This window comes from Salmo salar, chromosome ssa27, assembly GCF_905237065.1.
Source record: "Salmo salar chromosome ssa27, Ssal_v3.1, whole genome shotgun sequence".
Lineage (NCBI taxonomy): Eukaryota > Metazoa > Chordata > Actinopteri > Salmoniformes > Salmonidae > Salmo > Salmo salar.
The window spans coordinates 41,850,253-41,922,341 of record NC_059468.1 but is presented as its reverse complement, the minus strand read 5'-3'; the positions used below and the strand labels follow the sequence as shown (position 1 = coordinate 41,922,341).

At 44.0% G+C, this 72,089-nt stretch overlaps 1 protein-coding gene across 1 annotated transcript; it reads right to left on the bottom strand.

Moving 5' to 3' along the window:
- Positions 1 to 43,685: 43,685 nt before the first annotated feature.
- On the bottom strand, positions 43,686 to 52,110 carry LOC106589111 (gap junction alpha-4 protein). Its single transcript, XM_014178807.2, has 2 exons — positions 51,371 to 52,110; positions 43,686 to 46,110 (listed from the first exon to the last, which is right to left on the bottom strand). The coding sequence occupies exon 2, from the start codon at positions 46,098 to 46,100 to the stop codon at positions 44,940 to 44,942; it is 1,161 nt and encodes a 386-aa protein (XP_014034282.1). The 5' UTR covers positions 46,101 to 46,110; positions 51,371 to 52,110; the 3' UTR covers positions 43,686 to 44,939.
- Positions 52,111 to 72,089: the final 19,979 nt, after the last annotated feature.

Here is a 72,089-nt window from a genome sequence, read left to right as displayed (position 1 = left end):
TCTACCTCTGGTTATTACAACATGAATGGAATGGAACGTAACGCCTCTCAATGAATAGATCTGAATGAAACCATTTGAAATAGTCAACTGGACACCCATATTTCCTGCGTGGTCTCTTTTAAAGATGTTTTTATTATGTTATCTCTAATCCATCTTCTTCTCTCCTCCCTGCAGGTGAGTCTGATAAACTTTTGATTTGTGTTTGTGTGTAATGATGACTGATTAATATGTTCATGTAGTTTCGGTGCTTTCTGGATGTGACTCACTGAGGGAGTTACATTACTCTTGCCCGGGTTGAACCATGAAATGGGCGTCAATCATCGGCGAAAACGGGGAGGGAGGAGCACCATATGAAATCAAACGGTAATCTGCACTGCTCGGTCATGTTGTCAACAAGGCAGCATTGTGCATCGTCCACACATACATCTTTAAAAAAAAAAAAAAGAATTTTCATTGGGGATTCAGGGATGCGTTTTTATCAATAGCAAATTGCATTTGCATGTGAAAACACCGAATCCTACTCACCACTTCACGTGCTTACTTTTGTTTTGATCCAATTTCGCCGTCGGCAAGAGCGAGACACCTGGAGCAAACTCGGGATGAAGCCCTTTTCCAAAACGAATTCAATCAGTTTTCACCCAAATGAAACTCCTTTCACCGGGATATCCTGGGCCAGATAAACGAATACCCTAATTAGTTCCACCGTCAAAGTTTTGTTCCACTCTCTCGACCAATCAGACGCATTTTACGTTGGTGTGATTTTGAGTGACAAGCAAAATGTGCCAATCCGCTTACAGAAGGCGGGTTGGAATATATTCTGTGCGGCTCCCGACGTTATTTTCTAAATGAGTTTCCACTAAATATACCGCTTCCGGGTTTCATATGTATTTATTGTATACATTTATAATTGCTCTTTACTGTTGGGCGTTATGTCCATATATTCATTTTATTTGGAGTCGTTTGCAGTGGTGAAACGAGTTGACTGCTGCTACAAAAAAAAGGTTACAGCAGTTAGACTTTAGCAAGACGCATATAAACATGTAGCTAGTTACAATGCAGCCTATTTCTTTATACACTGTTGAAAATGAACATGTAGTTAGCATCATCTTGGTGCTACTTGTCACTCGAAACAACTGCATTTGTCTACATTGTAACGGCCCTGCTACACACGGGGCGTCCCGGCGGTGCCGTCAAACATCAGCCGTTGAGGGAAATGCTTCCTTTTGAAGTCAATGAAAGCTGCCGTACTGCCCCCAATGGGAGCAGAGATCAACAATCTCAAAGGTTCAATTCTCTCTGGCTGACAAGCGTTCATTTTTCATTGACATTTTATTTAACCTTTTATTTAACTAAGCAAGTCAGTTAAGAAACAAATTCTTATTTACAATGACAGCCTATCAAAAGGCCTCCTGCGGGGACGGGGGCTGGGATTAAATTAAAATATAAATATAGGACAACACACATCACGACAAGAGAGACCTAAAACAACTCTACATAAAGAGAGACAACACTACACTACATAAAGAGAGACAACACAACACTACATAAAGAGAGACAACACTACACTACATACAGAGAGAGACACCACAACACTACATACAGAGAGAGACAACACAACACTACATAAAGAGAGACAACACAACACTACATAAAGAGAGACAACACAACACTACATAAAGAGAGACAACACAACACTACATAAAGAGAGACAACACAACACTACATGAAGAGAGACAACACTACATGAAGAGAGACAACACTACATAAAGAGAGACCCCACAACACTACATAAAGAGAGAACACACAACACTACATAAAGAGAGACAACACAACACTACATAAAGAGAGACAACACAACACTACATGAAGAGAGACAACACTACATAAAGAGAGACAACACTACATAAAGAGAGAGACACCACAACACTACATAAAGAGAGACAACACAACACTACATAAAGAGAGACTCCACAACACTACATAAAGAGAGACAACACTACATAAAGAGAGACAACACAACACTACATAAAGAGAGACAACACAACACTACATAAAGAGAGACAACACTACATAAAGAGAGACAACACAACACTACATAAAGAGAGACAACACAACACTACATAAAGAGAGACAACACAACACTACATAAAGAGAGACAACACAACACTACATAAAGAGAGACAACACAACACTACATAAAGAGAGACAACACAACACTACATAAAGACAGAGACACCACAACACTACATAAAGACAGAGACACCACAACACTACATAAAGACAGAGACACCACAACACTACATAAAGAGAGACACCACAACACTACATAGAGAGACACCACAACACTACATAGAGAGACACCACAACACTACATAAAGAGAGACAACACAACACTACATAAAGAGAGACTCCACAACACTACATAAAGAGAGAGACAACACTACATAGAGAGACAACACTACACTACATAAAGAGAGACAACACAACACTACATAGAGAGAGACAACACTACATAAAGAGAGACGCTACAACACTACATAAAGAGAGACAACACACTGATTTCAGTCATATGGATTATAAAAAAATATATATATCTTTATTAAAAAAGAAAACAATAAAAAAACATTAAAGGACTGAAATTGGTTAAACTCACTGTTTAATACATGTACTAAATGATCCTCTTTCCTTTACCGATAGAAACATGAATCAATACCAACCAACTAGGTTATAATGTTAAGATTGTGTTTGTAATGAACTTAGCTCCCTCTGTCCAGGGTTGTCCAGGAGGAGAGAAGAGACAGTCCATTAGACAGAGACACACAGACAGTAGCAGGAATCTAATTAACAACCCATATAGCACTGTAACAGGAATCTAATTAACAACCCATATAGCACTGTAGCAGGAATCTAATTAACAACCCATATAGCACTGTAGCAGGAATCTAATTAACAACCCATATAGCACTGTAACAGGAATCTAATTAACAACCCATATAGCACTGTAGGAAGAATCTAATTAACAACCCATATAGCACTGTAACAGGACTCTAACAACCCATATAGCACTGTAGGAAGAATCTAATTAACAACCCATATAGCACTGTAGCAGGAATCTAATTAACAACCCATATAGCACTGTAGCAGGAATCTAATTAACAACCCATATAGCACTGTAGGAAGAATCTAATTAACAACCCATATAGCACTGTAACAGGAATCTAATTAACAACCCATATAGCACTGTAGGAGGAATCTAATTAACAACCCATATAGCACTGTAGCAGGAATCTAATTAACAACCCATATAGCACTGTAGCAGGAATCTAATTAACAACCCATATAGCACTGTAGCAGGAATCTAATTAACAACCCATATAGCACTGTAGCAGGACTCTAATTAACAACCCATATAGCACTGTAACAGGACTCTAATTAACAACCCATATAGCACTGTAACAGGACTCTAATTAACAACCCATATAGCACTGTAACAGGAATCTAATTAACAACCCATATAGCACTGTAGCAGGAATCTAATTAACAACCCATATAGCACTGTAGCAGGAATCTAATTAACAACCCATATAGCACTGTAACAGGACTCTAATTAACAACCCATATAGCACTGTAGGAAGAATCTAATTAACAACCCATATAGCACTGTAGGAGGAATCTAATTAACAACCCATATAGCACTGTAACAGGAATCTAATTAACAACCCATATAGCACTGTAACAGGACTCTAATTAACAACCCATATAGCACTGTAACAGGAATCTAATTAACAACCCATATAGCACTGTAACAGGAATCTAATTAACAACCCATATAGCACTGTAACAGGAATCTAATTAACAACCCATATAGCACTGTAACAGGACTCTAATTAACAACCCATATAGCACTGTAACAGGAATCTAATTAACAACCCATATAGCACTGTAACAGGAATCTAATTAACAACCCATATAGCACTGTAACAGGAATCTAATTAACAACCCATATAGCACTGTAGCAGGAATCTAATTTTTTATTTATTTTATTTCACCTTTATTTAACCAGGTAGGCAAGTTGAGAACAAGTTCTCATTTAAAATTGCGACCTGGCCAAGATAAAGCAAAGCAGTTCGACAACATACAAAAACACAGAGTTACACATGGAGTAAAACAACATACAATCAATGATACAGTAGACAAAAATAAGACTATATACAATGTGAGCAAATTATGTGAGATAAGGGCAAAAAAAGGCCATGGTGGCAAAGTAAATAAAGTATAGCAAGTAAAACACTGGAATGGTAGAATTATAATTTGAAGAAAGTTAAAATATAAATAATATGGTGCAAAGGAGCAAAATAATAAATAAATAAATACAGTAGGGGAAGAGGTAGTAGTTTGGGCTAAATTATAGATGGGCTATGTACAGGTGCAGTGATCTGGGAGCTGCTCTGATAGCTGGTGCTTAAAGCTAGTGAGGGAGATAAGTGTTTCCAGTTTCAGAGATTTTTGTAGTTCGTTCCAGTCATTGGCAGCAGAGAACTGGAAGGAGAGACGACCAAAGGAGGAGTTGGCTTTAGGGGTGCCCAGAGAGATATACCTGCTGGAGCGCGTGCTACAGGTGGGTGCTGCTATGGTGACCAGTGAGCGGAGATAATGGGGGACTTTACCTAGCAGGGTCTTGTAGATGACCTGGAGCCAATGTGTTTGGCGATGATTATGAAGCGAAGGCCAGCCAACGAGAGCGTACAGGTCGCAGTGGTGGGTAGTATATGGGCTTTGGTGACAAAACGGATGGCACTGTGATAGACTGCATCCAGATTGTTGAGTAGGGTATTGGAGGCTATTTTGTAAATGACATCGCCGAAGTCGAGGATTGGTAGGATGGTCAGTTTTATGAGGGTATGTTTGGCAGCATGAGTGAAGGATGCTTTGTTGCGAAATAGGAAGCCAATTCTAGATTTAACTTTGGATTGGAGATGATTGATGTGAGTTTGGAAGGAGAGTTTACAGTCTAACCAGACACCTAGGTATTTGTAGTTATCCACAAATTCTAAGTCAGAACCGTCCAGAGAAGTGATGCTGGACAGGCGGGCAGGTGCAGGCAGCGATCGGTTGAAGAGCATGCATTTAGTTTTACTTGTATTTAGGAGCAGTTGGAGACCACGGAAGGAGAGTTGTATGGCATTGAAGCTCGTCTGGAGGGTTGTTAACACAGTGTCCAAAGAAGGGCCAGAAGTATACAGAATGGTGTCGTCTGCGTAGAGGTGGATCAGAGATTCACCAGCAGCAAGAGCGACATCATTGATGTATACAGAGAAAAGAGTTGTCCCAAGAATTGAACCCTGTGGTACCCCCATAGAGTCTGCCAGAGGTCCGGACAGCAGGCCCTCCGATTTGACACACTGAACTCTATCAGTGAAGTAGTTGGTGAACCAGGCGACGCAATCGTTTGAGAAACCAAGGCTACTGAGTCTGCCGATGAGGATGTGGTGATTAACAGAGTCAAAAGCTTTGGCCAGGTCAATGAATACGGCAGCACAGTATTGTTTCTTATCGATGGCGGTTACGATGTCGTTTAGGACCTTGAGCGTGGCTGAGGTGCACCCATGACCAGCTCTGAAACCAGATTGCATAGCGGAGGGGGTGCGGTGGGATTCGAAATGGTCGGTAATCTGTTTGTTGACTTGGCTTTCGAAGACCTTAGAAAGGCAGGGTAGGATGGATATAGGTCTGTAGCAATTTGGGTCAAGAGTGTCACCTCCTTTGAAGAGGGGGATGACAGCAGCTGCTTTCCAATCTATGGGAATCTCAGACGACACTAGAGGTTGAACAGGCTAGTAATAGGGGTTGCAATAATTTCGGCAGATAATTTTAGAAAGAAAGGGTCCAGATTGTCAAGCCCAGCTGATTTGTAGGGGTCCAGATTTTGCAGCTCTTTCAGAACATCAGCTGAATGGATTTGGGAGAAGGAGAATTGGGGGAGGCTTGGGCGAGTAGCTGTGGGGGGTGCAGTGCTGTTGAATGCAGTAGGGGTAGTTAGGTGGAAAGCATGGCCAGCCGTAGAAAAATGCTTATTGAAATTCTCAATTATAGTGGGCTTATCGGTGGTGACAGAGTTTCCTATCCTCAGTGCAGTGGGCAGTTGGGAGGAGGTGTTCTTATTCTCCATGGACTTTACAGTGTCCCAGAACTTTCTAGAGTTTGAGTTGCAGGAAGCAAATTTCTGTTTGAAAAAGCTAGCCTTGGCGTTTCTAACTGCCTGTGTGTATTGGTTTCTAACTTCTCTGAAAAGTTGCATATCGCGGGGGCAGTTCGATGCTAATGCAGAACGCCACAGGATATTTTTGTGTTGGTTAAGGGCAGTCAGGTCTGGGGAGAACCAAGGGCTATATCTGTTCCTGGTTCTACATTTCTTGAAAGGGGCATGCTTATTTAAGATGGTGAGGAAGGCATTTTTTTTAAATAACCAGGCATCCTCTACTGACGGGATGAGGTCAATATCTTTCCAGGATACCAGGGCCAGGTCGATTAGAAAGGCTTGCTCGTTGAAATGTTTCAGGGAGCGTTTGACAGTGATGAGTGGAGGTCGTTTGACCTCTGAACCATTACGGGTGCAGGCAATGAGGCAGTGATCTTGGTTGAAAACAGCAGAGGTGTATTTAGAGGGCACGTTGGTTAGGATGATATCTATGAGGGTGCCAGTGTTTGCGGCTTTGGGGTTGTACCTGGTGGGTTCATTAATAATTTGTGTGAGATTGAGGGCATCAAGCTTGGATTGTAGGATGGCTGGGGTGTTAAGCATGTCCCAGTTTAGGTCACCTAGTAGCACGAGCTCTGAAGATAGATGGGGGGCAATCAGTTCACATATGGTGTCCAGAGCACAGCTAGGGGCCGAGGGGGGTCTATAGCAGGCGGCGACGGTGAGAGACTTGTTTTTGGAGAGGTGGATTTTTAAAAGTAGAAGTTCAAATTGTTTGGGTACAGACCTGGATAGCAGGACAGAGCTCTGCAGGCTATCTCTGCAGTAGATTGCAACACCGCCCCCTTTGTTCGTTCTATCTTGTCTGAAAACGTTGTAGTTAGGGATGAAGATTTCAGAGTTTTTGGTGGACTTCCTAAGCAAAGATTCAGACACAGTTAGGACATCCGGGTTGGCAGAGTGTGCTAAAGCAGTGAATAAAACAAACTTAGGGAGGAGGCTTCTAATGTTAACATGCATGAAACCAAGGCTATTACGGTTACAGAAGTCATCAAAAGAGAGCGCCTGGGGAGTAGGAGTGGAGCCAGGCACTGCAGGGCCTGGATTCACCTCTACATCCCCAGAGAAGCAGAGAAGAATGAATATAAGGGTACGGCTAAAAGCTATAAGAATTGGTCGTCTGTGACGGCCAGAATAGGGAGAAAAAGGAGCAGGTTTCTGGGGGCGATAAAATAGCTTCAAGGTATAATGTACAGACAAAGGTATGGTGGGATGTGAATACAAAGGAGGTAAACCTAGGCATTTAGTGATGATGAGAGAGATATTGTCTCTAGAAACATCATTGAAACCAGAAGATGTCATAGCATGTGTGGGTGGAGGAACTGAGAGGTTGGATAAGTTATAATGAGCAGGGCTAGAGGCTCTACAGTGAAATAAGCCAATAAACACTAACCAGAACAGCAATGGACATTGCATATTGACATTGAGGAGAGGCATGCTTAGCCGAGTGATCAAAGGGTCCAGTGAGATTCAGACAGCTAGCCGGGCCATAGGTAGCAAGCTGGTGGAAGATGGAGGGAGGTCTGTTTTTAGCCACCTCGTGCGTTTCCGTCTGTGGGTTAGTGGGGTTCCGTGTGGAAGGGGGGACCAGTCCAAGTTGGCAAAATAGTTAGTTTTAAAGTGGCCCAAGAAAAGTGTCCGATAGACCTATTCAGATCGCAGCCGATAAGACAGCTAACGATTAACGATTAGTGGGCCGCAGATGGGCGATCAGGTTACGTCGCGACGGAGGGGCCAGTTGGATAACTCCCTCGGGCAGATAAAGTCGGTGGTCCAGTCGTGAGGGCCCGATGGGGCTCCGCATCGGCAGTAAAGCGGGTCAGGATAGGTGATTGTAGCCCAGGGGACACTTCAGCTGGCTAGCTCAGGAAAAGCCCACGAGTGGCTGACAGAACTCTTCAGCTGGCTAGCTCCGGGATAATGTGTGTTAATTCCGGGACCGACGTTGCCAATAGTCACTCAGGTAGCAGCTAGTTAGCTGCAAGATCCAGGTGTAAATGTCCTGAGCCTGCGATAGAAATCGGGAAAAGGAGAGAGAATAGGTCCGGTATGCCCTGGTCTGAGTCGCGCTGTACAAAAACTGGCGATAGCTTTTCGAGCTAACGGATAGCTGAGGACAGCTAACTGTGGCTAGCTGAACTCCAACGTTAGCCAGTGAAAATGGCTAACCTCTGGCTAGCTTCTGTTGTGGATTTCGGATTTGAGGTAAATAATACTTTCTTTTTTAAATTGGTGAGGCGGGTTGCAGGAGAGTGCTTTGACGTTGAGTTTTAGAAAAAAAAAAAAAAAAGATAATGCAAAGAAAAATATGTAAATATATATATATATATACACGGGACACGACGAGGAGGGTAAAGGACGTCTGAACTGCTACGCCATCTTGGAAAGATATATATATATATATATATATATATATATATATATATATATATATATATATATATATACACTGCTCAAAAAAATAAAGGGAACACTAAAATAACACATCCTAGATCTGAATGAATGAAATAATCTTATTAAATACTTCTATCTTTACATAGTTGAATGTGCTGACAACAAAATCACACAAAAATAATCAATGGAAATCCAATTTTTTATCAACCCATGGAGGTCTGGATTTGGAGTCACACTCAAAATGAAAGTGGAAAACCACACTACAGGCTTATCCAACTTTGATGTAATGTCCTTAAAACAAGTCAAAATGAGGCTCAGTAGTGTGTGTGGCCTCCACGTGCCTGTATGACCTCCCTACAACGCCTGGGCATGCTCCTGATGAGGTGGCGGATGGTCTCCTGAGGGATCTACTCCCAGACCTGGACTAAAGCATCCGCCAACTCCTGGACAGTCTGTGGTGCAACGTAGCGTTGGTGGATGGAGCGAGACATGATGTCCCAGATGTGCTCAATTGGATTCAGGTCTGGGGAACGGGCGGGCCAGTCCATAGCATCAATGCCTTCCTCTTGCAGGAACTGCTGACACACTCCAGCCACATGAGGTCTAGCATTGTCTTGCATTAGGAGGAACCCAGGGCCAACCGCACCAGCATATGGTCTCACAAGGGGTCTGAGGATCTCATCTCGGTACCTAATGGCAGTCAGGCTACCTCTGGCGAGCACATGGAGGGCTGTGCGGCCCCCCCAAAAAATGTCACCCCACACCATGACTGACCCACCGCCAAACCGGTCATGCTGGAGGATGTTGCAGGCAGCAGAACGTTCTCCACGGCGTCTCCAGACTGTCACGTCTGTCACATGTGCTCAGTGTGAACCTGCTTTCATCTTCGAAGAGCACAGGGCACCAGTGGTGAATTTGCCAATCTTGGTGTTCTCTGGCAAATGCCAAACGTCCTGCACGGTGTTGGGCTGTAAGCACAACCCTCACCTGTGGACGTTGGGCCCTCATACCACCCTCATGGAGTCTGTTTCTGACCGTTTGAGCAGACACATGCACATTTGTGGCCTGCTGGAGGTCATTTTGCAGGGCTCTGGCAGTGCTCCTCCTTGCACAAAGGCGGAGGTAGCGGTCCTGCTGCTGGGTTGCTGGCCTCCTCCACGTCTCCTGATGTACTGGCCTGTCTCCTGGTAGCGCCTCCATGCTCTGGACACTACGCTGACAGACACAGCAAACCTTCTTGCCACAGCTCGCATTGATATGCCATCCTGGATGAGCTGCACTACCTGAGCCACTTGTGTGGGTTGTAGACTCCGTCTCATGCTACCACTAGAGTGAAAGCACCGCCAGCATTCAAAAGTGACCAAAACATCAGCCAGGAAGCATAGGAATTGAGAAGTGGTCTGTGGTCTCCACCTGCAGAACTTCTCCTTTATTGGGGGTGTCTTGCTAATTGCCTATAATTTCCACCTGTTGTCTATTCCATTTGCACAACAGCATGTGAAATGTATTGTCAATCAGTGTTGCTTCCTAAGTGGACAGTTTGATTTCACAGAAGTGTGATTGACTTGGAGTTACATTGTGTTGTTTAAGTGTTCCCTTTATTTCTTTGAGCAGTATATATATATATATATATATATATATATATATCATTTAGCCAATGCTTTTATCCAAAACAGGGGTGTCAAAATCATTCCACGGAGAGCCAAGTGTCTGCAGGTTTTTGGTTCTTCCTTTCCTAGACAACCAGGTGAAAGGAGTTCCTTACTAATTAGCGACCTTAATTCAACAATCAAGTACAAGAGTGGAGCGAAAACCGACAGACACTCTATGGCACCGAAGGTTTAAAAAGTGTTGATAGGGGACAGAATGCGGTCGGACCATCACATAACTGACACATACATTACTCTTAAGGAATTTCCACGTGGGCGAGCATATTAAACGTTTAATCAAAAGCCTATTGGATGATAACTTGTTTGTAACTAGGACAGAAGAATTTATAACTGACTTTTTCCGACGTAACATAGGTACAGCAGATGTTTGGGACACTTTTAAATATGCCTTTGGAGGCAACGCAAATCAATACTCATCTATAAAACAAAAGCAATTTCGGTCAAAAGAGTCCATATTAACAAAGGAAATGGAAGGACTAACAGTACGTTTAGATGGCAATAAAAACTGTACCATAGAGGCACAGAATAAGTTAGAGGAAAAACAAAATGGAGGAACTTTTTCAAGAAAGATCCAGTATAATATATTGTAATAATAATGCAAACTGGATAGACTATGGGAAGAAAAAAAATTCAACATATTATTTTGTAAATCTTCAACATAGAAATGCTACCAAAATGTATTTCCTGAAACTTTTTACAAATGACGGAGTCACCCATGATTCACCAAACAATATTTTGAAAGAGGAAGTAAAGTACTTTAAGAATATGTTTTCGTTTCAGTCTCCTCCATCTCCACTAACCGAAGCTAATTGTATGTTTTTTTCCCCCTAATAATAGTGTAAAATTAACATGTGTACAGAAAGACTCATGTGAAGGCGAAATTACAGAGGAGGAAATGCTTGATGCAATTAAAGCCTTTAAGGATGGGAAAACTCCAGGGCTGGATGGCACACCAGTGGGAAGTATACAAAACCTTTTCTGATATACTTAGAGGACCTTTATTTGGATGACTACTGGTTGTATGCGAACGAGTGATGCGCGTTTGGACCAATACTGTCTGTATCCAAGGCTCAGCCAATCGTTCACATAACAGAATGCAGCACGCGTTTGAAGAGAGAAGAAACAACCAATTTGCTAGTTACAGCTCTGGAAAGAGGGAGAGTGGAAAGGCAGTTTGCCAGTTAACTTAACAGCAGCGCATCCCCTGAACGATAACGGAGAGGTAGGTGAGAAGCCTGACCACGGAGAGGTAGGTGAGAAGCCTGACCACGGAGAGGAAGGTGAGAAGCCTGACCACGGAGAGGTAGGTGAGAAGCCTGACCACGGAGAGGTAGGTGAGAAGCCTGACCACGGAGAGGTAGGTGAGAAGCCTGACCACGGAGAGGTAGGTGAGAAGCCTGACCACGGAGAGGTAGGTGAGAAGCCTGACCACGGAGAGGTAGGTGAGAAGCCTGACCACGGAGAGGAAGGTGAGAAGCCTGACCACGGAGAGGTAGGTGAGAAGCCTGACCACGGAGAGGTAGGTGAGAAGCCTGACCACGGAGAGGTAGTTGAGAAGCCTGACCACGGAGAGGTAGGTGAGAAGCCTGACCACGGAGAGGTAGGTGAGAAGCCTGACCACGGAGAGGTAGGTGAGAAGCCTGACCACGGAGAGGTAGGTGAGAAGCCTGACCACGGAGAGGTAGTTGAGAAGCCTGACCACGGAGAGGTAGGTGAGAAGCCTGACCACGGAGAGGTAGGTGAGAAGCCTGACCACGGAGAGGTAGTTGAGAAGCCTGACCACGGAGAGGTAGGTGAGAAGCCTGACCACGGAGAGGTAGGTGAGAAGCCTGACCACGGAGAGGTAGGTGAGAAGCCTGACCACGGAGAGGTAGTTGAGAAGGTGATGGAGCGTACATCATGAGCTGTAACCCAACTGGCATTTGGAAAGTTTGAGGTGAGTGAGAACATATTGGTGGAACATATATATATATGGGGCTGGTAGTGGAGGTACCAGACTGGATACACGCACCTCAGGCTAGTGCGAGATGCAGGAACAGGACGAGTTGGACTGGGCTGACGCACTGGAGGCCTGGTGCGTGGGGCTGGTAGTGGACACGCCAGACTGGATACACGCACCTCAGGGCTAGTATGAGGAGCAGGAACTGGATACACCGGGCCATGAGTAGGCACTGGAGGTCTGGAGCGCACCTCCTGCACCACCCGTCCTGGCTGGATGGTAATAGCAGCCCTGCACGAGCGGAGTGCTGGCACAGGGCGAACTGGGCTGTGCAGGGGCCTGATGGCTGCCGTGCGTAGAGCAGGCGTAGGGTAGCCTGGGCCTAGGAGGCGCACTGGTGGCCAGATGTGCTGCGCAGGCATCCTCCTTCCAGGCTGGATGCCCACTCTAGCACGGCACTTGCGAGGGGCTGGGATCGCTCGCACCGGACTGTGCGTACGCATGGGCGAGATCGTGCTCACTTCCGCATACTCCGGCGCTCTCCACTCCATATGCTCCTCATAATAAGCACGGGGAGTTAGCTTAGGGCTCACCCTTGGCCCAGCCAAACTACCCGTGTGCCCCCCCCCCCAAAAAAAAAAAAAATTATTGGGGGTGCCTCTCGCACTTGCCCCTCGGCGCGTATAATGCCTCATAGCGTTGTTGCTCCGCCTTGGCTGCCTCTATTTCCTCCGGTGGGCGACGGAATTCACCAGCCTGGTGCCATGGTCCATATAGTTCCTCTGCTGCTCATTACCCCGCTGCTTGGTCCTTTGGTGGTGGGACGTTCTGTAACGGTCGTTGTACGTAATGGACCAAGGCGCAGCGGGTTGAGTGCTCATCTTAACTTTATTTGAACACTGAACAAAACAAGACAACACAAGAAACCGATCGAACGCACAGTATTGCAGGCTACACACACAGCTATGGAAAAACAACTTCCCACAAATCCCATGACAAAAACACCCCTCTTAAATAAGACCTTCAATTAGAAGCAATGAAGAGCAGCTGCTTCCAATTGAAGGTCAACCCCATCAACTAAACATAGAAATAGAAAGACTAGAACATAGAAACATACTAACAGAACATTAACCAAAACCCCGGAACACTCTAAACAAACACCCCTCTACATAAACACATATCCCAACAAACCCCGAACCACATAAAACAAACAGCCCCTGCCACGTCCTGACAAAACTACAATAACAAATAACCCCTTTACTAGTCAGAACGTGACATATATTGTATTTACTTCGCCACCATGGCCTTTTTTTGCCTTTACCTCCCTTATCTCACCTCATTTGCTCACATTGTATATAGACTTATTTTTCTACTGTATTATTGACTGTATGTTTGTTTTACTCCATGTGTAACTCTGTGTTGTTGTATTTGTCAAACTGCTTGCTTTATCTTGGCCAGGTCGCAATTGTAAATGAGAACTTGTTCTCAACTTGCCTACCTGGTTAAATAAAGGTGAAGAAAAAAATATATAATAATAATAATAATAATAATAATAACAATTGTAGTAAAGTCTAGGCAATAAATAACATTGGATTGTTTAAAAAAAAAAAAAATTAGCTGTGAGTTAGGTTTACATTGACCATTTTTTATTTGACACACAGAGACTGATCATGGTTAAATACAGGTAAAATAAAATTGTAGATCATATTCTTTGTTGTTTAATTAGATAAAACCTGCATTTCCCCCAGGGATATTTTTTGTTCATGTTTCAGTGCAAAAAAAAAAAAGTGTCACCTTTTTGGGCCCTCAGCAGTTTGCATCCCTGAATACTATTAAGGTATTAGAAATCCAGGGCTTAAAAACAAAAGGTGTACACTGATGATTCATGCTTTCTTTTAAATCTGTCATATCCTGACCCTAGTAAGATGTTATTTTCTATGGTAGAGTAGGTCAGGGCGTGACAGGGGGTGTTTTGTGTTTTTCTATGTTTTCTATATCTATGTTTAGTTCTAGTTTTCTATGTTGTTTTTTTGGGGGGGATGATCTCCAATTAGAGGCAGCTGGTCCTCGTTGTCTGTAATTGGAGATCATACTTAAGTAGGGTTTTTTTTCCACCTGTGTTTGTGGGTAGTTGTATTCTGTTTAGTCTATGTACCTGACAGAACTGTGCGCGTTAATTTTTCCCTCTTTGTTATTTTGTCTTTAGTGTTTTTGAGTTAAAAGAAATTTCATCATGAGCACTCAACACGCTGCGCTTTGGTCCCCTCTCTCTACGACAGCCGTTACAAAATCCACAGTGTGAATCCCTCCACAGCCTCATAGAGGATCTAGATCATTTATCTAACCTCTCTGGATTAAAACCAAATTATGATTAGTGTACTATATTATTTTTTATGTATTGGATCACTAAACAATGCAACTTTTACATTACTGTGTAGTTTACCAACGAAATGGTGAGATGGGGATGTGGAGACACTTGACATTCTATTGGTTGCAAGAATTTTGTATAATTTTGTATAATATTTAAATGGTAAAACAAAAAAGTTTTAATCCGGCGTCGTTTTGCGTATTCAGTTCATAAAACCATGTGCCATGGAATTGGTACAACGGAAATCTCTTCTCAACTTTTTTTGCAATTTACATGGCACAGCTGTCAATTTTTTGGTCCTTAAATGAAACTGGTATATTTTTTTTATTTTTTTTATTTATTTATCACAATTTTCTTTAAACAATTTTGGTCTTTAATGCAAGGCTGACAGACAAGTTCCCTACTTTTTCCCCCTTCCACTTGCCTCTTCCATTTTTGCAGGAATGCTGCAATTAGTTGCTTGTAATTTTGGGTTTAAAAAAAAAAAAAAAACATTTCCATGTTTTTTTTAGCTGCATGTGTGACATCACTCCACCAGTCCTATTTATGATATAATTTACAAAGATTATACCCTTTTTAAAAGTGCTATTATTATTATATATATATTTTTTAGGTATCCATTTTTTCAAATTAATTTGTATATTTGAGTTTAACCACAATATTTGTTGTATTATTTGTTCTGTCTTTTCTGGTGGATTAAACTGGGATATGACTAAAGAGTTAATCAGGGTGATTTTTTTCCACAAACAGACAGGTATTTTCCTTTCCATGGTAGCAAGATCTATTTTTGCTAACCTTCTATAACCAGGTAGGCCAGTTGAGAACAAGTTCTCATTTACAACTGCGACCTGGCCAAGATAAAGCAAAGCAGTGAGACACAAACAACAACACAGAGTTACATGTGGGATAAACAAAAGTACAGTCAATAACACAGTAGAAAAATCTATATACAATGTGTGCAAATGGAGTAAGGAGGTAAGGCAATAAATAGGCCATAGTAGCGAAGTAATTACAATTTAGCAAATTAACATAGATGTGCAGATGATGATGTGCAAGTAGAAATACTGGTATGCAAAACATTAAATTAAAAACAATATGGGGATGAGGTAGTTGGATGGGCTATTTACAGATGGGCTATGTACAGGTGCAGTGATCTGTGAGCTGCTCTGACAGCTGATGCTTAAAGTTAGTGAGGGAGATATAAGTCTCCAACTTCAGCGATTTTTGCAATTCGATCCAGTCATTGGCAGTAGAGAACTGGAAGAAAAGGTGGCCAAAGAAGGAATTGGCTTTGGGGATGACCAGTGAGATATACCTGCTGGAGTGCGTGCTACGGGTGGGTGCTGCTATGGTGACCAGTGAACTGAGATAAGGCGGAGCTTTACCTAGCAAAGACTTATAGATGACCTGGAGCCAGTGGGTCTGGCAACGAATATGTAGTGAGGGCCAGCCAACTAGAGCATACAGGTCACAGTGGTGGGTGGTATATGGGGCTTTGGTGACAAAACGGATGGCACTGGGATAGACTGCTTCCAGTTTGCTGAGTAGTATTAAAAACTATTTATATTGGAAAAGACTGTTGTAAAAGCATTCCAGGTGAAGCTGGTTGAGAGAATGCCAAGAGTGTGCAATGCTGTCATCAAGGCAAAGGGTGGCTTTGAAGAATCTCAAATATAAAATATATTTTGATTTGTTTAACACTTTTTTGGTTACTAACTTTTTCCATATGTTTTATTTCACAGTGTTGATGTCTTCACTATTGTTCTACAATGTAGAAAATAGTAAAAATAAAGAAAAACCCTTGAATGAGTAGGTGTTCTAAAACTTTTCACCGGTAGTGTTAACCTGTTGAGGACAGACGTTCCGCTAGCGGAACCCCGTTCCGCCTGCGGAACCCCAAGCCGACAGCCAATGGCATCGCACGGCGCGAAATACAAAACCAACTAAAATACCACAATTCAATTTTCTCAAAGAACCAACTATTTTACACAATTTGAAAGATAACTCTCGTTAATCCAACCATGTTGTCTGATTTCAAAAAGGCTTTACAGCGAAAGCAAAACATTAGATTATGTCAGCAGAGTACCCAGCCAGAAATAATCAGACACCCATTTTTCAAGCTAGCATATAATGTCACATAAACCCAAACCACAGCTAAATGCAGCACTAACCTTTGATGATCTTCATCAGATGACACACCTAGGACATTATGTTATACAATACATGCATGTTTTGTTCAATCAGGTTCATATTTATATCAAAAAACAGCTTTTTACATTAGCATGTGACTAGCATGTGACTAGCATTCCCACCGAACACTGCCGGTGAATTTACTAAATTACTCACGATAAACGTTCACAAAAAGCATAACAATTATTTTAAGAATTATAGATACAGAACTCCTCTATGCACTCGATATGTCCGATTTTAAAATAGCTTTTCGGTGAAAGCACATTTTGCATTTTGCAATATTCTCAGTAGATAGCCCGGCATCACAGGGCTAGCTATTTAGACACCCAGCAAGTTTAGCACTCACCAAAGTCAGATTTACTATAAGAAAAATGTTATTACCTTTGCTGTTCTTCGTCAGAATACACTCCCAGGACTTCTACTTCAATAACAAATGTTGGTTTGGTCCCAAATAATCCATTGTTATATCCAAATAGCGGCGTTTTGTTCGTGCGTTCAAGACACTATCCGAAAGGGTAAATAAGGGTGACGAGCATGGCGCAATTCGTGACAAAAAAATTCTAAATATTCCATTACCGTACTTCGAAGCATGTCAACCGCTGTTTAAAATAAATTTTTATGCCATTTTTATGCCATTTTTCTCATAAAAAAGCGATAATATTCCGACCGGGTAATCTACGTTTAGGTAAACAGACGAAAGAAAATAAAGCATGGGGTCGACTCGGGCACGCGCCTAAGCCCATAGTACTCTGATCGGCCACTTGCCAAACGCGATAATGTGTTTCAGCCAGAGCCTGCCTCGATATCATTCAGCTTTTTCCCGGGCTCTGAGAGCCTATGGGAGCCGTAGGAAGTGTCACGTTATAGCAAAGATCCTCAGTCTTCAATAAAAAGAGCCAAGATGAACAACAACTTGTCAGACAGGCCACTTCCTGCATGGAATCTTCTCAGGTTTTTGCCTGCCATATGAGTTCTGTTATACTCACAGACACCATTCAAACAGTTTTAGAAACTTTAGGGTGTCTTCTATCCAAAGCCAATAATTATATACATATTCTAGTTACTGGGCAGGAGTAGTAACCAGATTAAATCGGGTACGTTTTTTATCCGGCCTTGTCAATACTGCCCCCTAGCCCTAACAGGTTAAGACCATGCATTTCTCTTGATGAACTTTTAACCATACCACATTTAAACTCTTAGACTATCGATACCGACAGAATAAGAACAAATCTTTGATGCTAATTACTAGTCTGCAGCTAGGAATTCGGTATCATTGAACGTGAAGACTGACAACCGCCGAAACCGCTATTCTATAATGACATGAATGAATGTTACTCTGAACTATCCATTCTAACCACGACACAGAGAGAGAGAGAGAGCGGGCGGACAGACTCTCCAACAGAAACAAACTTTTCAACAGAGATCCCGACGACACACTGAGCATAAATATATATATTGATTGGAATTATTCCCGAATGAGTGAGCGCTCATGTGCAAAGGCTTAGCATTTCAATTGTTATAATATTCAACTCTGTAGTGCCTTCTCAGCTGACCCCCACTCCCCTTTTGTCTAACAAGCCGCCATGCCGGTTTAGCCCACTAGGGCCCATTCCTCTATCATTTCTTGTAACGATATCTACTGTTTGTTATGCATTTCTGTGAATGACTTAGTTAGTAAATAAATGATTTTAAGACAATGATGATGATGTATGGATGACTCATAGTGAAGACTGGGTTCGTGCAGATAACTAACAATTTACGACGTTTGGAATGAGACTAACGTGAGGTAAATAATAATTAATTAATTCGAAGACTAATTGGTCAGATATTAAAATATCTGAAAGTTATATTAGGAAAATTATAACTTTGTAATCTGAATATATTCCTCTGCCTTTTCTATATAAATCACATGGTTCAGCTCTTTCTAGGATTACGATGAATTTGCCCCTAGTTCCTGACATAAGACAGGGGCTGTACTGTAAGTATCAAGCATCCGAGAACAGGAGTGCTGATCTAGGATCTTCGTGCTAAGAGGTTCACCAAGTCTTCTCCTTTAATACCAGGTCCTCTCCTTTAATACCAGGTCTTCTCCTTTAATACCAGGTCCCCTCCTTTAATACCAGGTCCTCTCCTTTAATACCAAGTCCCCTCCTTTAATACCAGGTCTTCTCCTTTAATACCAGGTCCTCTCCTTTAATACCAGGTCCTCTCCTTTAATACCAGGTCCCCTCCTTTAATACCAGGTCCTCTCCTTTAATACCAAGTCCCCTCCTTTAATACCAGGTCTTCTCCTTTAACACCAGGTCTTCTCCTTTAACACCAGGTCTTCTCCTTTAATACCTGGTCCTTTCCTTTAATACCAGGTCTTCTCCTTTAACACCAGGTCTTCTCCTTTAATACCAAGTCCCCTCCTTTAATACCAGGTCTTCTCCTTTAACACCAGGTCCTCTCCTTTAATACCAGGTCCTCTCCTTTTAATACCAGGTCTTCTCCTTTAACACCAGGTCTTCTCCTTTAACACCAGGTCTTCTCCTTTAATACCAGGTCCTCTCCTTTAATACCTGGTCCTTTCCTTTAATACCAGGTCTTCTCCTTTAATACCAGGTCTTCTCCTTTAATACCAGGTCTTCTCCTTTAACACCAGGTCCTCTCCTTTAATACCAGGTCTTCTCCTTTAATACCTGGTCCTTTCCTTTAATACCTGGTCCTCTCCTTTAACACCAGGTCCTCTCCTTTAATACCAGGTCTTCTCCTTTAATACCTGGTCCTTTCCTTTAATACCAGGTCTTCTCCTTTAACACCAGGTCTTCTCCTTTAACACCAGGTCCTCTCCTTTAATACCAGGTCCTCTCCTTTAATACCTGGTCCTCTCCTTTAACACCAGGTCCTCTCCTTTAATACCAGGTCTTCTCCTTTAATACCTGGTCCTTTCCTTTAATACCAGGTCTTCTCCTTTAACACCAGGTCTTCTCCTTTAACACCAGGTCCTCTCCTTTAATACCAGGTCTTCTCCTTTAATACCAGCTCTTCTCCTTTAATACCTGGTCCTCTCCTTTAACACCAGGTCCTCTCCTTTAATACCAGGTCTTCTCCTTTAACACCAGGTCTTCTCCTTTAACATCAGGTCTTCTCCTTTAATACCAGGTCCTCTCCTTTAATACCTGGTCCTCTCCTTTAATACCAGGTCCTCTCCTTTTAGGCCTGACTGTATGACTCACAGGACATGTTCTGTCTGTGATTTAATCAGTGATTGTGTCAGAGGAAGGCCCTAACAATTGTAAAAGACTTCAGCCACCCAAGTCATTGTCTGTTCTCTCTGCATCCGCAAGTCAAGCGGTACCGGAGCGCCACCTATGGGACCAAAAGTCTCCTGAACAGCTTCTAACCCAAAGCCATAAGACTACCCAGACATTCTCCTTTTTCACCCTCTACCTACATGTATATAGTATTTCAGTCAATCACCTAAACAAACCTCAATCAATCACCCCAACTACCTCGTACCCCAGCACACTGACTCAGTACCGGTTCTCAATGTATATAGCCTCGTTATTGTTATTTTATGTGTTACTATTTTCTTTTTTTAATCTATTTGCAAATGTTCTTACTTTTTAACTGCCTTGTTGGTTAAGGGCTTGTAAGCATTTCACGGCAAAGTTGTATTCGTGACAAATAACATGGAATTGTCAAATAATGTCAACAGAAACAGGGGTTGACCATCTCATCCTGGTTTAGACATGGGTTCTGTTTACTTTCTACACTGAACAAAAAAATATGAACACAATATGCAACAATTTGCAACAATTTTACCGAGTTACAGTTCATACTAGGAAATCAGTCAATTGAAATAAATTCATTTATGCCTTAATCTATGGATTTCACATGCCTGGGCAGTGGCGCACTGGGGAGCCAGGCTCAGCCAATCAGAATTAGTTTTTCCCCACAAAAGGATCTTTATTACTTGTCAGTTTCTTCAGCTGTCCGGGTGGCTGGTCCCAGACGATTCCACAGGTCTAGAAGCCGGATGTGGAGATCCTGGGCTGGGATGGTTACACGTGGTCTGTGGGTTTCAAATTCTCTAAAATGACGTTGGAGGCGGCTTATGGTAAAGAAATGAACATTTAATTCCCTGGCAACAGCTCCGGTGAACATGTGTGGGTGGCTACTTTAAAGAATCTCAAATAGAACATATATTTTGATTTGTTTAATACTTTTTTGTTTACTACATGATTCCATATGTGTTATTTCACAGTTTTGATGTCTTCACTATTATTCTACAATGTAGAAAAAAGTAAATATAAATAAAAACCTTGGAATGAGTAGGTGTGTCCAAACTGTTGACTGGTACTATAGGTGTGTGTATATAGGTTTGTGTGTGTGTATAGTTGTGTGTGTGTGTGTATAGGTGTGTGTATAGGTGTGTGTGTGTGTATAGGTGTGTGTGTGTGTATAGGTGTGTATAGGTGTGTGTGTGTGTGTGTGTGTGTGTGTGTATATAGGTGTGTGTATATAGGTGTGTGTGTGTGTATATAGGTGTGTGTATATAGGTGTGTGTGTGTGTGTGTATAGGTGTGTGTGTGTGTGTGTGTGTGTGTGTGTGTGTGTGTGTGTGTATAGGTGTGTGTGTGTGTGTGTATAGGTGTGTGTGTGTGTGTATAGGTGTGTATGTATAGGTGTGTGTGTGTGTGTGTACCGGTGCATAAATGTTATTCTGTGTTAAATCTCTCATCAGCTGTTTTCCTCCTCTAAAGTATCAGAGGAACATCACGTTTCACAACTACTGAATGGGTGTGTGTGTGTGTGTGTGTGTGTGTGTGTTATGGGTTATGGGAAAGGAAAGGTTGATGTGTGGAATCTCCTTTATACTGGTAACCTCTAGAGCTTGGTAATGAAAGGTGGTCTGGGTGGACGGACGTGCGTTTGTGTGTTTACCTCTGTGTGTACTGTGTGTTGTGTATAGGACACACTACGGTTACCTCCCAGCAGGCAGACAGATCCATTGTTCCCGGATCGGAGGAGAGTCTCCAACTCTTCCAGTCGGGATGCGGACCAAAGCGCTGCTCTATTCAAACTGAAACAACAACCACCACCACCGTCAACCCATTCACACAGTGTATTCCTGACGTCCGTCCCGCAGAACAATGGAGCGTCTCCCTAAGTCCTCCCCTTTCCCATGGTCTGGATCAGTTTGGCTCCCATAGTGCCCTTGGAGCTTGGACTCTGTTCCCGGAGAGACTTGGTCACTGATCAGTTGTGTCTTTGTCTATGTATAACTCTGTCGCTCACAATAACAATAACATTTTACATTTACGTCATTTAGCAGACGCTCTTTATCCAGAGCGACTTACAGTAGTGAATACTGTACATACATTTCATACATTTTTTTTTCTTCTTCCCCGTACTGGTCCCCCCGTGGGAATCGAACCCACAACCCTGGCGTTGCAAAACACAAACTGAGCCACACGGGACAACTAACTCAGACTTAGACCCACTGTAACAACACATTTTTGTTTTAGATAGGTATTTACAGTCATAGTAATTGTTATAGTTTCTGATTTTTTGTTGTTGTCATTTCCCCACGTGGAAGTGATCAGAAGAAGAGCAGAGCGGAGTTTTAATGTAAAAACACCTGACTTACTAAGAAGGGGACACGGATTAGAGCAATGACCATCCAGATCATAACCCCTAATTGACCTCTAAGACTGTCTTTGTAACTCATCACACACACACACACACACACACACACACACACACACACACACACACACACACACACACTCACACACACACACACCTCTGATTCCCTCATTGGGGTGGCGGGTTGCCCTGACATTGAGCCAGAGAGGTGCTCATGGGACTCTGATGCTATAACAATGTAACAATGCCCAGCTCTGTTAGCCGGTGCTCTCTGCTCCATCCATGGACAGGATGGACAATCCCTGCCGCCCGGCTAGTCTCAGGGGAACAACAAAGGAGGGGGGGGCTGGGGGGACAGGAAGCAGATACGGCCCCACTTCCTGAACAGCGTTTCAAAATTGTAAATATAGAATTGGGTAAAATGGGTTGATTTGATGGGAACGCCGTTGGGAACTGGGAACGCCATGGGGACTCCATGGGAACAATGGGAACTCCAAAAAAACCCTAGTAAGATGCTGTCTTTGTATCTATAAACAAACCACAACACTGCTGACCTAGTAAGATGCTGTCTTTGTAGCTATAACACTAAAACGTCTATAATGTGATAGCTACAAAGACAGCATCTCACTAGGTCAGCAGCGTTGTGGTTTGTTTATAGCTACAAAGACAGCATCTCACTAGGTCAGCAGCGTTGTGGTTTGTTTATAGCTACAAAGACAGCATCTCACTAGGTCAGCAGCGTTGTGGTTTGTTTATAGCTACAAAGACAGCATCTTACTTGGTTGGTAGTGTTGTGGTTTGTTTATAGCTACAAAGACAGCATCTCACTAGGTCAGCAGCGTTGTGGTTTGTTTATAGCTACAAAGACAGCATCTCACTAGGTCAGCAGCGTTGTGGTTTGTTTATAGCTACAAAGACAGTATCTCACTAGGTCAGCAGCGTTGTGGTTTGTTTATAGCTACAAAGACAGTATCTCACTAGGTCAGCAGCGTTGTGGTTTGTTTATAGCTACAAAGACAGCATCTCACTAGGTCAGCAGCGTTGTGGTTTGTTTATAGCTACAAAGACAGTATCTCACTAGGTCAGCAGCGTTGTGGTTTGTTTATAGCTACAAAGACAGCATCTTCCTTGGTTGGTAGTGTTGTGTTTTCGTGTCCTTCAATTACATGGACTCAGTCTTTGTGAAAAAAAAAAGAGTTCTTGCATTCTCTATTGTTGGATTCAGGATTCAAATACAAACATGACCTACCAGAGAGTCCAGCAGTTTTATTTTTAGGTCCTTATTTTCATTCCCTGTGAGGTTTTGTGTATCAGTGGCTGTTATGACAGTAGCCTGGGGAAGGACAGGCCTGTTAGCCTCTCAGCACTACAGCTGGCAGGGAACACCACAACGCCTGCAATCCAAACTGCACTCTATTCCCTATGTAGTGCACTACTAGCACCCTATTCCCTATGTAGTACACTGCTGGCACCCTATTCCCTATGTAGTGCACTACTAGCACCCTATTCCCTATGTAGTGCACTACTAGCACCCTATTCCCTATGTAGTGCACTACTAGCACCCTATTCCCTATGTAGTACACTACTGGCACCCTATTCCCTATGTAGTGCACTACTAGCACCCTATTCCCTATGTAGTGCACTACTAGCACCCTAGTCCCTATGTAGTGCACTACTAGCACCCTATTCCCTATGTAGTGCATTACTTATGACTAAGGCTCTGGTGAAAAGGTAGTGAACAACGGGGAATAGGGTGCCATTTGAGACGCATTAAATACAGTCCACTTTGCTCTGGTCTGGCCTGCTTATCCCTGTAAGGGACAGCCTCTACTGAGAGTGTGTGTTTATTTGAACACACAGAACTGTCCCAGAAGGGTGTGTGTGTGTGTGTGTGTGTGTGTGTGTGAGAGAGTGTTCTGGAGGTGCTTTGAACTAAGACTGTAACGATGTGCGTTGAGATTCGGGAAGAAAGTTCAGGAAGTCTTTTAATATAATAAACACAACATAATACAAAACAAGAAACACTAACAGAACACAGACATGAAACAGAAACAACGACGCCTGTGGAAGGAACCAAAGGGAGAGACATATATAGGGAAGGAACCAAAGGGAGGGACATATATAGGGAAGGAACCAAAGGGAGTGACATATATAGGGAAGGAACCAAAGGGAGTGACATATATACTGTAGGGAAGGAACCAAAGGGAGGGACATATATAGGGAAGGAACCAAAGGGAGTGACATATATAGGGAAGGAACCAAAGGGAGTGACATATATAGGGAAGGAACCAAAGGGAGAGACATATATAGGGAAGGAACCAAAGGGAGGGACATATATAGGGAAGGAACCAAAGGGAGTGACATATATAGGGAAGGAACCAAAGGGAGTGACATATATACTGTAGGGAAGGAACCAAAGGGAGGGACATATATAGAGAAGGAACCAAAGGGAGTGACATATATAGGGAAGGAACCAAAGGGAGTGACATATATACTGTAGGAACCAAAGGGAGTGACATATATAGGGAAGGAACCAAAGGGAGTGACATATATAGAGAAGGAACCAAAGGGAGTGACATATATAGGGAAGGAACCAAAGGGAGTGACATATATACTGTAGGGAAGGAACCAAAGGGAGTGACATATATAGGGAAGGAACCAAAGGGAGTGACATATATAGGGAAGGAACCAAAGGGAGTGACATATATAGGGAAGGAACCAAAGGGAGAGACATATATACTGTAGGGAAGGAACCAAAGGGAGTGACATATATAGGGAAGGAACCAAAGGGAGAGACATATATAGGGAAGGAACCAAAGGGAGTGACATATATAGGGAAGGAACCAAAGGGAGTGACATATATAGGGAAGGAACCAAAGGGAGTGACATATATAGGGAAGGAACCAAAGGGAGAGACATATATAGGGAAGGAACCAAAGGGAGAGACATATATAGGGAAGGAACCAAAGGGAGTGACATATATAGGGAAGGAACCAAAGGGAGTGACATATATAGGGAAGGAACCAAAGGGAGTGACATATATAGGGAAGGAACCAAAGGGAGAGACATATATAGGGAAGGAACCAAAGGGAGTGACATATATAGGGAAGGAACCAAAGGGAGAGACATATATAGGGAAGGAACCAAAGGGAGAGACATATATAGGGAAGGAACCAAAGGGAGTGACATATATAGGGAAGGAACCAAAGGGAGTGACATATATAGGGAAGGAACCAAAGGGAGAGACATATATAGGGAAGGAACCAAAGGGAGAGACATATGTAGGGAAGGAACCAAAGGGAGTGACATATACAGGGAAGGAACCAAAGGGGAGTGACATATATAGAGAAGGAACCAAAGGGAGTGACATATATAGGGAAGGAACCAAAGGGAGTAACATATATAGGGAAGGAACCAAAGGGAGAGACATATGTAGGGAAGGAACCAAAGGGAGTGACATATACAGGGAAGGAACCAAAGGGAGGGACATATATAGGGAAGGAACCAAAGGGGAGTGACATATATAGGGAAGGAACCAAAGGGAGTGACATATATAGAGAAGGAACCAAAGGGAGTGACATATATAGGGAAGGAACCAAAGGGGAGGGACATATATAGGGAAGGAACCAAAGGGAGAGACATATATAGGGAAGGAACCAAAGGGAGAGACATATAGCTGTAGGGAAGGAACCAAAGGGAGAGACATATATAGGGAAGGAACCAAAGGGGAGTGACATATATAGGGAAGGAACCAAAGGGAGTGACATATATAGGGAAGGAACCAAAGGGAGTGACATATATAGGGAAGGAACCAAAGGGAGAGACATATATAGGGGAAGGAACCAAAGGGAGTGACATATATAGGGAAGGAACCAAAGGGAGAGACATATATAGGGAAGGAACCAAAGGGAGTGACATATATAGGGAAGGAACCAAAGGGAGTGACATATATAGGGAAGGAACCAAAGGGAGTGACATATATAGGGAAGGAACCAAAGGGAGAGACATATATAGGGAAGGAACCAAAGGGAGTGACATATATAGGGAAGGAACCAAAGGGAGGGACATATATACTGTAGGGAAGGAACCAAAGGGAGAGACATATATAGGGAAGGAACCAAAGGGAGTGACATATATAGGGAAGGAACCAAAGGGAGAGACATATATAGGGAAGGAACCAAAGGGAGAGACATATATAGGGAAGGAACCAAAGGGAGAGACATATATAGGGAAGGAACCAAAGGGAGTGACATATATACTGTAGGGAAGGAACCAAAGGGAGAGACATATACAGGGAAGGAACCAAAGGGAGAGACATATATAGGGAAGGAACCAAAGGGAGTGACATATATAGGGAAGGAACCAAAGGGAGTGACATATATAGGGAAGGAACCAAAGGGAGAGACATATATAGGGAAGGAACCAAAGGGAGTGACATATATAGGGAAGGAACCAAAGGGAGAGACATATATAGGGAAGGAACCAAAGGGAGTGACATATATAGGGAAGGAACCAAAGGGAGTGACATATATAGGGAAGGTAATCAGGGAAGTGACATATATAGGGAAGGAACCAAAGGGAGAGACATATATAGGGAAGGAACCAAAGGGAGGGACATATATAGGGAAGGAACCAAAGGGAGTGACATATATAGGGAAGGAACCAAAGGGAGTGACATATATAGGGAAGGAACCAAAGGGAGTGACATATATAGGGAAGGAACCAAAGGGAGAGACATATATAGGGAAGGAACCAAAGGGAGTGACATATATAGGGAAGGAACCAAAGGGAGGGACATATATAGGGAAGGAACCAAAGGGAGAGACATATATAGGGAAGGAACCAAAGGGAGTGACATATATAGGGAAGGAACCAAAGGGAGTGACATATATAGGGAAGGAACCAAAGGGAGGGACATATATAGGGAAGGAACCAAAGGGAGAGACATATGTAGGGAAGGAACCAAAGGGAGTGACATATACAGGGAAGGAACCAAAGGGAGTGACATATATAGAGAAGGAACCAAAGGGAGTGACATATATAGAGAAGGAACCAAAGGGAGTAACATATATAGGGAAGGAACCAAAGGGAGAGACATATGTAGGGAAGGAACCAAAGGGAGTGACATATACAGGGAAGGAACCAAAGGGAGGGACATATATAGGGAAGGAACCAAAGGGAGTGACATATATAGGGAAGGAACCAAAGGGAGTGACATATATAGGGAAGGAACCAAAGGGAGTGACATATATAGGGAAGGAACCAAAGGGAGAGACATATATAGGGAAGGAACCAAAGGGAGTGACATATATAGGGAAGGAACCAAAGGGAGTGACATATATAGGGAAGGAACCAAAGGGAGTGACATATATAGGGAAGGAACCAAAGGGAGGGACATATATAGGGAAGGAACCAAAGGGAGTGACATATATAGGGAAGGAACCAAAGGGAGAGACATATATAGGGAAGGAACCAAAGGGAGTGACATATATAGGGAAGGAACCAAAGGGAGTGACATATATAGGGAAGGAACCAAAGGGAGTGACATATATAGGGAAGGAACCAAAGGGAGAGACATATATAGGGAAGGAACCAAAGGGAGTGACATATATACTGTAGGGAAGGAACCAAAGGGAGTGACATATATAGGGAAGGAACCAAAGGGAGGGACATATATACTGTAGGGAAGGAACCAAAGGGAGAGACATATATAGGGAAGGAACCAAAGGGAGGGACATATATAGGGAAGGAACCAAAGGGAGTGACATATATAGGGAAGGAACCAAAGGGAGTGACATATATAGGGAAGGAACCAAAGGGAGTGACATATATAGGGAAGGAACCAAAGGGAGTGACATATATAGGGAAGGAACCAAAGGGAGTGACATATATAGGGAAGGAACCAAAGGGAGTGACATATATAGGGAAGGAACCAAAGGGAGTGACATATATAGGGAAGGAACCAAAGGGAGTGACATATAACTGTAGGGAAGGAACCAAAGGGAGTGACATATATAGGGAAGGAACCAAAGGGGAGGACATATATAGGGAAGGAACCAAAGGGAGGGACATATATAGGGAAGGAACCAAAGGGAGGGACATATATAGGGAAGGAACCAAAGGGAGAGACATATATAGGGAAGGAACCAAAGGGAGTGACATATATACTGTAGGGAAGGAACCAAAGGGAGAGACATATATAGGGAAGGAACCAAAGGGAGAGACATATATAGGGAAGGAACCAAAGGGAGTGACATATATAGGGAAGGAACCAAAGGGAGTGACATATATAGGGAAGGAACCAAAGGGAGGGACATATATAGGGAAGGAACCAAAGGGAGGGACATATATAGGGAAGGAACCAAAGGGAGAGACATATATAGGGAAGGAACCAAAGGGAGGGACATATATAGGGAAGGAACCAAAGGGAGTGACATATATAGGGAAGGAACCAAAGGGAGTGACATATATAGGGAAGGAACCAAAGGGAGTGACATATATAGGGAAGGAACCAAAGGGAGAGACATATATAGGGAAGGAACCAAAGGGAGTGACATATATAGGGAAGGAACCAAAGGGAGGGACATATATAGGGAAGGAACCAAAGGGAGTGACATATATAGGGAAGGAACCAAAGGGAGTGACATATATAGGGAAGGTAATCAGGGAAGTGATGGAGTCCAGGTGACTCTGATGACGCGCAGGTGCGGGTAACGATGGTGACAGGTGTGCGTCGGGTGACCTAGAGGCCATAGAGGGAGCACACATGACAAAGACAATGTTTTGGTTTGTGGCTGTGTGTGTGTGTGTGTGTGTGTGTGTGTGTGTGTGTGTGTGTGTGTGTGTGTGTGTGTGTGTGTGTGTGTGTGTGTGTGTGTGTGTGTGTGTGTGTGTGTGTATATTCATACTCTTATTCAATTGGAAAGGCAACATTTTTATATTCCATTTAGTCTATAGCTTTACTAAAACTGTATCATTATCTAAACTTATGTGAACAAACCTCAAAATAAATTATCAAAGAAATCACAAAAAACAACAAAAAAACATTTCAAATGCAAAAGAGGAAAAGAGGGGCACGAGTCACTCACCTAGTCTACTTTTTTCCATGGATTTTATTTGCTGCTCTTGACTGATTTCAAGCAGTCCTTTGTCCTTTTGCATAGCCAGAGAGAAGTCCTTACATGACAAGTCACAGTTCACAGATATTTGAAGTTCACCTCTGGGCTACCATCTGTTTCTAGAGTCTGACCATTTAATGGTCATCAGAGAAGAAATTCCTCTCCACGAAGGCATTTGAGCCTGGCACACTGAGGACAAATGAGACAATCCTGAACATGTTGATCAAGATGGTTTTTCCCTAGGTTTTTTGGAGAACTGCCACCAACTTCTCACAGGATATCCTGTCCGGCTTTCTGTATTTCCTCCCGGCGAGCACAACACTCTTCATAGAGTTGATCCATAATGACTGTCTCTGTCATTTTGAGGGTAACCACCACCTACTCCGTGGAGGAGATCTCCTCATAGAGGCCGATCGGTTTCAGTTTCACCTTTCTTACGTTTTCTGGTGAGAAATCACAACATAACATTTGTGTCGTGAAACAAAGCACCGTGTTTAACCGTATGGTACACATTCGAGGCTTCAATTTCACCGAGATTTTTGTCATTTTCCGCAGTAGACGTCACGAAGAAATGCACCGATATCGCTAGCACTTTTAGCTAGCGTAGCCTTCTTGTGCATTTCTGTGGATGCATGCTGAGTTAGGTCATTCTCCCCTCCGTGGCCAACTGAGAATTACCGACGGCATAAAGTACAGAAAGCTTTCGTTGAGTCACCACTGACGGGCTGAACACACATCTTTTTGTGCTTCCCGTTGTTTGTTGTAGCTACGCAATCTTTTCCTTCTTTTACAGGTTTATCCATATTTCCTTGATATGCCAAACTGACAGGAACAACAACAGAAATTACTTTGCAAGAATTGGTGCGTTTACCGCTATACTGCGATTGGATGAATATACGAGACAAGGGAGGTCCCGTATGGGACAAACCAATTTAGCTCAAATATAAGGGACATCCCGGCTAATATGGGAGAGTTGGCAACACTAGGTATAGCAAAGTATGTCCGTCGCCATACCCTAGCTCAACACCAATCATTTAAAATACTAAAATCATTCTGATCCCCATTAAAAGGCAGATGCAGTTTAGGACCATGCAAACGGCTCCGAGCAATTTTCCCTGCTGGCTGAGAGCACTGAGGTATGGTTGAGACACAGCTATGCTAAAGAGCATAACTATTTCTATCAAAACAGAGGTAAAGATGTCGGCGGTAGATCTGAATGACTACCGACCCGTAGCACTCATCTCCGTCGTCATGAAGCTCTTCGAGAGGCTAGTCAACGACCACGTCACTTCATCTCTCACAGACACACTCCACCCCCCCTCTCTAATTCGCCTACTGCTCTGATAGATCCACCGACGACTCAATCGCCATCACACTGCACACTGCCCTCACCCACCTGGACCAGAGGACTGAATATGTGAGGATGCTGTTTATCGACTACAGCTCATCCTTCAATACCACCGTGTCCTATAAGCTCATTACAAAGCTCACGGCCCTGGGTCTGAACTCCTCCCTGTGCAACTGGGTCCTGGACTTCCTGACGGGCCGCCTCCAGGTGGTGAAGGTAGGTAACGTTACCTCCTCGACGCTGATCCTCGACACGGGGGCCCCACAAGGGTGCGTCCTCAGTCCCCTCCTGTACTCCCTGTATATCCACGACTGACTGGCTTCACACAGTTCCAACTCCATCATCAAGTTCGCTGACGACACGACAGTAGTAGGGCTCATTACCAACAACAACGAGGCGGCCTACAGGGAGGAGGTAGGCACTCTGACAGTCTGATGCCAGGTAAACAACCTCTCCCTCAACATCAGCAAAACAAAGGAGTTGATTGTGGACTTCAGTAGGAACCAGACTGGATACGCTCCCATCTTCATCAGCGGGGCCGCCGGTCCGAATCGTCAAGTTCCTTGGCAAACACATCTCCGAGCAGCTGATATAGTCAAACCACACAGACACCATGGTGAAGAAGGCACGACAACGACTCTTCAACCTCAGGATGATGAAGAAATGAAGCCTGTCTCTGAGGGCCCTAACAGTGGATGTCAAATACCACCACCACTCACCGCAAAGCACTACAAAGGGTGGAACGCTCAGCTAAAGCGCACCATTGGTTGCACACTGCCCCCCCCCTCCCCCAGTCTTGGAGCCTCAAGACTCGAGACTTTGACTTGAAATTTTATTTTTGAACGGTCATCCAACACGGAATTCCAAGTCGGGAACACGGGTCTCTTTCTAGAGCTCTGACTTTCCGATCTGAAGATCACTGACGTCATGATTAAACCTAGTTTTTTTCAGATGTTCCCAGATGTCTTGACAGCACCATTACTCTCCACATAGCCAGAGACAGTATCAGGAGCATCCCCCTTGCAAAAACAAAATGTGTAACAGGTTGGCTCGAGAAACGCACATTTGGCCCTCTGATTGGTCCAACATACTGTCAGTCATCACGGGTTGGGCAGATTGTTGATTTGCTGTACTGTACCACTATAGGATTGGGTGCAGGGTAAACATCCACCACTGGCACCCCAATGGTGGAACAAGCTCCCTCACGATGCCAGGACAGCGGAGTCAATCACCACCTTCCGGAGACACCTGAAACCCCACCTCTTTAAGGAATACCTAGGATAGGATAAAGTAATCCTTCTACTGTTGTAAAGTGGTTGTTCCACTGGATATCATAAGGTGAATGCACCAATTTGTAAGTCGCTCTGGATAAGAGCGTCTGCTAAATGAAGTAAATGTAAATGTAGGGAGAGAGGATAATAAATAAATATGCAGCTCCAAAAATGTGTTTCGTGATCAAGAACACTACCTGTTTTACTTTGCAAGCTCTCCAGCAATGGGTCAACAATAACTAGCATAGGCCTGCTGGTCTTTTGGTATGTAGAAATGGCTTGAAATGTAACATGCTTTTGGAATTTGTTGTTAAAAAAAGAATTATTAGCCTATTATGGCGAAGACACATCATCATCTCTTCAGTTGTTCTCCCCAAACTCCTGACAGTGGAGAGTTGCTCTTTGTTCTGTCCAAACTCCTGACAGTGGAGAGTTGCTCTTTGTTCTGTCCAAACTCCTGACAGTGGAGAGTTGCTCTTTGTTCTGCCCAAACTCCTGACAGTGGAGAGCTCTTTGATCTGTCCAAACTCCTGACAGTGGAGAGTTGCTCTTTGTTCTGTCCAAACTCCTGACAGTGGAGAGTTGCTCTTTGTTCTGCCCAAACTCCTGACAGTGGAGAGTTGCTCTTTGTTCTGCCCAAACTCCTTACAGTGGAGAGCTCTTTGTTCTGTCCAAACTCCTTACAGTGGAGAGCCCCTTATTCTGTCCAAACTCCTGACAGCGGAGAGCTCTTTGATCTGTCCAAACTCCTGACAGTGGAGAGTTGCTCTTTGTTCTCCCCAAACTCCTGACAGTGGAGAGCTCTTTGTTCTGTCCAAACTCCTGAGAGCTCTTTGTTCTGTCCAAACTCCTGACAGTGGAGAGCTCTTTGTTCTGTCCAAACTCCTGACAGTGGAGAGTTGCTCTTTGTTCTGTCCAAACTCCTGTCAGTGGAGAGTTGCTCTTTGTTCTCCCCAAACTCCTGACAGCGGAGAGCTCTTTGTTTTTTCCAAACTCCTGACAGTGGAAAGCCCCTTATTCTGTCCAAACTCCTGACAGCGGAGAGCTCTTTGATCTGTCCAAACTCCTGACAGTGGAGAGCTCTTTGTTCTCCCCAAACTCCTGACAGTGGAGAGCTCCTTGTTCTCCCCAAACTCCTGACAGCGGAGAGCTCTTTGTTCTCCCCAAACTCCTGACAGTGGAGAGCTCTTTGTTCTCCCCAAACTCCTGACAGTGGAGAGCTCTTTGTTCTGTCCAAACTCCTGACAGTGGAGAGTTGCTCTTTGTTTTCCCCAAACTCCTGACAGTGGAGAGCTCTTTGTTCTCTTGTTGAAATATTTGCTGTTGCTTTCACATTTTTAAATGTAGATGTGGCAAATCTATATTCCATCTAATCCTACACTAATTGCTTGCTTTTCATCATTCCGTCCCCGTACAGTTTATTGGAACACTTAGACATTTATTTTTCATGTTTGATAGATACATTTAAAATTATTTCTTAAACTTTGAGTGGGAGCAATGTTTATTGTGCACATGAACGTTCGCTAGACTCATGAGGTAAACATTCTGTTTATTTAATTAATTAATTTCCCTGGTTATGTTGGACTTCCCTGTGTCTGTTGGTGCGTTCAAAACAACACGGAACTCAGAAATCCCTGTCTTCCGAGGGTTTAAACAACTGGGAACTCAGAAACGAACTAGCTCCGACTGGGAGAAATAATTTTCAACGGTCATCCAACTCAGAATTCCAAGTCGGAAACTGTGCCATCTTTCTAGAGCTCTGACTTTCCGACCTGATGATCGCTGACGTCATTATTTCACTTCATTTTGTCCAGAGTTACGAGTTGTCTTGAAAGCAACATTGATCGTATGCCTTTGTCAATCTGGTTGTGTGTAAAAAAGGAGCGCACGCCTCAGTGTGAGTATAGAAATAGGCTACGTGGCCAGCGAGCCACGCTTTGGAGTCAGTACATTGAATAAGAGTAAATGATTGTTCCACATATGAATGGTTATGAAATATCATTAAGCTAATAATCATTAAGTCTGATTAAGACGAATGTACCAATGTAACAACGGATGTGGAAATTACGTTTTACATTGTTGAACCAGTTTTATTGGTTGTAATTGCCAATTGGGTAATTGTATGGTCATGGGAGGGGCCAAGTGCTTACACTGTATGTATCTGTTGTTCCTGATAGACTCGATTTTGGTTTGTCAAGGGGAGGCTGTGCAGTCTTGCCCTCTAGCTGTGTCTGTTCAGATAGGACAGGTTCAGACTGATAGAGATGCTATGTCTATCTGGTAAATCTACGTGTATATTTTGTATGATATGGCGCGTTCACCATTGGATCACCAAGACCAGTAAATAAATCTCCTCTCTGAGCGCGTCAACCTGCTGATTTTATGCCGTTATGACTGCTACAAGGTCTCTGGTTTACAAAAACATCATTAAAATGTAGATGAAATGAGTAAAAGCCTGGTAGATTTGAACAAGTCATTGCAAGTATAGACTTTTTTACTTGTCTTGACTTAAAAGAACTTGTGACTACAGTCGTGGCCAAAAGTTTTGAGAATGACACAAATATTAATTTTCACAACGTTTGCTGCTTCAGTGTCTTTCGATATTTTTGTCAGATGTTACTACGGAATACTGAAGTATAATTACAAGCATTTCATAAGTGTCAAAGGCTTTTATTGACAATTACATGAAGTTGATGCAAAGAGTCAATATTTGCAGTGTTGAACCTCGCTTAGCATGCTGTCAATTAACTTCTGGGCCACATCCTGACATAATCAATGCTTGGAGTTTGTCAGCATTTGTGGGTTTTTGTTTGTCCACCCGCCTCTTGAGGATTGACCGGATTAAGGTCTGGGGTGTTTCCTGGCCATGGACCCAAAATATCAAGGTTTTGTTCCCCGAGCCACTTAGTTATCACTTTTGCCTTATGGCAAGGTGCTCCATCATGCTGGAAAAGGCATTGTTCGTCACCAAAATGTTCCTGGATGGTTGGGAGAAGTTGCTCTCGGAGGATGTTTTGGTACCGTTCTTTCTTAGGCAAAATTGTGAGTGAGCCCACTCCCTTGGCTGAGAAGCAACCCCACACATGAATGGTCTCAGGATGCTTTACTGTTGGCATGACACAGGACTGATGGTAGTGCTCACCTTGTCTTCTCCGGACAAGCTTTTTTTCCAGATGCCCCAAACAATCGGAAAGGGGATTCATCAGAGAAAATGACTTTACTCCAGTCCTCAGCAGTCCAATCCCTGTACCTTTTGCAGAATATCAGTCTGTCCCTGATGTTTTTCCTGGAGAGAAGTGGCTTCTTTGCTGCCCTTCTTGACACCAGGCCATCCTCCAAAAGTCTTCATCTCACTGTGAGTGCAGATGCACTCACACCTGCCTGCTGCCATTCCTGAGCAAGCTCTGTACTGGTGGTGCCCCGATCCCGCAGCTGAATCAACTTTACGAGACGGTCCTGGCGCTTGCTGGACTTTCTTGGGCGCCCTGAAGCCTTCTTCACAACAATTGAACCGCTCTCCTTGAAGTTCTTGATGATCCGATAAATGGTTGATTTAGGTGCAATCTTACTGGCAGTAATATCCTTGCCTGTGAAGCATTTTTTTTGTGCAAAAATGTTTGGCCACAAATGTAGATATGACTTACTCTTAAAATACACAACTTGGACTTGACTGACTCAACCCAGTTCTACTTGGGACTCTACTTGTGACTCAATACTTGTGACTTGACTTAACTCAAATACTAGCGACTTGGTACCACCTCTACCTTCCTGGGATTGTTTTCAGTCAAAAAGAACAAAAATAGCTTCTTAGCAAAGAACAATTTCTCAAGCAAGAACATAGCTAGGACTGTCTGGCAGTTGTCTGAGTGGGGAAGGGAAACTGAAAACTAGCTGTTATTGGCAGAGAGGTTTGGAACTCTCTTTCTTATTGGTCTATTAACTAATTTACTACCTGGTGATGTCACCAGACAGACCAACACTCCATCTGAAACGTGACGTGTTCTTTTCAAACAGCTCTTACTCATTTTCACAACGCTCTTTTGGTATCAGACGATGAACATCAGACACTGATTTGTGTAATGTACTTGGTTCAGCTCTAACAAACACACACACACACACACACACACACACAGCATCTGTCTTCCTGCAGTAGTTTTCTTGGTTGTGAGCATAATGACTAACTAATAAACTTTGCCACCCTTAGTATATGGCTAGAAAAGGGGCTAGACTAGGCTGCTGTCTCTGTCTACAGTAAGGGGCTAGACTAGGCTGCTGTCTCTGTCTACAGTAAGGGACTAGACTAGGCTGCTGTCTCTGTCTACAGTAAGGGGCTAGACTAGGCTGCTGTCTCTGTCTACAGTAAGGGGTTAGACTAGGCTGCTGTCTCTGTCTACAGTAAGGGGCTAGACTAGGCTGCTGTCTCTGTCTACAGTAAGGGGTTAGACTAGGCTGCTGTCTCTGTCTACAGTAAGGGGCTAGACTAGGCTGCTGTCTCTGTCTACAGTAAGGGACTAGACTAGGCTGCTGTCTCTGTCTACAGTAAGGGACTAGACTAGGCTGCTGTCTCTGTCTACAGTAAGGGACTAGACTAGGCTGCTGTCTCTGTCTACAGTAAGGGACTAGACTAGGCTGCTGTCTCTGTCTACAGTAAGGGACTAGACTAGGCTGCTGTCTCTGTCTACAGTAAGGGACTAGACTAGGCTGCTGTCTCTGTCTACAGTAAGGGGTTAGACTAGGCTGCTGTCTCTGTCTACAGTAAGGGACTAGACTAGGCTGCTGTCTCTGTCTACAGTAAGGGACTAGACTAGGCTGCTGTCTCTGTCTACAGTAAGGGGTTAGACTAGGCTGCTGTCTCTGTCTACAGTAAGGGACTAGACTAGGCTGCTGTCTCTGTCTACAGTAAGGGACTGGACTAGGCTGCTGTCTCTGTCTACAGTAAGGGACTAGACTAGGCTGCTGTCTCTGTCTACAGTAAGGGACTGGACTAGGCTGCTGTCTCTGTCTACAGTAAGGGCCTAGACTAGGCTGCTGTCTCTGTCTACAGTAAGGGGCTAGACTAGGCTGCTGTCTCTGTCTACAGTAAGGGCCTAGACTAGGCTGCTGTCTCTGTCTACAGTAAGGGCCTAGACTAGGCTGCTGTCTCTGTCTACAGTAAGGGGCTAGACTAGGCTGCTGTCTCTGTCTACAGTAAGGGGCTAGACTAGGCTGCTGTCTCTGTCTACAGTAAGGGGCTAGACTAGGCTGCTGTCTCTGTCTACAGTAAGGGACTAGACTAGGCTGCTGTCTCTGTCTACAGTAAGGGGCTAGACTAGGCTGCTGTCTCTGTCTACAGTAAGGGGTTAGACTAGGCTGCTGTCTCTGTCTACAGTAAGGGGTTAGACTAGGCTGCTGTCTCTGTCTACAGTAAGGGCCTAGACTAGGCTGCTGTCTCTGTCTACAGTAAGGGCCTAGACTAGGCTACTGTCTCTGTCTACAGTAAGGGCCTAGACTAGGCTACTGTCTCTGTCTACAGTAAGGGCCTAGACTAGGCTGCTGTCTCTGTCTACAGTAAGGGGCTAGACTAGGCTGCTGTCTCTGTCTACAGTAAGGGGTTAGACTAGGCTGCTGTCTCTGTCTACAGTAAGGGACTAGACTAGGCTGCTGTCTCTGTCTACAGTAAGGGCCTAGACTAGGCTGCTGTCTCTGTCTACAGTAAGGGACTAGACTAGGCTGCTGTCTCTGTCTACAGTAAGGGGTTAGACTAGGCTGCTGTCTCTGTCTACAGTAAGGGCCTAGACTAGGCTGCTGTCTCTGTCTACAGTAAGGGGCTAGACTAGGCTGCTGTCTCTGTCTACAGTAAGGGACTAGACTAGGCTGCTGTCTCTGTCTACAGTAAGGGCCTAGCGTAGGCGATTGATGCGTGCGTTTGGACTCTACAGGCCCAGACCAGTTTTCATAACGGTTTTCATAATTGATTTAGTCTCCGGTCGTTTATTGTTTGATTTGAGGTCCCTGGGGTTATTGTTTAGAGGTCCCTGGGGTTATTGTTTAGAGGTCCCTGGGGTTATTGTTTAGAGGTCCCTGGGGTTATTGTTTAGAGGTCCCTGGGGTTATTGTTTAGAGGTCCCTGGGGTTATTGTTTTGAGGTCCCTGGGGTTATTGTTTAGAGGTCCCTGGGGTTCTTCACGGTCGTGATAATGGACGGACCAAGGCGCAGCGTGTGTTGAGTTCCACATCTTTATTAAAAGTGAAACTTCTCAACAAAAACAATAAATAAACAAGCAACGAAACGTGAAGTAACGTAGTGCAACAAGCACATACACAAACAATATCCCACAAATACAGGTGGGAACAGGGACACCTTAAGTATGATCTCCAATCAGAGACAACGATAATCAGATGCCTCTAATTGGGAACCATACTCAAACCCAAACATAGAAATATATCGACGAGAACACTCCCTAGTCACGCCCTGACCTAACCCACCATAGAGAACCCTGAGGGGTTACAGGGGTTAACAGTAGTCGGGTAGGCAGTTATACAAGTAACAGGGATTAAAAACAGTAGTCAGGTAGACAGTTATAAAAGAAACAGGGGGGTAAACAGAAGATGGATTCAATTCAAGATGGTTGTGTTTTTGAAGAACCCTCAAAATACCCAGTGGTGGAAAAAGTACCCAATTGTCATACTTGAGTAAAAGTATAGAAACCTTAATAGAAAGTTACTCAAGTAAAAGTGAAAGTCACCCAGTAAAATACTACTTGAGTAAAAGCCTAAAAGTATTTGGTTTTAAATAAACTTAAGTATCAAAAGTAAAAAAATTCTTATATTATTCAAATCAAAATATATTTGTCACCTACTAAAACAGGTGTAGACCTTACCGTGAAATGCTTACTTTACAAACCCTTAACCAACCATGCAATTTTAAGAAAAATAGAGTTAAGAATATATTTACTAACTAAAGTAACATAAAGAAATAACAATAACGAGGCTACAGTATATACAGGGGGGTACAGGTACCGAGTCAATGTGCCGGAGTACACGTTAATCGAGGTAATATGAACATGTACTGTAGGTAGAGGTAAAGGGCCAAAGCAGACTGTACCATTTTCTTGTTATTAAAATGTATTGATAGCCAGGGGCCACACTCCAACGCTATTTACAAAATATGTATTTGTGTTTAGTGAGTCTGCCAGAGGCAGTAGGGATGACCAGGTATGTTCTCTGTTTAGTGAGTCCTCCAGATCAGAGGCAGTAGGGATGACCAGGAATGTTCTCTGTTTAGTGAGTCCTCCAGATCAGAGGCAGTAGGGATGACCAGGTATGTTCTCTGTTTAGTGAGTCCTCCAGATCAGAGGCAGTAGGGATGACCAGGGATGTTCTCTGTTTAGTGAGTCCTCCAGATCAGAGGCAGTAGGGATGACCAGGGATGTTCTCTGTTTAGTGAGTCCTCCAGATCAGAGGCAGTAGGGATGACCAGGGATGTTCTCTGTTTAGTGAGTCCTCCAGATCAGAGGCAGTAGGGATGACCAGGTATGTTCTCTGTTTAGTGAGTCCTCCAGATCAGAGGCAGTAAGGATGACCAGGAATGTTCTCTGTTTAGTGAGTCCTCCAGATCAGAGGCAGTAGGGATGACCAGGTATGTTCTCTGTTTAGTGAGTCCTCCAGATCAGAGGCAGTAGGGATGACCAGGGATGTTCTCTGTTTAGTGAGTCCTCCAGATCAGAGGCAGTAGGGATGACCAGGGATGTTCTCTGTTTAGTGAGTCCTCCAGATCAGAGGCAGTAGGGATGACCAGGGATGTTCTCTGTTTAGTGAGTCCTCCAGATCAGAGGCAGTAGGGATGACCAGGGATGTTCTCTGTTTAGTGAGTCCTCCAGATCAGAGGCAGTAGGGATGACCAGGGATGTTCTCTGTTTAGTGAGTCCTCCAGATCAGAGGCAGTAGGGATGACCAGGGATGTTCTCTGTTTAGTGAGTCCTCCAGATCAGAGGAAGTAGGGACGACCAGGGATGTTCTCTGTTTAGCGAGTCCTCCAGATCAGAGGCGGTAGGGACGACCAGGGATGTTCTCTGTTTAGCGAGTCCTCCAGATCAGAGGCGGTAGGGACGACCAGGGATGTTCTCTGTTTAGCGAGTCCTCCAGATCAGAGGCGGTAGGGACGACCAGGGATGTTCTCTGTTTAGCGAGTCCTCCAGATCAGAGGCGGTAGGGACGGCCAGGGATGTTCTCTGTTTAGCGAGTCCTCCAGATCAGAGGCGGTAGGGACGACCAGGGATGTTCTCTGTTTAGCGAGTCCTCCAGATCAGAGGCGGTAGGGACGACCAGGGATGTTCTCTGTTTAGCGAGTCCTCCAGATCAGAGGCGGTAGGGACGACCAGGGATGTTCTCTGTTTAGTGAGTCCTCCAGATCAGAGGCAGTAGGGACGGCCAGGGATGTTCTCTGTTTAGCGAGTCCTCCAGATCAGAGGCAGTAGGGATGACCAGGGATGTTCTCTTGATAAGTGCGTGAATTAGACCCTTGTCCAGTCCTGCTAACCATTCAAAATGTAACTAGTACCCCCCCCAAAAAATAACGACTTAAGTAAAAAATACTTTAAAGTATTACTTAAGTACTTTACACCATTGCAAAATACCATTCCATGAATGAGTCAACGTATGGAATACACCCAGTCTGGGGTGATGAATACATGTCCTCATCCTCAGTGAGTTCTACTTGTTTGTGTCAGACCTACTGTAGGCCTATGAATAGATAGGAATTGAATAGATGAATAAATTAATAGAATCACTATTGTGAATCCAGGATCAAGATTTTCAATATTACCGGCTATGATGGCCAGGCTATGATGGCCAGACTATGATGGCCAGGGGCTATGATGGCCAGGCTATGATGGCCAGGCTATGATAGCCAAGCTATGATGGCCAGGCTATGATGGCCAGGCTCTGATGGCCAGGGTCTATGATGGCCAGGCTATGATGACCAGGCTATGATGGCCAGGGGCTATGATGGCCAGGCAATGATGGTCAGGGGCTATGATGGCCAGACTATGATGGCCAAATTATGATGGCCAGGGGGAATGATGGCCAGGCTGTGATGGCCAGGCTATGATGGCCAGGGCTATGATGGCCAGGCTATGATGGCCAGACTATGATGGCCAAGCTATGATGGCCAGGCTATGATGGCCAGGCTATGATGGCCAGGGGCTATGATGGCCAAGCTATGATGGCCAGGGGCTATGATGGCCAGGCTATGATGGCCAGGGGCTATGATGACCAGGCTATGATGGCCAAGGGCTGTGATGGCCAGGGGCTATGATGGCCAGGGTCTATGATGGCCAGGCTATGATGGCCAGATTATGATGGCCAGGGGCTATGATGGCCAGGGGCTATAATGGCCAGGCTATGATAGCCTATCTATGATGGCCAGGCTATGATGGCCAGGCTATGATGGCCAGGGACTATGATGGCCAGGCTATGATGACAAGGGGCTATGATGGCCAGGGGCTATGATGGCCAGGCTATGATGGCCAGGGGATATGATGGCCAGACTTTGATGGCCAGGGGCTATGATGGCCAGGATATGATGGCCAGGCTATGATGGCCAAGCTATGATGGCCAGACTATGATGGCCAGGCTATGATGGACAGGGGATATGATGGCCAGGGGCTATGATGGCCAGGGACTATGATGGCCAAGCTGTGATGGCCAAGCTATGATGGCCAGGCTGTGATGGCCAGGCTGGGATGGCCAAACTATGATGGCCAGGCTATGATGGCCAAACTATGATGACCAGGCTATGATGGCCAAGCTATGATGGCCAGGCTTTGATGGCCAGGCTATGAATGCCAAGCTATGATGACCAGGCAATGATGGCCAGGCTATGATGGCCAGGCTATGATGGCCAAGCTGTGATGGCCAGGCTATGATGGCCAGGCATTGATGATCAGGCTATGATGGCCAAGCTATTACTTGCTATTACTTGTATTAAAAAACGGTACTTAGCTTTGAATGAATGAATGAAGTGAATTAAATTAAATTAAAACAATGAAGCGGGTAAATAAAGAGGACATAATGATCTAATTAAAAACAGATTTATTCAAATATAAACAATAAATATAAACAATGACAATCGCGATACAAAACTAAATTAAATACATATTATTTAAATACTCTTCACATATTCGGTGATTTCCTTTCTTATTAAGAGAATAACAGAATAACTCATTCAGCTGTACCTCAGCCATTCATCAATGAATGAGCAAATTACTTTTCATTCACGGGGAATCACAGGGAATCAAATTTAAATCGTTATTGGGGAATCAAATTTAAATCATTCACAGGGAATCACATGGAATCAAATTTAAATCATTCACAGGGAATCACATGGAATCAAATTTAAATCATTCACAGGGAATCACATGGAATCAAATTTAAATCATTCACAGGGAATCACATGGAATCAAATTTAAATCATTCACAGGGAATCACATGAAATCAAATTTTAATCGTTCACGGGGAATCACAGGGAATCACAGGGAATCAAATTTAAATCGTTCACGGGGAATCACAGGGAATCACATGGAATCAAATTTAAATAATTCACAGGGAATCACATGGAATCAAATTTAAATCATTCACAGGGGAATCACAGGGAATCAAATTTAAATCATTCATAGGGAATCACAGGGAATCAAATTTAAATCGTTCACGGGGAATCACAGGGAATCAAATTTAAATCATTCACAGGGAATCAAATTTAAATAATTCACAGGGAATCAAATTTAAATCATTCACAGGATATCAGACAGTGACTCTTTCCATACCTCTTCATACCACTCACCCTCCCTTCCATTCCATTCCTCCCTCTCTCCATCCCCCTCTATATTCCCTCCCTCCCGCCACCCCTCCCTCTCTCTTTCCCTCCATCTCTCTCCCTCCCTCCACCCCTCCCTCTATCTTCCCCTCCCTCTCTCTTTCCCTCCATCTTCCTCCCTCCTCCCTTCTCTTTTTTTCCTTTTTTTCTCATCTCTCTCCCTCTCATCTTATCTTCCCCTCCCTCTCTCTTTCCCTTCATCTCTCTCCCTCCCTCCTCCCCTCCCTCTCTCTTTCCCTCCATCTCTCTCCCTCCCTCTTCCCCTCCATCTCTCCCTCCCTCTCTCTTTCCCTCCATCTCTCTCCCTCCCTCTTCCCCTCCCTCTCTCTTTCCCTCCATCTCTCCCTCCTCCTCCCCCCCTCTCTCTTCCCTCCACTCTCTCCCTCCCTCCTCCCTCTCTCTTTCCCTCATTCTCTCCCTCCTTCCTTTCTTTTCCTCATTTCTCCTCCTCCCCTCCCTCTATCTTTCCCTACATCTCTCTCCCTCTCTCTTTCCCTCCATCTCTCTCCCTCCCTCCTCCCTCTCCCTTTCCCTCCATCTCCCTCCCTCCCTCCCTCTCTCTTTACCTACCTCTCTCTCTCTCCCTTTACCCCTCCCTCTCTCTTTCCCTCCCTGCCCCCCCCCCTCTTTACCCTTCCTCCCCTCTAGCTCCCCTTCTTCCCTCCTCTTGCTCCTCCCTCTGGCTCTCCCTTCCTCACCCCTCTTGTGACTCCAAGCCACAGCTGGACAGCTACATAGGGGACAGGCGTGTGCGTGTGTGTGTGTGTGTGTGTGTGTGTGTGTGTGTGTGTGTGTGTGTGTGTGAGAGAGAGAGTTTGCGTGCCTATGTGTGTGTTTGACCATTAGTCCCCAGGGAGGGAGGGTAGTCCAGAGAGCCCAGTACATTCCACTGGCCTTAGCGGAGCTCTGAGGTCACAGTAATCAGTTAGGGAACATGCTTAACAACGCATAGGCTACGCCCCAAATGGTAGCCTATAGGGCCCATAAAGCCCCGGTCAAAAGTAGTGCACTATGTAGGGAATATGGTTCCATTTGGGACGTAGTAATATATATTTACCCCTACTCTTTCTCACAAGACCCCACTGCACTGTTGGTGCCTGTAGGCTGTTTTCCCTGTGGAGGTCAAGCCAAGTTTTTCCATTGTCACATCACATTCAGCCAGCGCATAGGCTTATCCCATTCCCATTGGAATAGAAGGTTTCCTAAAAAAATCAAAATGGCTGAATTATACAGCATCCTGTTCCTGTTCCGATTGTCCTCCTTTTCCCTTCTTAGTGTTCCATTCTCAATGTTCTTTGTTTAAACCTTGTTCCTGAGGACTTTCGTAAATTCCCATTCTAATCAGCAACATCTAATACATCTCTACTACATTGTCCTTCAAGGCATGTGTTATACACAGTACAATCATTTGTTCTTACTCTTGTCCATGTTCTTGGAAACGTACTTCAAAGTTTAACCCACCCATAAAGCACCTGTCTTCGTCTTTAATGGCACATGGCTCATTCCTCGTCACAGAACCAAACGTCTCTGTTTTCCTCGTCACAGAACCAAACGTCTCTGTTTTCCTCGTCACAGAACCAAACGTCTCTGTTTTCCTCGTCACAGAACCAAACGTCTCTGTTTTCCTCGTCACAGAACCAAACGTCTCTGTTTTCCTCGTCACAGAACCAAACGTCTCTGTTTTCCTCGTCACAGAACCAAACGTCTCTGTTTTCCTCGTCACAGAACCAAACGTCTCTGTTTTCCTCGTCACAGAACCAAACGTCTCTGTTTTCCTCGTCACAGAACCAAACGTCTCTGTTTTCCTCGTCACAGAACCAAACGTCTCTGTTTTCCTCGTCACAGAACCAAACGTCTCTGTTTTCCTCGTCACAGAACCAAACGTCTCTGTTTTCCTCATACGTAATGCGTTGTGTGTTTGTTGCTGTGTCCCTTCTGGGCACCTTTACTGTGTTTGTTGCTGTGTGTGTGTGTTGTGTGTCGTGTTGCTCTCCCTGAAGAGTGTGTTGTCCTCATAGCCCCCATATAGTTCAGATAACTGGGGAGCAAGTCACCATCATGGTCCATCCCTGCTCCCGACACCAGGTCCAGGTAACTCTCACTGGGCTTGGCGTAGCTGGCCTCCCTCATGGGTAAATGCAGATGTCCCTTCTCCTGGTAAGGCGAAGCTTGCTGCATCTCCATCTCCAGCCCTGAAGCCCCAGGCTGGAATCGGACCCCAGCTATGCCAGGAAAGGTGTACTGCTCCTGGGCATAGCGCTTCTCCAGGTGATGGGTGACGGCAAGCTGGAGGAGGTGGAGGAGCTCTGCTAGGTTGAGAAGTAGAGAGACTCCAGCGATGGCCTGGGTGTAGATGGTGAAGATGGTCTTTTCCGTGGGTCTGGAGACGAAGCAGTCCACCGTGTGAGGACAGGGGTCCCGGACGCACTCGAACCGGGCCGGGATCACGAAGCCGTAGAGGCACCACAGCCCCACGATGAAGCCCACCTCCAGGAGGACCTTGAGGAGGATGCTGGCGGCGTAGGCGCAGAGGAGACGGCCCTTTAGCTTAGGAACCTCCGGGAGAGCTGTCACCTCCTTCCTCCCTCTTTTCTCCTCCTCTAGTTCTTCTATCTCATCCCCCTTTCTCACCTCCCTCTTCTTCTCTCCGTTCTTCTTTACTCCTCCCCTCTCTCGTCTCTCACCACCACCGCCACCCTCCTCCTCCGACCTCTTATTCTCCTCACCTTCCTCCTCTTTCTTCTCCTTCGCAGCCCTGAAGGCCACATACCCAAAATAGAAAATGGTCGGCGTGGAAACAAAAATCACCTGGAGGACAAAATAGCGGTAATGTGATATGGGGAACGCTTTGTCGTAACACACCGCGGTACATCCAGGTTGATTGGTATTACAGACGAAGTCGACCTGTTCGTCGTCCCAGGCTGACTCTGCGGCAGTGCCCAGGACTAACATGCGGAACAGGAAGAGGACAGTTAGCCAGACGCGGCCCACCCCGGTGCTATACTCCTGCCCCTCCTCCAACAGGTGCTCCAGGAAGGACCAGTCAGCTCTGGACATCCTCTGTCACCTGGGGGTAAGCACGTAAACACATATACAGGTATTAGATGTAAGTGTCCATACACAGACGTTTGCTTTCTAGCTCTCTCTCACACACACACTCTCTCTCTCTCTCACACACACAGACAGACAGACAGACAGACAGACAGACAGACAGACAGACAGACAGACAGACAGACAGACAGACAGACAGACAGACAGACAGACATGCTGGGAAAATGTGTGTTAATAAAACAATATTATGTTTCTACATTATTATAACCTCTTTCTATTTTAAAACACTTTAACATTTTTTCAAACTCTGTGTCTAAACTGACATCCGATGTGATTTGTAAGAACATGTTATTTTGTCAGAACATGTTATTTTTGTCGGAACATGTTATTTTGTCAGAACATGCTATTTTTGTCAGAACATGTTATTTTGTTAGAACATGTTATCTTGTCAGAACATGTTATTTTTGTCAGAACATTATTTTGTAAGAACATGTTATTTTGTCAGAACATGCTATTTTGTCAGAACATGTTATTTTGTCAGAACATGTTATTTTGTCAGAACATGTTATTTTGTAAGAACATGTTATTTTGTTAGAACATGTTATCTTGTCAGAACATGTTATTTTTGTCAGAACATTATTTTGTCAGAACATGTTATTTTGTAAGAACATGTTATTTTGTTAGAACATGTTATCTTGTCAGAACATGTTATTTTTGTCAGAACATTATTTTGTAAGAACATGTTATTTTGTCAGAACATGCTATTTTGTCAGAACATGTTATTTTGTCAGAACATGTTATTTTGTCAGAACATGTTATTTTGTAAGAACATGTTATTTTGTTAGAACATGCTATTTTGTCAGAACATGTTATTTTTGTCAGAACATTATTTTGTAAGAACATGTTATTTTTGTCAGAACATGTTATTTTTGTCAGAACATGTTATTTTGTTAGAACATGTTATTTTTGTAAGAACATGTTATTTTTGTCAGAACATGTTATTTTGTTAGAACATGTTATTTTTGTAAGAACATGTTATTTTTGTCAGAACATGTTATTTTTGTCAGAACATGTTATTTTGTTAGAACATGTTATTTTTGTAAGAAATGTTATTTTTGTCAGAACATGTTATTTTTGTCAGAACATGTTATTTTTGTCAGAACATGTTATTTTTGTCAGAACATGTTATTTTTGTCAGAACATGTCCTGCGTGATCTAACTTGCAACGTTTTTACTAGAGATCTTGTGAACACAACATAACACCCCCCCGTTAACCTTCTCTGTCCATGACTTGACACCCCCCCAACCCATTGTGGGTGCGTAGGGCATTTTCCACCTTCATGTTTTGGTCTTAAGGTCTGATATCATACAATGAAACTCCATGCATAATATTCAAACATATTTCTGTCTGTATCACATTACCCAACACAGCTGTGGTTCAACATGTGACTTTTATTACTGTTAGATCATATTGATTTGATCACAGCAGCGTTGCAGTTCTTGACAACAACAAAAAACGATGCGCCATGGAACCTACTATCATACCCCCGTTCAAAGACACTTAAATATTTTGTCTTGCCTATTCGCCCTCTGAATGGCACACATACACAATCCAAGTCTCAAATTGTCTCAAGGCTAAAAAAAATCATTCTTTAACCTGTCTCCTCCCCTTCATCTACACTGATTGAAGTGGATTTAACAGGTGACATCAATAAGGGATCATAGCTTTCACCTGGATTCACCTGGTCAGTCTATGTCAGTCTATGTCACTGCGTTCATCCACCTCTGGCCTGCTCGCCTCCCTACCTCTGAGGAAGCACAGTTCCCGCTCAGCCCAGTCAAAACTGTTCGCTGCTCTGGCACCCCAATGGTGGAACAAGCTCCCTCACGACGCCAGGACAGCGGAGTCAATCACCACCTTCCGGAGACACCTGAAACCCCACCTCTTTAAGGAATACCTGGGATAGGATATAGTAATCCTTCTAACCCCCCCCCCAAAAAAAAAGATATAGATGTACTATTGTAAAGTGGTTGTTCCACTGGATATTATAAGGTGAATGCACCAATTTGTAAGTCGCTCTGGATAAGAGCGTCTGCTAAATGACGTAAATGTAAATGTAAAATGTCATGGAAAGAACAGGTGTTCTTAATGTTTTGTACACTCAGTGTACATTTATATTCCGGACACTGACATTGCTCGTTCTAATATTCCTATATTTTTTTCACTCTTGTCTTTTTAGACTTGTGCATTTGGTCTTTAGATGATGAAGCTGACACATTAAAGTGTGTCATTCCTAACTGCAGCAGGCTACAGGGAGAAAGGAACAGCTGGATAGGAGGGGGAAACGGGTCCATTCTAGCAGCAGGCTACAGGGAGAAAGGAACAGCTGGATAGGGGAAACGGGTCCATTCTAGCAGCAGGCTACAGGGAGAAAGGAACAGCTGGATAGGGGAAACGGGTCCATTCTAGCAGCAGGCTACAGGGAGAAAGGAACAGCTGGATAGGAGGGGGAAACGGGTCCATTCTAGCAGCAGGCTACAGGGAGAAAGGAACAGCTGGATAGGGGAAACGGGTTCACTCTAGCAGCAGGCTACAGGGAGAAAGGAACAGCTGGATAGGGGAAACGGGTTCATTCTAGCAGCAGGCTACAGGGAGAAAGGAACAGCTGGATAGGGGAAACGGGTTCATTCTAGCAGCAGGCTACAGGGAGAAAGGAACAGCTGGATAGGAGGGGGAAACGGGTCCATTCTAGCAGCAGGCTAGAGGGAGAAAGGAACAGCTGGATAGGAGGGGGAAACGGGTTCATTCTAGCAGCAGGCTACAGGGAGAAAGGAACAGCTGGATAGGGGAAACGGGTCCATTCTAGCAGCAGGCTACAGGGAGAAAGGAACAGCTGGATAGGGGAAACGGGTCCATTCTAGCAGCAGGCTACAGGGAGAAAGGAACAGCTGGATAGGGGGAAACGGGTTCATTCTAGCAGCAGGCTACAGGGAGAAAGGAACAGCTGGATAGGGGAAACGGGTCCATTCTAGCAGCAGGCTACAGGGAGAAAGGAACAGCTGGATAGGGGAAACGGGTCCATTCTAGCAGCAGGCTACAGGGAGAAAGGAACAGCTGGATAGGGGAAACGGGTTCATTCTAGCAGCAGGCTACAGGGAGAAAGGAACAGCTGGATAGGAGGGGGAAACGGGTCCATTCTAGCAGCAGGCTACAGGGAGAAAGGAACAGCTGGATAGGGGAAACGGGTTCATTCTAGCAGCAGGCTACAGGGAGAAAGGAACAGCTGGATAGGGGAAACGGGTTCATTCCAGCAGCAGGCTACAAGGAGAAAGGAACAGCTGGATAGGGGAAACGGGTCCATTCCAGCAGCAGGCTACAGGGAGAAAGGAACAGCTGGATAGGAGGGGGAAACGGGTCCATTCTAGCAGCAGGCTACAGGGAGAAAGGAACAGCTGGATAGGGGAAACGGGTCCATTCTAGCAGCAGGCTACAGGGAGAAAGGAACAGCTGGATAGGGGAAACGGGTCCATTCTAGCAGCAGGCTACAGGGAGAAAGGAACAGCTGGATAGGAGGGGGAAACGGGTCCATTCTAGCAGCAGGCTACAGGGAGAAAGGAACAGCTGGATAGGGGAAACGGGTTCATTCTAGCAGCAGGCTACAGGGAGAAAGGAACAGCTGGATAGGAGGGGGAAACGGGTCCATTCTAGCAGCAGGCTACAGGGAGAAAGGAACAGCTGGATAGGAGGGGGAAACGGGTCCATTCTAGCAGCAGGCTACAGGGAGAAAGGAACAGCTGGATAGGAGGGGGAAACGGGTTCATTCTAGCAGCAGGCTACAGGGAGAAAGGAACAGCTGGATAGGGGAAACGGGTTCATTCTAGCAGCAGGCTACAGGGAGAAAGGAACAGCTGGATAGGAGGGGGAAACGGGTCCATTCTAGCAGCAGGCTACAGGGAGAAAGGAACAGCTGGATAGGGGAAACGGGTCCATTCTAGCAGCAGGCTACAGGGAGAAAGGAACAGCTGGTTAGGAGGCGGAAATGGGTCCATTCTAGCAGCAGGCTACAGGGAGAAAGGAACAGCTGGATAGGGGAAACGGGTCCATTCTAGCAGCAGGCTACAGGGAGAAAGGAACAGCTGGATAGGGGAAACAGGTAGAGTCGCACAAAATGGAAAATAAGGTTGTGGATAAAGTTCAGAATGACACAATTTAATGTGTAAAACATCTAAAGACCTGCATCACTATACTGACAACATTTCTGTTTGGGTGGTTTTTTGTTGTTGCCTTTGTTCATATTTTTTCAGAGCCCCAGCACTGCACAACGAGGATGAGGAAGTGAATCGCTGGTCCAATCAAATCAAATATTATTGGTCGCATACATATATTTAGCAGATGTTATTGCAGGTGCAGCGAAATGCTGGTATTGCGAGACAAGCGTAAACACTTGTTTTTGGAAAGTTTCTCAAAAACGTATCTGGACCCCTGTATAACATTCCATGTACATCAAAATAAAAATAGAGATTTGGTTGTAAAAGATCTAACTTCTCCTTCAATTATAATTCGTTGAAACTATTTTTTTTTTTTAACAGTGCAAGCACACAGTCCTGTAGGCTACGGTAAGTGTATCACAGCATCTGCCCAGAGGTCTGGACCTCTATGGTACAGAAGGTAGTGTACATGTCTTGTAAGCAGTGTCCTGATACCACAGGGTTATTGCTTTTGTTCTAGCTGTTTCCATCAATCACTACAGCAGTCATACCCCACTGGGCAAAAAACATGGTTGAATCGACGTTGTTTCCACGTCATTTTAACCCCCCCCCCGCCAAAAAAAATATATAATAATAATAATCTATGTGATGACTTTGAATCAACATGGAAAACTAATTGGATTTGCAAAAAATTCAACAACATAACGGCATTTCGTCTTTTTTTCCACCCTACTTTAACCTAAATCCAATGACATGGGGAATAGTTTGTTGATTTCACATTGAATTCACGTTTGTTGTCAACTGGTGCGGTAGGTAGTCTAGTGGTTAGAGAGTTGGACTAGTTACCAAAAGGTTGATGGATCAAATCCCTGAGCTGACAAGGTAAAAATCTGTCATTCTGACCCTGAACAAGGCAGTTAACCCACTGTTCCTAGGCCGTCATTGAAAATAAGAATTTGTTCTTAACTGACTTTCCTAGTTAAATAAAGGTAAAATAAACTCAGTCAACACGGGTATCAAGAATCCATAAAAAAGACCCGTTTGGAATTAAAGCGCTGCATCCTTACCTGTCAGTTGTGAAGTTTGGTTATTTTCTTCGTTGACTTGACGTTTCTTGGACCAGCACTCCAGTCGGAATGACTGGGGAGAATTTCACAATGCGTTTTATTGGCCTGCCCACAGGAACCCGGTCCAGGAAAGGGATGACTTCTAACATGTGGATCTGTTCGCTGCGCTGCGCCCCGAGATGGACTGTCGACCATGAAGGGTTTATTTGTTGAACTACTCATCTTGAATAAGTGTTAATTAAGGCCTTCAAGTTGATATCTTCAGCACTTATTTTTGTCAAAGTTGAGCAACAGGTATAGAAAGTGGTGTAATCTATGCTACTCAATTGACCAAGTTGTTCCGAAACCATAAAGGCATGAAAAAAAAAAAAAGCTTTTCAAAACGGTCTGTTCAACAATAGATTTGATAGATTTGATTGGTCACGTTAGGATTTTCATCCGAGTTTTGTTGATTTATTCAAATCCTAAGAAGTTAGAGTTAACAACTCGTTTCGTGTAAATGTCCAATAAATCCACACAATGGCGCCAGTCACCGCTTTTCTAGGGAGATGACGCACCAGCGGAATGAGCTGTTTGTTCCATTAGTTTTATTCAGTTATTCAGGTTAAACCGTCGATGCGGACAAGGAAAAACACTCAATTAGTGCAGAAAATAGATCGATATCTTCAGACAGAAGATTATTTTCAGACAGTTTGTTATTTTCTTTGGATAAGATATCAGACGATCAATAAAACAATCCCCATAAAAATCAGCCAGTTTAAACTACAGATATGTTTGTTTTTTTTGCATTGGATGCTTCTTCTCAATCCACCACATCCGCCTATGTAACACTTCCGCATCCGCGGAGAAAGTTGACAGAGCTAGAGCGGTGTTTGTCAGACCATGAGACATCCCGAAAATCGGTATTCTCACAAAATCGTCTGTAGCGTCCGAACAATTTTGGCTACCCACTAATATGACCCATCTGTGTAAAACTCGTACATGTCGGTTGTTTTGCTCTAGGATGCCCAAAGGCCTCACAAGACTCGTCTCATGGTCCAGATACCAGGACAAAAACATATGGAAGTACTGCATATATGGAGAATGTTTATTGACAAAAAGAAAATACACTCGTTAACCAGGTTATTACGGTTAACAGAAACACAAATACACTACATTACCAAAAGTACACTGCATTACCAAAAGTACACTGCATTACCAAAAGTACACTGCATTACCAAAAGTACACTGCATTACCAAAAGTACACTACATTACCAAAAGTACACTGCATTACCAAAAGTATATGGACACCTGCTGGTCCAACATCTCATTCTAAAATAATGGGCATCAATATGGAGTTGGTCCCACCTTTTGCTGCTATAACAGCCTCCACTAGATATTGGAACATTGGTGCGGGGGACTTGCTTCCATTCAGCCACAAGAGCATTAGTGAGGATCGGGCACTGATGTTGTCCTGGAAGCAAGTCCTCGCACCATCTCATTGGTGTTCCATTTTATCCCAAACTGTTGCCACAAGGTTGGAAGCACAGAACCGTCTAGAATGTCATTCTATGTTGTAGCGTTAAGATGAGGGGAGAGGAGGAGAGGAGTAGGGGAGGAGAGGGGGAGGGGAGGAGAGAGGAGGAGAGGAGAGAAGAGGAGAGGAAAGAGGAGTAGGGGAAGAGAGAGGAGGAGAGGAGAGAGGAGGAGGAGAGGAGTAGGAGAGAGAAGATGAGGGTAGAGAGGAGAGTAGAGCGGAGAGAAGAGAGGAGAGTAGAGAAGAGAGAAGAGGAGGGTAGAGAGGAGAGTAGAGCTTTGTGCACGGGGGTATTGACATGCTGAAACAGGAAAGGGCCTTCCCCAAACTGTTGCCACAAAGTTGGAAGCACAGAATCGTCTAGAATGTCATTCTATGTTGTAGCGTTAAGATTTCCCTTCACTGGAACTAAAGGGACTGAACCGTGAAAAACAGCCCCAGAACATCATTCCTCCTCCACCAAAATGTGATAAACTGACTTGTTGGAAAGGTGGCATCCTATGATGTTGCCACGTTGAAAGTCACTCAGCTCTTCAGTAAGACCATTCTACTGCCAATGTTTGTCTATGAAGATTACATGGCTGTGTGCTATATTTCATACACCTGTCAGCAAGGGGTGAGCCTGAAATAGCCGAATCCACTAATTTGAAATGGCGTCCACATACTTTTGTATACAGGTGAAGTCGGAAGTTTACACACAGTTAAGTTGGAGTCATTAAAACTCGTTTTTCAACCACTCCACAAATTTCTTGTGAACAAACTATAGTTTTGGCAAGTCGGTTAGGACATCTACTTTGTGAATGACACAAGTCATTTTTCCAAACATTGGTTTACAGACAGATTATTTCACATATAATTCACTGTATCACAATTCCAGTGGGTCAGAAGTTTACATACACTAAATTGACTGTGCCTTTAAACAGCTTGGAAAATTCTAGAAAATTATGTCATGGCTTTAGAAGCTTCTGATAGGCTAATTGACATAATTTGTCAATTGGAGGTGTACCAGTGGATGTATTTCAAGGCCTACCTTCAAACTCAGTGCCTCTTTGCTTGACATCATGGGAAAATCAAAAGAAATCAGCCAAGACCTCAGAAAAAAGATTGTAGACCTCCACAAGTCTGGTTCATCCTTGGGAGCAATTTCCAAACGCCTGAAGGTACCACGTTCATCTGTACAAACAATAGTATGGGACCATGCAGCTGTCATACCGCTCAGGAAGGAGACATGTATTATTATTATTTGACCATGCTGGTCATTTATGAACATTTGAACATCTTGGCCATGTTCTGTTATAATCTCCACCCGGCACAGCCAGAAGAGGACTGGCCACCCCTCATAGCCTGGTTCCTCTCTAGGTTTCTTCCTAGGTTTTGGCCTTTCTAGGGAGTTTTTCCTAGCCACCGTGCTTCTACACCTGCATTGCTTGCTGTTTGGGGTTTTAGGCTGGGTTTCTGTACAGCACTTTGACATATCAGCTGATGTAAGAAGGGCTATATAAATACATTTAATTTGATTGAGGTTCTGTCTAGAAGAGATTAACGTACTTTGGTGCGAAAAGTGCAAATCAATCCCAGAACAACAGCAAAGGACCTTGTGAAGATGCTGGAGGAATCGGGTACAAAAGTATTTATATCCACAGTAAAACGAGTCCTATAATCGACATAACCTGAAAGGCCGCTCCGCAAGGAAGAGGCCACTGCTCCAAAATCGCCATAAAAGGGCAGGCTACGGTTTGCAACTGCACATGGGGACAAAGATCATACTTTTTTGGAGAAATGACCTCTGGTCTGATGAAATAAAAATATAACTTTTTGGACATAATGACCATCGTTATGTTTGAAGGAAAAAGGGGGAGGCTTGCAAGCCAAAGAACACCATCCCAACCGTGAAGCACGGGGGTGGCAGCATCATGTTGTGGGGATGCTTTGCTGCAGGAGGGCCTGGTGCACTTCACAAAATAGATGTCATCATGAGGATGGAAAATGATGTGGATATTTTGAAGCAACATCTCAAGACATCAGTCAGTAAGTTAAAGCTTGGTCGCAAATGGCTCTTCCAAATGGACAATGACCCCAAGAATATTTCCAAAGTTGTGGAAAATGGCTTAAGGACAACAAAGTCAAGGTGTTGGAGTGGCCATCACAAAGCCCTGACTTCATCCAATAGAAAATTTGTGGGCAGAACTGAAAAAGTGTGTGAGTGTGTAAACTTCTGACCAACTGGGAATGTGATGAAAGAAATAAAAGCTGAAATAAATCATTCTCTCTACTATTATTCTGACATTTCACATTCTTAAAATGAAGTGGTGATCCTAACAGACCTAAGACAGGGAATTTTTACTAGGATTAAATGTCAGGAATTGTGAAAAACGGAGTTTAAATGTATTTGGCTAAGTTGTATGTAAACTTCCAACTTCAACTGTATATAGTGTACATATAAAAAAATACAAATCCTGATCTTTCTTATGTCTCTCAGATATAGGATAGACACTTCTGAACAAATTTCCTTTTGACTTGGGGGGGGGGTGGGACGACCATCTGTTGTGTCTAATGCAAGTAATCAGTAAGTATTTTTTGCCCAATAAACAGTTTAGTGCCTTGCAAAAGTATTCATCCCCCTTTGCGTTTTTCCTATTTTGTTGCATTACAACCTGTAATTTAAATAGATTTTTATTTGGATTTCATGTAATGGACATACACAAAATAGTCCATATAAAATAAAAAATAATTCAAAACAGAAAAGTGGTGCGTGCATATGTATTCACCCACTTTGCTATGATGCCCCTAAATAAGATCTGGTGCAACCAATTACCTTCAGACGTCACATAATTAGTTAAGTAAAGTCCACCTGTGTGCAATCTAAGTGTCACATGATCTGTCACACGATCTCAGTAGATATACACCTGTTCTGAAAGGCCCCAGAGTCTGCAACACCACTAAGCAAGGGGCACCACCAAGCAAGCAGCACCATGCAGACCAAGGAGCTCTCCAAACAGGTCAGGGACAAAGTTGTGTAGAAGTACAGATCAGGGTTGGGTTATAAAAAAATATCCAAAACGTTGAACATCCCACGGAGCACCGTTAAATCCATTATTAAAAAATGTAAAGAATATGGCACCACAGCAAACCTGTCAAGAGAGGGCCACCCACTAAAACTCACAGACCAGGCAAGGAGGACATTAATCAGAGAGGCAACAAAGAGACCAAAGATAACCCTGAAGGAGCTGCAAAGCTCCACAGCGGAGATTGGAGTATCTGTCCATAGGACCACTTTAAACCATAGAGTTGGGCTTTACTGAAGAGTGGCCAGAAAAAAGCCATTGCTTAAAGAAAAAAATAAGCAAACACGTTTGGTGTTCGCCAAAATATGTGGGAGACTCCCCAAACATATGGAGAAGGTACTCTGGTCAGATGAGACTAAAATTGAGCTTTTTGGCTATCAAGGAAAACTCTATGTCTGGCGCAAACCCAACACCTCTCATCACCCCGAGAATACCATCCCCAGAGTGAAGCATGGTGGTAGCAGCATCATGCTGTGTGGATACTTTTCATCGGCAGGGACTGGGAAACTGGTCAGAATTGAAGGAATGATGGATGGCGCTAAATACAGGGAAATTCTTGAGGGAAACCGGTTTCAGTCTTCAAGAGATTTGAGACTGGAACGGAGGTTCTCCTTCCAGCAGGACAATGACCTTAAGCATACTGCTAAAGCAACACTCAAGTGGTTTAATGGGAAACATTTAAATGTCTTGGAATGGCCTAGTCAATGCCCATACCTTAATCCAATTGAGAATCTGTGGTATGACTTAACGATTGCTGTACACCAGCAGAACCCATCCAACTTGAAGGAGATGGAGCAATTTTGCCTTGAAGAATGGGCAAAAATCCCAGTGGCTAGATGTGCCAAGCTTATAGAGACATACCCCAAGAGACTTGCAGCTGTAATTGCCTCAAAAAGTGGCTTTACAAAGTATTGACTTTACAGGGGTTGAATAGTTATGCACGCTCAAGTTTTCCGGGTTTTTTTTTTGTCTTATTTCTTGTTTGTTTCACCCCCAAAAAATATTTTGTGTCTTCAAAGTGGTAGGCATGTTGTGTAAATCAAATGATACAAACCCCTCCAAAAAAATCTAATTTAATTCCGGGTTGTAAAGGCAACAAAATAGGAAAAATGCCAAAGGGGGTGAACACTTTCACTATAGCTGTAGCCTACATCCATTTACATTGGATGTACCCAATTAGGAATTGGTGCAAGGCCAAATGTAGAAAGGAACCCAAGCCTCCACTCTGAATGCTTGACATTGATATAAACTACAGCCTTATGTTAATTAGCAAATTGATTACTTAGAATTACTAACCTAAACCTCAAAGCTCTTGGTGTTGTAGTGTGTATATTTAATGAATCTAAACATAACAAATGAAGCCACGAGGGACATCAAAGTTTATTTTGGCCATGATAAAGACCAGACAGGTGAGACATGCAGTCAGTTTTGCATTTTCAAAGATGAATGGCCCTGCAGCGGAATTTAAAGGGAGAGCAAGAATCGTGAGATGAAATTATATATCCATATTTTTTCTATAGGCGTAGTATTATTTTCTATAATTGATGATGAAGCATTGGAATGTAACCCTTTCATTAGGCTATTGTGGCTATTGTGGCAGACTGTCATTAGGCACAGCTTGAGAACAGAAGGGGAGTAGGTTCTATTACTAGCTAAGGAGTAGGGTATATTACCAGCTAAGGAGTAGGGTATATTACTAGCTAAGGAGTAGGGTTTATTACTAGCTAAGGAGTAGGGTATATTACTAGCTAAGGAGTAGGGTGTATTACCAGCTAAGGAGTAGGGTCTATTACTAGCTAAGGAGTAGGGTGTATTACCAGCTAAGGAGTAGGGTCTATTACTAGCTAAGGAGTAGGGTGTATTACCAGCTAAGGAGTAGGGTCTATTACTAGCTAAGGAGTAGGGTATATTACTAGCTAAGGAGTAGGGTCTATTACTAGCTAAGGAGTAGGGTCTATTACTAGCTAAGGAGTAGGGTCTATTACTAGCAAAGGAGTAGGGTATATTACTAGCTAAGGAGTAGGGTGTATTACCAGCTAAGGAGTAGGTTCTATTACTAGCTAAGGAGTAGGGTATATTACTAGCTAAGGAGTAGGTTCTATTACTAGCTAAGGAGTAGGGTATATTACTAGCTAAGGAGTAGGGTCTATTACTAGCTAAGGAGTAGGGTATATTACTAGCTAAGGAGTAGGGTATATTACTAGCTAAGGAGTAGGGTATATTACTAGCTAAGGAGTAGGGTGTATTACCAGCTAAGGAGTAGGTTCTATTACTAGTTAAGGAGTAGGGTATATTACCAGCTAAGGAGTAGGGTCTATTACTAGCTAAGGAGTAGGGTCTATTTCTAGCTAAGGAGTAGGGTATATTACTAGCTAAGGAGTAGGGTATATTACTAGCTAAGGAGTAGGGTCTATTACTAGCTAAGGAGTAGGGTGTATTACCAGCTAAGGAGTAGGGTGTATTACCAGCTAAGGAGTAGGGTCTATTTCTAGCTAAGGAGTAGGGTCTATTACTAGCTAAGGAGTAGGGTCTATTACTAGCTAAGGAGTAGGGTATATTACCAGCTAAGGAGTAGGGTGTATTACCAGCTAAGGAGTAGGGTCTATTACTAGCTAAGGAGTAGGGTGTATTACCAGCTAAGGAGTAGGGTCTATTACTAGCTAAGGAGTAGGGTGTATTACCAGCTAAGGAGTAGGGTGTATTACCAGCTAAGGAGTAGGGTCTATTACTAGCTAAGGAGTAGGGTCTATTACTAGCTAAGGAGTAGGGTCTATTACTAGCTAAGGAGTAGGGTCTATTTCTAGCTAAGGAGTAGGGTCTATTTCTAGCTAAGGAGTAGGGTCTATTACTAGCTAAGGAGTAGGGTCTATTACTAGCTAAGAACACCTATCTTCTGATGTAACAGTCTGGAAGTTGATTATTAGACAGCAAGACAGACACTTAGACACTTATCTCCCTCACTAGCTTTAAGCACCAGCTGTCAGAGCAGCTCACAGATCACTGCACCTGTACATAGCCCATCTATAATTTAGCCCAAACAACTACCTCTTCCCCTACTGTATTTATTTATTTATTTATTTTGCTCCTTTGCACCATATTATTTATATTTTATCTCTGAACTTTCTTCAAACTACAAATCTACCATTCCAGTGTTTTTCTTGCTATACTTTCTTTACTTTGCCACCATGGCATTTTTTGCCTTTACCTCCCTTATCTCACATCATTTGCTCACATTGTATATAATCTTTTTTTTTTTCTTTTTTTTTTTCTACTGCATCATTGATTGTATGTTGTTTTACTCCATGTGTAACTCTGTGTTTTTGTATGTTGTCGAACTGCTTTGCTTTATCTTGGCCAGGTCGCAATTGTAAATGAGAACTTGTTCTCAACTTGCCTACCTGGTTAAATAAAGGTGAAATAATTAAATAAATAAATTATGTCGAGAATTTGAATATTCTACAGAAGTGAGGCTCTCTCACCCCGTAAGGCTACTCTAGGCCTTTCTTCAGACAGAGAAATAGATATCTCAAATGCCAACCTATTCCCTATGTAGTGCACTAGTTTAAACCAGGGTCCTGGTCAAATATAGGGCACTACATTACTTTTTGAAAAGGGTGGCATTTGGAACGCAAATATTTGTGAATGCCTTGCTTTCTAGACGAGAATATTATGCCATTATTTAGAGCTTGTGTGGTGGTTTGAATCGTGTGGTGGTTTGAATCGTGTGCTGGTTTGAATCGTGTGGTGGTGTAAGTCGTGTGGTGGTTTGAATCGTGTGGTGATCTGAATCGTGTGGTGGTCTGAATCGTGTGCTGGTTTGAATCGTGTGCTGGTTTGAATCGTGTGGTGGTTTGAATCGTGTGCTGGTTTGAATCGTGTGGTGGTGTAAGTCGTGTGGTGGTTTGAATCGTGTGGTGGTTTGAATCGTGTGGTGGTTTGAATCGTGTGGTGGTCTGAATCGTGTGGTGGTCTGAATCGTGTGGTGGTTTGAATCATGTGGTGGTTTGAATCGTGTGGTGGTTTGAATCGTGTGGTGGTTTGAATCGTGTGCTGGTTTGAATCGTGTGCTGGTTTGAATCGTGTGGTGGTGTAAGTCGTGTGGTGGTTTGAATCGTGTGGTGGTTTGAATCGTGTGGTGGTTTGAGTCGTGTGGTGGTCTGAATCGTGTGGTGGTTTGAATCTTGTGGTGGTTTGAATCGTGTGGTGGTTTGAATCGTGTGGTGGTTTGAATCGTGTGCTGGTTTGAATCGTGTGGTGGTGTAAGTCGTGTGGTGGTTTGAATCGTGTGGTGGTTTGAATCGTGTGGTGGTCTGAATCGTGTGGTGGTCTGAATCGTGTGGTGGTTTGAATCGTGTGGTGGTCTGAATCGTGTGGTGGTTTGAATCGTGTGGTGGTTTGAATCGTGTGGTGGTTTGAATCGTGTGGTGGTCTGAATCGTGTGGTGGTTTGAATCGTGTGGTGGTTTGAATCGTGTGGTGGTTTGAATCGTGTGGTGGTCTGAATCAAAGGTTGTTAAGTGTGTGTTTGGAGAGGTGGGAGAGAGAGAGTGGTGGGGTAGAGAGAGAGTGGTGGGGAGAGAGAGGGGTGGGGGAGAGAGAGGTGGCGGTGGGGGGTGAGTGTGTGTGAGCGAGCGAGTGTGCGAGAGGGGTGGGAGAGAGAGAGGGGTGGGAGAGAGAGAAAGAGAGAGAGAGAGAGAGAGAGAGACAGAGAGAGAGAGACAGAGAGGGTGTGTGAGAGAGAGAGAGATTTGAGTGTTTGAAAACTCAGACACGTATCCTCTGATGCTTTAGAACTCTGTGAAATAGTTTCAATAATGCATCGAACCCTCATCAACATCTGAATATCGCTGATCAAGGGTTTCATCACCCGGTTGTGTTTTTCAGCCAACTGTTAGGTCACAATGTTCTCAGTTGACTTTAAAACAAAAAAAAGGGGCGTGAGTGGACATTCATAATGTGGTTTCTTGAATCCTTTTGATTATTAAAAATAGGCTTATTCATTGACTACGAGGGAATCGGGAAGCATTTAATGTTCTCTTTCAGTTGATACCTGGATGTCATGACACGGGGGCCAACTGAAACACCTTGATAACGGTGTTCACTCAATTAGCCTCCGCTTAGCGGAGATGGGCCTGTAGCGTAGCGTCGGGCTTTTTAACGACGTTTCTTCTACGGATGTTCAGTATCAGTTCAGGGAATACAGACCTGCCGTTAGTGTTCTGTTTCCTTAGCGCCTTGGTGACGTTAACCAGGTTATTACGGTTAACAGAAACACATCGTTAACCAGGTTACTACGGTTAACAGAAACACATCGTTAACCAGGTTACTACCAGGTTATTACGGTTAACAGAAACACATCGTTAACCAGGTTATTACGGTTAACAGAAACACATCGTTAACCAGGTTATTACGGTTAACAGAAACACATCGTTAACCAGGTTACTACCAGGTTATTACGGTTAACAGAAACACATCGTTAACCAGGTTATTACGGTTAACAGAAACACATCGGTAACCAGGTTACTACGGTTAACAGAAACACATCGTTAACCAGGTTATTACGGTTAACAGAAACACATCGTTAACCAGGTTACTACCAGGTTATTACGGTTAACAGAAACACATCGTTAACCAGGTTATTACGGTTAACAGAAACACGTCGTTAACCAGGTTATTACGGTTAACAGAAACACGTCGTTAACCAGGTTATTACGGTTAACAGAAACACATCGGTAACCAGGTTACTACGGTTAACAGAGAATGCCAAGAGTGTGCAAAGTTGTCATCAAGGCAAAGAGTGGCCACTTTGAAGAATCTCAAATATAAAATATATTTTTATTTGTTTAACACTTTTTTTGGTTACTAAGTTATTCCAAATGTGTTATTTCACAGTAGAAAATAGTAAAAATAAAGAAAAACCCTGCAATGAGTAGGTCTGTCCAAACTTTTGACTGGTACTATATATATACACAGAATACTGGTACTGTATATATACACAGAATACTGGTACTGTATATATACAGAATACTGGTACTGTATATATACAGAATACTGGTACTGTATATATACAGAATACTGGTACTGTATATACACAGAATACTGGTACTGTATATATACAGAATACTGGTACTGTATATATACAGAATACAGGTCTTTATTGCTTAATTATCATTACACAGGTGCACCTTGTGCTGGGGACAATAAAAGGCCATTCTAAAACGTGCGCTTTTGTCACACAACACAATGCCACAGATGTCTCAAGTTTTGAGGTAGCGTGCAATTAGCATGCTGACTTCAGGAATGTCCACAGCAGCTGTTGCCAGAGAATTGAATGTTCATTTCTCTACCATAAACCGCCTCCAACGTCCTTTTAGAGAATTTGGCAGTACGTCCAACCGGCCTCACAACCGCAGACCACGTGTATGTGTGGGTGAGCGGTTTGCTGATGTCAACGTTGTGAACAGAGCGCCCCATGGTGGCGGTGGGGTTATGGTATGGGGCAGGCATAAGCTACAGACAACAAACCCAATTGCATTTTATCGATGCCAAATTTGAATACCCAGAAATACCCTGACGAGATCCTGAGATCCATTGTTAGGCTCATTTTGTTTAATGTGTCTGTGACCAACAGATGCATGTCTGTATTCCCAGTCATGTGAAATCCATAGATTAGGGATTAATGGATTTATTTCAATTGACTGATTTACTCATATGAACTGTAACTCAGTAATATCAATGAAATTGTTGCATGTGGCGTTTATATTTTTGTCAGTATATTTAATGTGATCTATAATTAAGAAAAAAACGAATAATTAGTAATATATTTAAAACACCTACTAGATTATAATATATGATGTAGTTTACCAAAAACACACTAGTTTACTAGTATACTAGTTTACTCAGAACCATGTGAAGGGTCCACAACACATCTCCACTACAGTAGCCAGGACAGCCCCCATCTCCACTACAGTAGCCAGGACAGCCCCCATCTCCACTACAGTAGCCAGGACAGCCCCCATCTCCACTACAGTAGCCAGGACAGCCCCCATCTCCAGTACAGTAGCCAGGACAGCCCCCATCTCCAGTACAGTAGCCAGGACAGCCCCCATCTCCACTACAGTAGCCAGGACAGCCCCCATCTCCAGTACAGTAGCCAGGACAGCCCCCATCTCCACTACAGTAGCCAGGACAGCCCCCATCTCCAGTACAGTAGCCAGGACAGCCCCCATCTCCAGTACAGTAGCCAGGACAGCCCCCATCTCCAGTACAGTAGCCAGGACAGTCCCCATCTCCACTACAGTAGCCAGGACAGCCCCCATCTCCAATACAGTAGCCAGGACAGCCCCCATCTCCAATACAGTAGCCAGGACAGTCCCCATCTCCAGTTCAGTAGCCAGGACAGCCCCCATCTCCAGTTCAGTAGCCAGGACAGCCCCCATCTCCAGTTACAGTAGCCAGGACAGCCCCCATCTCCAGTACAGTAGCCAGGACAGCCCCCATCTCCAGTACAGTAGCCAGGACAGCCCCCATCTCCAGTACAGTAGCCAGGACAGCCCCCATCTCCACTACAGTAGCCAGGACAGTCCCCATCTCCAGTTCAGTAGCCAGGACAGCCCCCATCTCCACTACAGTAGCCAGGACAGCCCCCATCTCCACTACAGTAGCCAGGACAGCCCCCATCTCCACTACATTAGCCAGGACAGCCCCCATCTCCACTACAGTAGCCAGGACAGCCCCCATCTCCACTACAGTAGCCAGGACAGCCCCCATCTCCAATACAGTAGCCAGGACAGCCCCCATCTCCAATACAGTAGCCAGGACAGTCCCCATCTCCAGTTCAGTAGCCAGGACAGCCCCCATCTCCAGTACAGTAGCCAGGACAGCCCCCATCTCCAGTTCAGTAGCCAGGACAGCCCCCATCTCCAGTTCAGTAGCCAGGACAGCCCCCATCTCCAGTTCAGTAGCCAGGACAGCCCCCATCTCCAGTTCAGTAGTAGTAAAACATATGTACTTGAGGTGATTAATTTAATCAAGTTGTTAAGACACCAACTTATTACATCTTTTTTTTTTTAAAGCAAGGTTTAAGAAGCTGAATTTCTAGAACAGTTTCAAACATCATACAACATAGGTTCCTCTGGTAAGTAGCTGTAGGGTTTTATCATGCTCAGTCTCTGATATACATCCAGTCCAGTCAGAAAATCTCCACTACATTAGCCAGGACAGCCCCCATCTCCAGTACAGTAGCCAGGACAGCCCCCATCTCCAGTACAGTAGTCAGGACAGCCCCCATCTCCACTACTGTAGCCAGGACAGCCCCCATCTCCAGTACAGTAACCAGGACAGCCCCCATCTCCAGTACAGTAGCCAGGTCAACCCCCATCTCCAGTACAGTAGCCAGGACAGCCCCCATCTCCACTACAGTAGCCAGGTCAGCCCCCATCTACAGTACAGTAACCAGGACAGACCCATCTACAGGACATTAGCCAGGACAGACCTAATCTCCAAGGTTCTTCCTACAAGCCTCATTTAATTTATCATCCACAGGTTTTAGCCAGTGTTTTTCTGTGGTTGTCTGACAACTGGGGTATGTGGTAGTGAAAGGCAGGATTACGTACATATCTTCTTGTGTGTGTCTCACGTCCAAGCAGTTACTCAGGAGACACTTCAGAAGACTGGAAATCCTTGAAGCCTTTCACAGCACAGGAGTATCTGCTTGCATCCTCCTTTCTGACTGGCTTTAGGTTCAGATTGTCACACACACACACACACACACACACCTCCCCCCTGTCTTCTCCTCGCCTCTCCAACCCTCCCCTCCTGTCTTCTCCTCTCCAACCCTCCCCTCCTATCTTCTCCTCTCCAACCCTCCCCTCCTATCTTCTCCTCTCCAACCCTCCCCTCCTGTCTTCTGCTCTCCAACCCTCCCCTCCTGTCTTCTCCTCTCCAATTCTCCCCTCCTATATTCTCCTCTCCAACCCTCCTGTCTTCTCCTGTCCAACCCTCCTGTCTTCTCTTCTCCTCCTATCTTCTCCTTTCCTCTCCTCCTGTCTTCTCCTCTCCTCCTATCTTCTCCTCTCCTCTTCTCCCAAACCCTCCCCCTCTTCTACTCCCCAACCCTCCCCTCCTCTACTCTCCTATATTTTCCTTCCCTCCTCTCCTCTCAGCCTAGTTCCAGTGAGGACAGATCCTTACAGTACCGTAATGATCTGTCTGAACTCAGAGTGACACTATGAAAGGCAGTCATTGGCAGCTGATGACAGCTACATTAAAGAAGGAGGAGGCTGTGGTGACATAGCAAGCAGCATCATGCTTCTAAACCCTGAAGACACTCGTCAACTGTTAGCAGATGTGCTGGGTAACAATGGAGCGCTGAGAGTCTGACTGTAAGCAGAGTTGTGTTCATGTTGTCTTATGTGTTGTCAACACTTATACTAGGAAGTGGACATTATAAAGATGGAGGGTAGCATCCCAAATGGGACCCTATTCCCTTTATAGTGCACTACTTTAGACCAGGGTCTATAGGGTAGTAGTGCACTACTTTTGAAGTAAGAAGGCCTCTTCACTGTTAACGTTGAGACTGGTGTTTTGCGGATACTATTTAACGAAGCTGCCAGTTGAAGACTTGTGAGGTGTCTAGAAACCTCTCAGCCAATAACAAAGAGTTCCAAACCTCTCAGCCAATAACAAAGAGAGTTCCAAACCTCTCAGCCAATACCAGCTAGTTTTCAGATTTCCCCTCCCCATTCAGACCACTCCCAGACAGTTTTAGCTAAATTCCTGCTTTAGGAATTGCTCTTTGCTAAGAAGCTATTTGTGTTTCTCTTTGACCATTTGATTGAAAACAAATCACATTAAGGTACTTCAATTGTTACCCAGAAATGATTTGATATTGAGATAAAAAAAAAAAATGGCTGCATTGGGCCTTTAACCGTTGTTTGTAAAACCATAAAAGGAATCAAAAATCATTTTTTCATGGTAACTTCCTCCTGCTTCACACAGTAATGGGTTTAATAGAGAGAGGCGAGAGAGATAAGGCAAAGCCTGCTTCACAGGGGTTCGCATGTGTAGTTCCAGTGTCCCTTATAGCGATGCTAAAGGCAATGTATTTGAGGGTGGAGGTGACCACATGTATAGCTAGCTATGTTTGAATGCTAGCTTGTATTGCTAGCTATGTTTACATGCTATTATGCTTTAGCCCAGGACAGAAAGCCTGGAAGCATCACAGTTAGGCTGCTGCTAAGCCTGGAAGTAACATTAGCATCACAGTTAGGCTGCTGCTATGCCTGGAAGGCACATTAGCATCACAGTTAGGCTGCTGCTAAGCCTGGAAGTTACATTCGCATCACAGTTATGCTGCTGCTAAGCCTGGAAGTAACATTAGCATCACAGTTAGGCTGCTGCTATGCCTGGAAGGCACATTAGCATCACAGTTAGGCTGCTGCTAAGCCTGGAAGTTACATTCGCATCACAGTTATGCTGCTGCTAAGCCTGGAAGGCACATTAGCATCACAGTTAGGCTGCTGCTATGCCTGGAAGGCACATTAGCATCACAGTTAGGCTGCTGCTAAGCCTGGAAGTTACATTAGCATCACAGTTATGCTGCTGCTAAGCCTGGAAGGCGCATTAGCATCACAGTTAGGCTGCTGCTAAGCCTGGAAGGTACATTAGCATCACAGTTAGGCTGCTGCTAAGCCTGGAAGGTACATTAGCATCACAGTTAGGCTGCTGCTAAGCCTGGAAGGCACATTAACATCACAGTTAGGCTGCTGCTAAGCCTGGAAGGCACATTAGCATCACAGTTAGGCTGCTGCTAAGCCTGGAAGTTACATTAGCATCACAGTTATGCTGCTGCTAAGCCTGGAAGGCACATTAGCATCACAGTTAGGCTGCTGCTATGCCTGGAAGGCACATTAGCATCACAGTTAGGCTGCTGCTAAGCCTGGAAGTTACATTAGCATCACAGTTATGCTGCTGCTAAGCCTGGAAGTAACATTAGCATCACAGTTAGGCTGCTGCTAAGCCTGGAAGGTACATTAGCATCACAGTTAGGCTGCTGCTAAGCCTGGAAGGCACATTAGCATCACAGTTAGGCTGCTGCTAAGCCTGGAAGGCACATTAACATCACAGTTAGGCTGCTGCTAAGCCTGGAAGGCGCATTAGCATCACAGTTAGGCTGCTGCTAAGCTTGGAAGTTACATTAGCATCACAGTTATGCTGCTGCTAAGCCTGGAAGGCACATTAGCATCACAGTTAGGCTGCTGCTATGCCTGGAAGGCACATTAGCATCACAGTTAGGCTGCTGCTAAGCCTGGAAGGTACATTAGCATCACAGTTAGGCTGCTGCTAAGCCTGGAAGGTACATTAGCATCACAGTTAGGCTGCTGCTAAGCCTGGAAGGTACATTAGCATCACAGTTAGGCTGCTGCTATAGGCCTCGACTTAATTTAAGTTCACATGTTTAATTGCACATACATAAATAGTTACTAGCACATGGCACTGGAATGAGGCCTTTGCCTTCATAGCCTAGATCAGGGGTGTCAAACACATTCCATGGAGGGTGCAGTATCTGCTGGTACCTCAGGGTGATGAGGTAGTACTGTCCTTTAAATGAAGACCTATACAACCAGGTGAGGAAGTGTCCCTACTAATTACTGACCTTTAATTTATCAATCAAGGGAAGAGGAAAAAAAAACTCGCAGACCCTCGGCCCACAGTGGAATGAGTTTGACACAAGACCTAGACCTCTCCTCAACATTATCCATTGCACTGTCCACCTGAGGTAGTACTGTCCGTGGTGCTGAAACCTCAGGGTGATGAGGTAGTACTGTCCACCTGTGGTGCTGAAACCTCAGGGTGATGAGGTAGTGCTGTCCGTGGTGCTGAAACCTCTGGGTGATGAGGTAGTACTGTCCGTGGTGCTGAAACATCAGGGTGATGAGGTAGTGCTGTCCACCTGTGGTGCTGAAACCTCTGGGTGATGAGGTAGTACTGTCCGTGGTGCTGAAATCTCTGGGTGATGAGGTAGTACTGTCCGTGGAGCTAAAACCCCAGGGTGATGAGCTAGTACTCTCCACGGTGCTGAAACCTCAGGGTGATGAGGTAGTGCTGTCCGTGGTGCTGAAACCCCAGGGTGATGAGGTAGTACTGTCCACGGTGCTGAAACCTCAGGGTGATGAGGTAGTGCTGTCCGTGGTGCTGAAACCTCAGGGTGATGAGGTAGTGCTGGATAGAAGTTGCACCTAACTAACAATATTATTTAATCTTACTTATATTTAAAGATATGATTGTGGGTATTCTTATATTACATCTGTGAATATTGGAAACTGCTATAGCTCCAGTATCACCGCAGGATCCTCCAAGGCATTGGAGCTAAACTAATTAGACCGAAGCGAACAACCAGTCACAATCCATCTGTAGTACTGTACACCAAAGTTATTCAGAGTTCAAAGTTCAGAGCAGCTCAGACATTGTTCTAAAATATCAAACATCTAAATGGGATCATGTTACTGACATCTGAATATCTTTAAGTCTTAGACTACATCTCAAATTGGATCCTATTCCCTACATTAGTGCACTACTTTAGAACAGGGCCCGTAGGGAATGTAGGGAATAGGGTTCCATTTTTGGGACACAAGCTTTAGTTATCAAAAAATGGAGCTGAATTAATTCACACAAAATCTAAATTAGAAATGAACATGCGTTGCGTTGACAGGAACCTGTGAAAGTGACACTGCCGTTCCACCACTGGCTGGTGCCATTGTCAACACCTGGGAGAACATTCAAAGGACGTGCTGTGTGTGTGGGAGAGAGAGCGCGTATAGGCCGGGTCCCCTAAGTGATCCCAGATTTGACATTTTAGTCATTTAGCAGACGCTCTTATCCAGAGCGACTTACAGTAGTGAATGCATACATTTCATTAAAAATGTTTTTTATCCGTACTGGTCCCCCGTGGGAATCGAACCCACAACCCTGGCGTCGCAAACACCATGCTCTACCAACTGAGCCAGATGAATTGTGTGTGTGCATTTATTATCTTAGAATGTCTTGTGTTTAGTTGTGATTCAGCTCAGAATGTCTTGTGTCTAGTTGTGATTCAGCTCAGAATGTCTTGTGTCTAATTGTTGAGATTCAGATTCTGTATTGTCAGTCTGAAAGCAGTGAAGAGCATTTTTTTCTGAAGCTACAATTATCCTATTAACATGTGCTGTGTTCATACATGACAGAGACACACTAGTGTTCACAATAGAGACACTGGAGTTAGAATGACGACGTCAAATCAATCAATCAATCAATCAATCAATCAATCAAATGTATTTATAAAGCCCTTCTTACATCAGCTGATGTCACAAAGTGTTGTACAGAAACCCAGCCTAAAACCCCAAACAGCAAGCAATGCAGGTGTAGAAGCACGGTGGCTAGGAAAAACTCCCAAGAAAGGCCAGAACCTAGGAAGAAATCTAGAGAGGAACCAGGCTATGACGGGTGGCCAGTCCTCTTCTGGCTGTGTCGGGTGGAGATTATAACAGAACATGGCCAAGATGTTCAAATGTTCATAGATGACCAGCAGGGTCAAATAATAATAATCACAGTGGTTGTCGAGTGTGCAACAAGTCAGCGCCTCAGGAGTAAATGTCAGTTGGCTTTTCATAGCCGATCATTCAGTATCTCTACCGCTCCTGCGGTCTCTAGAGAGTTGAAAACAGCAGGTCTGGGACAGGTAGCACGTCCGGTGAACAGGTCAGGGTTCCATAGCTGCAGGCAGAACAGTTGAAACTGGAGCAGCAGCACAGCCAGGTGGACTGGGGACAGCAAGGAGTCATCATGTCAGGTAGTCCTGAGGCATGGTCATAGGGCTCAGGTCCCAAGAAAGAAAGAAAGAAAGAGAAAGAGAGAATTAGAGAGAGCATACTTGCATTCACACAGGACACTGGATAAGACAGGAGAAATACTCCAGATATAACAGACTGACCCTAGCCCCCCGACACATAAACGATTGCAGCATAAATAATGAAAGCTGAGACAGGAGGGGTCGGGAGACACTGTGGCCCCATCCGATGATACCCCCGGACAGGGCCAAACAGGCAGGATATAACCCCATCCACTTTGCCAAAGCACAGCCCCACGCACCACTAGAGGGATATCTTCAACCACCAACTTACCATCCTGAGACAAGGCCGAGTATAGCCCACAAAGATCTCCGCCACGGCACAAACCCAAGGGGGGCGCCAACCTGGACAGGAAGACCACGTCAGTGACTCAACTCACTCAAGTGACGCACCCCTCCCATGGACGGCATGGAAGAACGCCAGTACGCCAGTGACTCAGCCCCTGTAATAGGGTTAGAGGCAGAGAATCCCAGTGGAGAGAGGGGAACCGGCCAGGCAGAGACAGCAAGGGCGGTTCGTTGCTCCAGTGCCTTTCCGTTCACCTTCACAGTCCTGGGCCAGACTATCTATAGGAGAAAGCCCTGCCTCCAGCTGTTTGCTTAGAAATTCTAGGGACAGTAAGGAGGCCTGCGTCTTGTGACCGTAGCGTACGTGTATGGCAGGACCAAAATCGGAAAGATAGGTAGAAGCAAGCCCATGTAATGCTTTGTAGGTTAGCAGTAAAACCTTGAAATCAGCCCTTGCCTTAACAGGAAGCCAGTGTAGAGAGTCTAGCACTGGAGTAATATGATCACATTTTTTGGTTCTAGTCAAGACTCTAGGAGCCGTGTTTAGCACTAACTGAAGTTTATTTAGTGCTTTATCCAGGTAGCCGGAAAGTAGAGCATTGCAGTAGTCTAACCTAGAAGTGACAAAAGCATGGATACATTTTTCTGCATCATTTTTGGACAGAAGTTTCTGGTTTTTGCAATGTTACGTAGATGGAAAAAAGCTGTCCTTGAAAAAGTGTTGATATATTCGTCAAAAGAGAGATCAGGGTCCAGAGTAACGACGAGGTACTTCACAGTTGAGCCTTCACATCAACTATTATCATTAGCTATTACGACATCTCAACACAACATTGTAACACAATCGGTTTTAAATGAGCTTTCTTGATATTGATGTCATTGACATTAAATCAAAACAAGTATGATATATATATATATATTGACGTCCAGGGTTGGGTAGGTTACCTTATCAATGGAATCTGTTACAGTTACTAGTTACCTAGTTACCGGTCCAAAATGGTAATCAGTAACGTAACCCAAACTCCCCAACCCTGTTGTGAAAAGTCTTAAACGGAATCCTTGGGACGTCCCAACTCGACCCTATTGAAGTTTACATTTTAAAACGGTTAAAAGTAAGGTTTAAGGTTAAAGGGTTATGGTTAAGGTTATTAAGGACGTCCCAAATCAACGTTTATTGTTCGTGTACACATATTTTGTATGATGTCATCGCAGGTGTAGTGAAATGATTCTGTCTCCATCAGTACCGAGCAATACAATAAACAGAACACAATACACACATCATTCTGAAAAATTAAGAAATGAGCAATGTCAGAGAATATAAAATACATATATATATCTGTCTCACGGATAAAGTATTAGTGATTTAAATACTTGAGTGGTTAACAACTTCCTCCAGCTATGCACATTTTAATTCACGGACAATAAAGATAAAACACCAGGTAATAAAAAACCTAGGTGTTATTTTAGATTCTGAACTCAATTTTTTGAATCATACATTAGGAATGTGACCAAAATAGCTTTTTGCCACCTGAGGAACACTGCCAAGGTGCAGACATTTCTATCTAAGGCTGATACAGAGAGACTCATCCATGCTTTTATTACAAACAGGCTTGACTACTGTAATACTCTCCTGTCTGGTCTACCCAAGAAAGCCATTGGTCAACTGTAAAACATACAGAATGCTGCAGAACGGGTACTGACCAAGACCAGACAGAGAGAACACATTACACCGGTTTTAAGGTCTCTGCACTGTAAAACATACAGAATGCTGCAGAACGGGTACTGACCAAGACCAGACAGAGAGAACACATTACACCGGTTTTAAGGTCTCTGCACTGTAAAACATACAGAACGCTGCAGAACGGGTACTGACCAAGACCAGATGGAGAGAACACATTACACCGGTTTTAAGGTCTCTGCACTGTAAAACATACAGAATGCTGCAGAACGGGTACTGACCAAGAC

Excerpts from the sequence above, each read along its gene's own strand:
- LOC106589111 (XM_014178807.2), bottom strand. The coding sequence starts at position 46,100 with ATGTCCAGAGCTGACTGGTCCTTCCTGGAGCACCTGTTGGAGGAGGGG.